General features: G+C 36.7%; 2 protein-coding genes, 1 long non-coding RNA gene and 1 pseudogene across 3 annotated transcripts; 2 read left to right on the top strand and 2 right to left on the bottom strand.

Moving 5' to 3' along the window:
* The first annotated feature begins 22094 nt into the window (after positions 1-22094).
* On the top strand, positions 22095-24070 carry LOC136200822 (uncharacterized). Its single transcript, XR_010673535.1, has 3 exons — positions 22095-22591; positions 23114-23176; positions 23348-24070. It is a non-coding gene; the product is annotated as an uncharacterized lncRNA (long non-coding RNA).
* Positions 24071-29198: 5128 nt separating this feature from the next.
* Positions 29199-31770, bottom strand: LOC136234699 (uncharacterized). The gene is made up of 5 exons (XM_066024173.1): positions 31412-31770; positions 31195-31306; positions 30762-30826; positions 30093-30677; positions 29199-29506 (listed from the first exon to the last, which is right to left on the bottom strand). Exons 1-5 carry the CDS (start codon positions 31592-31594, stop codon positions 29390-29392), a joined length of 1062 nt encoding a protein of 353 aa, XP_065880245.1. The 5' UTR covers positions 31595-31770; the 3' UTR covers positions 29199-29389.
* A 1772-nt stretch (positions 31771-33542) lies between these two features.
* On the bottom strand, positions 33543-39763 carry LOC136200441 (uncharacterized; annotated as a pseudogene).
* Positions 39764-47285: 7522 nt separating this feature from the next.
* On the top strand, positions 47286-51034 carry LOC136201042 (uncharacterized). Its single transcript, XM_065991589.1, has 6 exons — positions 47286-47671; positions 48367-48566; positions 49828-49968; positions 50154-50234; positions 50418-50542; positions 50624-51034. The coding sequence occupies exons 1-6, from the start codon at positions 47449-47451 to the stop codon at positions 50670-50672; spliced, it is 819 nt and encodes a 272-aa protein (XP_065847661.1). The 5' UTR covers positions 47286-47448; the 3' UTR covers positions 50673-51034.
* Positions 51035-72089: the final 21055 nt, after the last annotated feature.

Raw genomic sequence — 72089 nt, 5'->3', positions numbered from 1 at the left:
TTCGGTACCCACTTTTAACTGTATATTTGCCCCGTCGGTCATCCTTCCAGTACCACCCATCATGATCAATCCGATTAGATAAGGGGATGCGAAGAATAAGTTCTGCATCCCGAGAGACAAAAATGCCCGAAACTAACCCAACATCCCATGACCGCCGACCCTCCTCCATAAGATCAGTCGCCACTTCCACCCCTAAACCATCCAATTTTTCACTTTCAATATATGGAAAATGATCATCAGGGAGCCACGGGTCATCCCAAATCCGGACCTCACCACCCGCCCCAACAAACCTGCGAATACCAGACTTTAACAACTCTTGAGCACCCATAATACTACGCCAGATAAAGCTAGGCCCATCAGATAACGATGCATCAAGAAAAGAGCTATTCGGATAATAAAGAGCTTTAAAAACTCGTGCTACAAGAGACTCAGGATTTGAGCTAAGTCGCCACCCTTGTTTAGCTAATAAAGCTAAGTTGAAATTGTGCAACTTTCTGAACCCCATCCCACCAAATTTTTTAGGGTAGCACAGCTTATCCCACGATTTCCAGTGTAAACTACCTTTACCTGAATTATCCGATCCCCACCAAAAAGAATTCATCAACTTCTCTAGATCATCACAGATATTCATAGGAAATAGGAAGAGACTCATAGCATAAGTAGGGAGCGCCTGCACAACAGATTTGATCATAATCTCCTTTCCTGCTCTTGATAGAAATCTGGCTTTCCAACTCTTTAATCTAGACCGCACCATGTCCTCAGCAAAACCAAAAACATGTGACCTATTCCTTCCTACCACCGAAGGTAGACCTAGATACTTATCCGGGAGGGCTACAGTAGAAACGCCCAAGATATTACTTGTATCTGCACACCCACCTTCTGGGCAGTTTTGACTGAATGATATAGAGGATTTTGATAAATTTATTTTCTGACCAGAAGCACACTCATAGTCATTTAGGGCTTGTTTAATTGCTAAAGCTTCTGATCGATTGGCTCCAAAGAAGAAGTAACTATCATCAGCAAAGAATAGATGAGAGATTGCTGGCGCTTGGTCCGCAACAACACAACCTTGGATCCGACCCTCTGACTCCAGCCGAGATAAGTAGAGAGAGACCCTCCGCATAGATAATAAAAAGGTATGGTGACAGCGGATCCCCTTGACGGAGTCCCCTCTGTGGAACAATAGGGCCCACTACATGCTTCCCATGGACAACCCTATATTTAACCTTTGTAACGCACTGCATTAAAAGGTTAACAAAGCTTGATGGGAAACCAAGATTCAATAACATCTCCTGAAGAAATCTCCATTCCACCCTGTCATATGCTTTAGACATATCAAGCTTAAGAGCAGCCATACCACTTGAAACCCTTCTAGTCCTCTGATGGAGATAATGATTCACCTCAAATGCCAGCATAACATTATCAGTGATTAGTCTGCCTGGGATAAAGGCACTCTGGGATGGAGATATAAGAACATGAAGGACTTTCTTTAACCGATTAGCTAAAACTTTAGAAACAATTTTGTATATCACATTACAAAGAGCTATCGGTCTCAAGTCAGAAACCATCTCAAGTTTTGATTTCTTAGGGATTAATACAATAATAGTTTCATGAATCCCATCAGGCAACACTCCAAAATTTAACCATAACAAGCAAGCTTCAGTAACATGACCTCCTACAACATCCCAAAATTTCTGATAAAAACCGGGGTTAAAACCATCAGGACCAGGGCTTTTGTCCGGGTGCATTGAAAACAATGCTTCTTTAATTTCCACATCATTAAAAACACCACAGAGCATATCACAATTTTCCATAGACAGCTTCAGCTCCACATTTTCAATAATAGGACCCAAAACACAACCATTCAAGGTAAAAAGCTGGGAAAAATAAGAGAGAATAACAGAATCCAAACCTGCACCCCAGCTGCGCCATTGTCCATCAGCATCACGAAGCCTCTCAAAGCTATTCTTCTTCCTCCTATTATTAGCAGCTGCATGAAAAAATTTTGAATTCATATCACCGCCAGCCAGCCACAGTTTTTTTCCTCTTTGCTTCCAATACAATTCCTGTTAATACATGATATTTTCCAGCTTTTCCCGAGCTTCTATGAGTAATGCATGATCAGCCCCGTTGACGCGATTCTGCAGCCTTTTAATCTCAGCTCGACAATCTACAAGTTTGGAAGAAAACTGACTGCGCAGCTCGGTTCCCCACTGATACAGTGCCTGCCCGCACTGCTCCAGTCGAACCAAAATGTCAGCCGAGCCATTCACATTCCAGGAGCTTACAATCCGATCACGACAATCAGGTTCTTGAGTCCAGGCAGCTTCGAATCGGAACCGGCGAACAAACACCTCTTCACTAGAGGTCGGACAAAGCACAAGAGCTGAATAGTCAGAAGCTGAAGCTTCCTCATTAATAATTTTGGCCGAAGGAAACAATTGAAACCAACTGGATGACGCTAATCCCCGATCTAACTTCTCTTCAACAAAATTATGACAGCCTCTGCTCTTTTCCCAAGTAAACGCATGCCCAATCATAGGGACCTCGAACAGATTACATTGCTCAATCACATCAGAAAAACCATTAATTAAATTAGGTGGGTGTTTGCGACCACCACTCTTCTCACTCTGTAAAGCCAAGTCATTAAAGTCTCCAATAATTACCCAAGGCAAAGAATGATTACTAGACAAATCCTGGATCATCTCCCAAGAAGCTGACCTTCTAGAGCGCTCAGGAAAACCATAAAAACCGGTTAATCGATACTCCGGCAAACCCAGTAAAGAGACTTTGACATCAATAAAATTTCTAGAAGCACGTAGCAAACTGACTGAACCATTAATTTTCCAAAGTAAAGCCAACCCCCCCCCACCTTGGTTAATAGGATCAATGAAAAAGAGACCAGAATAAGAAAGACTACGCTTTATTACCTCAACTTTCTCGCGGTTGCATTTCACCTCCATCAGAAAAATAAAGTCGGGCTTGAACCTAGCAACTAAGTTCTTTAACATACGAACTGTTCGAGGGTTGCCCATACCTCGACAGTTCCAGCTTAACGTACTCATTCTCCTCGGCGGGTCTGGTCTCCAGAGCCCGCCTGCTGTAAGTTTTTTGAACCAGTCACCAAGGGTGTTGTATCCATCACCATATCAGAGGTTTTATCCTCAAGTACCTCTTCTTTTCTTCTCCTCTTTGTCTCCATTACAACCATGCTATTCTTCTTGTCTCCTTGCTTTGAGACAGTCCCTTTATTATTTTCAAACAAGGAAACAGTATTCATTACTGTCATTGCTCCAACTCCTTGTTTCATAATCCCTCCAATAGGACTTTCTGGGGCCGCAATAATTTCCATCGGACGAGCAGTTTCAGGTGGCTTTGTCAAGAGCCACTTCGACTGCGATGGGGGCTGCAACCTGCGGGGCAGAGCACGTAGTTCGACCGAGAATGGCCGTATGACAGTAGCCGGATCAAGCACTTCAAGCAATTTCAGACAAAATCTCTCAGCATGCCCTAAACAACCACAGAAGAAACAGAATATAGGCAGACGTTCATATTTGAACGTAATGGTTTGCGGAGTCTCACCCGCTCTGCTGATAGGCATGGAAGCACACAAGCTTTTCTGAACATCAAGAGAAACCCTAACCCTCATATACGATCTGCCGACGCCATTGAAATTGTTCGGATCCGATTCAACGAAACTCCCTAAAGTATTGCCAATCAATACAGCCACCCTCTCTGACATAAAACCACTCGGCAAATTATGGACTTGAACCCACATTTCCGTATGCATAAGTTCTTCATCACCATGTACAACATCCCCTTCAAGTTTCTGCATGATTAAAAGATGTTGGTCAAAAGTCCAAGGGCCTCCTTTTAAGATCCGTTCACGCTCCCATGGATGATATAGATCAAACCGAAACAGGTTAGGACCCAATGGTTCCACCGTCAAACCCTTTGCCGGCTGCCAGATATCAGCTAAAACACTCGGCATTTTTTGGGTCTTTATAATCCTCTCCGTCAAAAAACGCCCAAGAAAACTCCAACGTTGAATCGGCGCCGTTTGTACCACATCATCTGCTTCAATCACAAGTCCCAACTGCAGATTTCTTTCCACCCCATCAACCATATCATTATTATTTGAAGACGCCATTGAAATGAATACAACGACGGGATCGGAAAGTAGGAAGAAATTACAATAAAATTGACCGGTAAGATACTCAAATCCTAACCCTACAACTCCTCATACAGGAGAGATTCTTAAAACTTATTCTTAACACTTACTGTAAAAATAAACTTTTTCAATACCCACTCAGAAATGAAATAAATCCCTTTTTATCTTTTTACATGTACCAAAATTTAATATAATTATTGTTCTTTTCCATGTTCAAGATCAACTCAAAATAATTAATTTCAAAAGAGCCGCAGCTTCTCGACTACGGATCGGACTGGCACCGGAGCAGAACCGCGAGCCAACAGAGAGGAGAACGGCGGCAGAGGAACAACCACATACGCGAACTTAACGGCGACAAGGAAAGAACACACAGGTCCACGGTCTAAAGAAAAGAGAACGGCGGTGAATAACCTTCACGATTCCAGATCTGAACAGCGCCGTACAGATCTGCGAAACTAAGTGAGTATACGGCGGCGGATGAGAGAACAGATCCGTGAACCTAATCGAGGAGACGACGGCGAGAAGGGAGCGGCGGCGGAGAATTACAAAACCCTATCAAAACCATTCTTTTCCTCTGTTGCGATTTATTATTCCGGTTACTATTGTCTGAATCTAGGTGGGGAGACGACGGCGGAGAGAGCGGCGGCAGGCGGGAGTTCAGATTCGCGGAACTAATTGAGGGGGCAATGGCAAGAGGGTAGCGGCGGCTGAACATAATAGAACCCTAGCGTGTAGCTTGGCCTTTAACGGCAATCAAAAGCAATTTTACTTTTAATATTGACAAATTGGAAACACTTTCGTATATTATTAAAAAAAACATAATGTTTTTTTCGTATTTTGCATCAATTGCATATATTTGGTTCAATTTTTTAAAATATTGTAATTTCATAATAGAATTGAAAATTAATATTTTTAAATTCGATAAAATATTTTTTTTCAACTCCTACACGGCACGGTATAATTTTTTAATTTTTTTAAATCGTGTGTATTCGTATATTTGTGACCAATCATTTATAAGTGATAAAAATGATATATATATATATATATATATATATATATATATATATATAGAGGGATGAGATCAGGTGTGACACATTTCTTATGGTGTGACAAGCTTTATTGTGTGATAAGGACCAATTTTGTAATTAACTAAGGGAATGTGGCAAATTTGTAAATAAAAGGAAAGAGAAAATTGTTTTATTTTTTTTCTTTAAAATACATTTTTCCAACTTTTCCAACCTTTTTTTTCAAAAAATTTTATACCGTTGGACTCGTCTTAATTAGACGGTCATTTTAAGATCCCAGAAGCTCGGGTAAAAAAATTTCCGGTGAATGGAATCCGGCGATCTGTTTTTCTGTGAGAAAAAAATGTCCAAAAAATTCTCAAAAAATTCCAAAAAATATAAAACATTATTTTGAGAAACTTTAATTCTTGACTCAAAATGAGATTTCTTACGGTTTAGTCCCAAATCAACGGAATCCGGCGGTTAGATGGGCGTTTTCCGATAAAAAAACCCGAAAGTGTCCAGAAAATTCTCAAACAATTCCAGAAAATGTAAAACATTATTTGGAGAAACTTTAATTCTTGAGTTGAAGTAGGATTTCTTACGGTTTAGTTCCAATAAAACGTTTTCCTTAATTTTATCCATTTTACATCATTCAACAATTTATTGGGTGAAAACCGTAAGAAATCCCGATTCGTCCCAAGAATTAAAGTTTCTTAGAATAATGTTTTACATTTTCTGAAATTTTTTGAGAATTTTCTGGGCACTTTTTTTCGCCAAAAAACGCCCACCCGGATTCCGTTCACCGGAATTTTTTTTACTTGAACTTCAGGGATCTTAAAATAACCATCTAATTTAGACGAGTCTAATAGTATAAAATTTTTCGAAAAACGAGATTAGAAATGTCGGAAAAATGTATTTTAAAGAAAAGAAACAAAACATTTTTCTGTTGGAACAATATAAGTATTATGTTGGAACAAATGGTACACTAATTTGGAACAAATGATACACTGATTTGGAACAATGTAAGTAGGACAAAAAATATATCCAGAAAATTATTAAAAAATTTCAAAACATGCAAAACATCATTTTAAGAAACTTTAATTCTTGGCTCAAAGCGAGATTCCTTATAGTTTTGACCCAATAAATTGTTGAAACATGTAAAATGGATAAAATTAAGGAACAAGTTTTATTGGGATTAAACCGTAAGAAATCTCGCTTCGACCCAAGAATTAAAATTTCTTAGAATAACGTTTTACATTTTCTGGAATTTTTTAAGAATTTTCTGGGCACTTTTTTTCTCGCCAGAAAACGCCCACCCGGATTCTGTTCACCGGAATTTTTTTTACTTGAACTTCAGGGATCTTAAAATGACCGTCTAATTTAGACGAGTCTAATAGTATAAAATTTTTCGAAAAACAAGGTTAGAAATGTCGGAAAAATATATTTTAAAGAAAAGAAATAAAACAATTTTCTGTTGGAACAATATAAGTATTATGTTGGAACAAATGGTACACTGATTTGGAACAATGTAAGTAGGACAAAAAATGTGCCCAGAAAATTATCAAAAAATTCCAAAACATTTAAAACATCATTTTAAGAAACTTTAATTATTGGCTCAAAGCGAGATTCCTTACAGTTTTGACCCAACAAATTGTTGAAGCATGTAAAATGGATAAAATTAAGGAAAAAGTTTTATTGGGACTAAACCGTAAGAAATCCCGCTTCAACCCAAGAATTAAAGTTTCTTAGAATAATATTTTACATTTTCTGGATTTTTTTAAGAATTTTCTGGGCATTTTTTTTCTCGCCAGAAAACGTCCACCCAGATTCTGTTCACCGAAATTTTTTTTACTTGAGCTTCAGGGATCTTAAAATGACCGTCTAATTTAGACGAGTCTTATAGTATAAAATTTTTCGCAAAACGATGTTAGAGATGTCGGAAAAATGTATTTTAAAGAAAAGAAATAAAACAATTTTCTTTATCCCCTCTTTCATTTTATTTACAAATTTGCCACCTTGCCCTTTTTAATTATCATCAAAACTACGTAGTTTTGTTATGTCACACAATAAGCTCCTTGTCACACTCTAACCTCTTGTCACACTGGATCTCACCCCTATATATATATATATATATATATATATATATATATATATATATATATATAGTAGAGATGCAAGAGTCGTAACTGAGAATATACACTTTGTTAAATTATTTCTCAAATTGATCCAATTTATCAATATTATAAAAAAAATGATTTTCATTGATAATGTTAAAAGTAAAATTGCATAATTTTAAACGTTTAGGACAAAATCAGTATAAACACCCGTGTAATGCACATGATTGGGAATGCGTTACAATTTTACAGTGTAAGAAAAAAAAATCCAATTATTTCACTAAAAATTATGGTAAATTTTAATTTCAAATTTTGAGCAAAATGTTTTGTACTAAGTTAATATCAAATTAGAATTAACAATTTGAGAAATTCTTACTCTAACAAAAAAAACATTGAGAATTAATTTATTAAATTAAAAGTGTTGTAAAGATTTCTTTATACCAGCAGGTTGTAAAAAATATATCAATATATAATTCAAAAACAATAACAGAAACAATAACATGAATTAGGGGTGTGTATCTGTTCGGTTTAAACCGTTATCGAACCGATTCAATTGGTTTTTCGGTTCGGTTTTTTTTTTTGGCACTTCGGTTCAGTTTATTTTAACAAAAAAAATATAAAAAAACCTAACCGCACCGAATGACACATATTTTACATTCTTATATTTGATTTTACAAGTTTATTTTTTTTTTATTATTGTTGAGATAATAACTCAATATAGATATATTTTGAAAGTATATCAATTTTTATTTTATTTTTGTCGAGGTAAATTTAGTGAGAAAGTATAATGGCTTTTACTTGTTATTTTTTTATTTTTAATTTAATTTGGGTTTTTCGGTTTAAAACAACCAAACCGAATATTTCGGTTCGATTTAATTTCATTTTTTTACTATTATTTGGTTCGGTATCGGTGACAAATATTTTGATCATTTCGGTATTCAGTTTTTTCGGTTTAATTTGGTTTGGTTCTTGAACCGATGCACACCCCGAACATGAAAAAACTGAGAACAAATTTTGCTTTATCCGAAATCTCATTTTCGATGTCCCGTGAGGTGATACGTTCTCTCTTCTACTTACACTTTCTTCCTTTTTATATATAATTTTATTGGGATAAGGTGCAAAAATAACCCTAACGTTGACAGTCAAAAGCAATAATAGTCTAATGTTAAAAATGGTACAATTAAAGACCAAGGTTGATAACTTGGTTCAATTTTACCCTCTCTAACAGATTTTATTTACATCTTTTATATTTCCGTTTAGTTTGTATATCAATTCACAAAAATTACATGGGACTAATGTTATCTAAATACCATTATACCCCTCTCCATCCTTCTTAAACCTCTTCATTTTTCTGGAAAAAAGAACCCAACACTAAATGTGTCAAAAGCATTTTTTTCAAACCTCTTAATCTCACAACCTAAGAACCCAACAAACTCTTTTTCACTTCACTTCAATTCTTTCTTTTTCACATAGCTCACTTCGATTTTGTTGGGAAAGTTGACTTCCATATGTATGGTCGCAAGAGCAGAGGTACAACTAAAAGATCAAGCTGATAGTTAAAGGTCCACTCCATATTAATATCTGACACACACCCACACGCGAATGCCCACTAGGCTTGAAGTGTGCACAACACAGGTCCAAATTACCATGTCCTGCAAATAACTCAATAAATAGGGCTGTCAGGAACTGGCCCTGATACTATGTCATGGAACCGTTTGAACTAAAAGCTCAAGCTGATAGTTCAAGGTACACTCCATATTAATATTTAACGGTCGTGACCATGTTTTGTTTCTTGTTCTTGAGATTAAACTAGGACCTTCGCATACTTCCATGTGTAATAATATATTTGCAGCAAATATTGTAATTGATTATTCACTTTAAAGGGTTTTGCATATATTTAGATTTGAGTTTTACGAAGAGGATAGGGGTATAAATGACATTTACTTAACTCTGTAAATAAAATATATTAGAGAGGGTACAATTGGATTAAGTTGTCAACTTTAGGTCCTTAATTATACAATTTTTAACGTTGGGGCATTATTGCTCTTGACCGTCAATGTTAAGGGTATTTTTGCACCTTATCCCGATTCTGCCTTATTTCATTTCCAATCACTTGTCTTTTTTCCTTCCCCTCCAGATGTTTCTGGTTCTGCTTAAACAAATAAGAAATTCATGGAAATTCATATAAAGAAAATTAAAGACAAACTTAATCCAATAAGATAATAGGCTACTTATATATCATACGAAAAGAATCAGTATTATAATTCATAAAATATATCTTACTCTTTTGCTATTATTAACACCTAAAAACATAAATTATTAAAAATTTGCATACTTTAACAGCATAATGGATCAACCAAACCATATGCCTCACTATTATCCTAATGAATCAAAAACCAAACTTTTCATAGGGTGCTCATCATTGATGGATGCCAATATGATAAAATTCCAAATAATTTTCAATTGGTACAATGTTAACTTACATTGAATTATAAAAAATCACTAAATTTAGGCTTAGCCTCTGCATAATCTGAGTATGAGGAGTTTAATGTGGATAAAAATACTCGCGAGAACAATGGTATTCTTTCGCAATTGCTGAATTCAATTAGACCAACCAAAATGAACTTAACTTGCAATCCGAACATACAGAACAATATTAGATGCATATTAAAAGCATATCTGTTACAAATGAGAAAATTTGAGAAATAGCAAATATGAATTCGATGAATATCAGATTTATAATTATACAACAATCCCCTCAATAGCTTTTCATAGAATAGGTACAAATCATCTCTTGGTTCCTTTCTCAAGGTCTAATGACCATTAAGGCAATAAAATTATTGGCAAGGGAAAGCAAAACATACACTGACCATTAACAACTTCTTTCGTTGATTTAGGATCAAAATCAACATGTTCAACTTTTATCCGTATCAGTTGGTATCAAAGCCGAGTTGTTTCTTGGCAATGGTTCAACCTCGTCTACCACAAGAAGCAATGGAGTGCATCGATAAGAGATTTGAAGATATGCAAGCTTGTATGAAAGGGTTTAGAGAAGCCCTTATGGAGAAAAACAAAAGGCATGACGCAAGAATGAGGGAGATAGTCGGTCTCTTGAGGAGTTCAAGCTAGAGATGCGAAATACCCGTCAACTACCCGCTAGAGGTCCTCACCAAAGGCAATAGGAGGTTCTTAGACCCCAACCCCAAAGGCAACCGACCCCACCACAGTCTCCAACCCAAAGGTGAAATATTGTTCAACCACACATGGACCCTAAGGCTCCCGAGTTAAGGCGTCCTAACCACGTTATTATTCATTGCCGATAGTGATAGTGAGGGAGATGCAGTTGATGATTTTGAGCCTAATAGAATTGCTAGAAATATGAGCATTAATGATGATGTTGGTATGGTTGGCCATAGGCATATGAATTATGTTGGGGGAAACCTATATGTGGAGAATATGAATGCTAGAGGCGGGTATGTTAGTAATTATGATAGAGCCATTAAGTTGAAGATCAATTTGCCTTCGTTTGGGGGTAAGCTTAATATTGAGGGGTTTCTTGATTGGTTATCAAAGGTTGAGAGATTCTTTGAATACACAAGAATACCGGATAAGAGGAAGGTCCGCTTGGTTGCGTATAGACTAAAAGGTGGGGCATCAATTTGGTGGGACCACGTTAGGGAAGAGAGGAGAAGAAGAGGAAGAGAACCAATACGGTTTTGGTTACGGATGACATCTATGTTGAGGGAACGATTCTTACCACCCCGACTACGAATAATACATATATAGTTCATACCAGAGTTGTTTATAAGGTTCCAAGAGTGTGCATAAGTATACTTCGAAGTTCTTGAGGCTTTCGGCATGGGCTAACTTGTCGGAAACTGAAAGTCCAAAGACTTCAAGGTATCTTAAAGGGCTGAGATACAACATCTAAGACGGAATTAGGACTCAAATGGTCATTCGGGTGCAATATGCTCGAAATCTTGCTTTGAAGGTCGAATCCTAATTAAGTGTAAGGGCACGAGATGGCTATAGAAGATCCAAAAGTGATGGGCCGTATGCTGGAAGGGAAGCTTCGAAGGGAAATGACAAAGGGAAGAGCGTAGCTAGCAGAAGCGGAACCAAGGCTCATATAGTGAGCAAAAAGACACCTAGTGGGGATGTAAAGCCCTATAGGGGGCACCACCACCTTCTAAGGGTAACAATCCTTAAGCTAAACCGGCTCACCATTCCAATGAATGACATAAAAGACGAAGTGTGAATGTGGTGGAGAGGTATGAGGATGATTATGAGGAAAAGGATGATGTGTTTTATGAGCCTGTTGAAGATGAAGATGATGGGGGTTATAAAAATGACCATGATGTCCATATTGTGAGGAAATTGTTGCTCTCCAACCAAATTGAGGAGGATCAACAACACCAAATCTTCTGCACTTGTTGTCTTGTGCAAGGAGTGAAGTGCAATGTGATTATTGATAGTGGAAGTCAAGAGGACTTCATTAGTGATGTTGCGGCTCGAAAGTTTGGCTTGGTTATGGAAGTGCACCTGAACCCCTATAATGTGGGATGGATTAAAAGCATGGGAGAGCTTAAAGTGACTCAAAGATGCAAAGTGCCTATTGTTATAGGGGAATATTATGATGAGGTGTATTATGACGTGGTAGACATGGATGCATGCCACTTCCTTTTGGGCCGGCCACGGCAATTTGACAAAGATGCTACACATACCAGGAGGAGATCGGTTTGTGAAGGATGGTGTTTAGTATGTGCTCACACCTATAGTGGGGGAAACAAAAGCTAAGAAGAAGGCTACGTTAATTGTTTGTCCAACTCACAAGGCGTTTATAAACGAATGTGAGGAAAGCCAAATAGTTTATGTAGTAATGGTCAAGGCAATTGGGAGAACGCATGGTGAAGAAGATGGGAGAGATTTTCTGGAAGAAGTGGGTTGAATGCTAGAAGAGTATGATGATCTATTTCTAGAGGAACTACCGCATAGGCTACCACCTCTAAGGGATATTCAGCACCATATTGATATAGTGTCGGGGGCTAGTCTACCTAGTCTCCCTTATTATCGAATGAGTCCCAAAGATAGTGAAATCATAAGAGAGAAGGTAGAGGAATTAGTGAAGATGGGGTACGTGAGAGAGAATGTGAGCCCTTGTGCAGTCTCGACTTTGCTAATGCCAAAGAAGGATGGTTCTTGGCTTGGCTCATGTGTGTGGATAATAGGGCCATTAACAAGATCACTATCTAGTGCAAGGTTTCGATCCCAAGACTTGACAACATATTAGACCAACTCAGCGATTCGAAGGTCTTTTCCATGATTAATTTGAGGAGTGGACATCACCAAATCAGAATTAGAGCCGAGAATGAGCGAAAGACGGCATTTAAAATGCAAGATGGGTTGTATGGATGGTTGGTGATGCCATTCGAGATGACTAATGCACATAACACCTTTTGTAAGGAGTAAGGTGGTGTAACCGGTTACTTCATTTGTTAAACTCGAGTTTTCCGACCGGCGGATTCCGGTGAACGGCTCCGGTGAGGTACGAAATTTAACAGAAAATTTTCCTTTTTATTCCAGAACACTCTAAATAGCTTTTAAAGCAACTTTAATTCTTAGACCATCATCAAATTATGTATTGTTTGGCCTCTATAAATTATAGAAGTGAATTTGTTAATTAGAGGTTAAGGAAATTATGTTGTTTATGGTACAAGATTTATATTTAGAGTCTAAATTACATAAATTTCAGAATTATAAGTTGAGATTTTATTAATGATGAATTAGTTTGATAATATATAATTAATTATAAAATTGTCGGATGATTGATGTCCAACCGGGTTGATAAATTGCGGTCTATGGAGTCCCGGTTTGGACTTTGGATATTTTCGAATATAGAAGTGTATTTTATTGCAGGGTTGACCTAGTTAATACTAGGAGGAATGTCCGTATTACAGAGGAGATTCTGCCGAATTTTTGGTAGAATCTCCGTAAAACACAATTAATTAATTCAAATATTATATTTTCTAAGCATAGATAGATTCTAAATATATTTTGTACCTTTTAGATACACATCCGATAGGAGGAGGAGCTCCACCAGAGAGCTAGGATTATCAGCTAGGAGTCACCAGTGAGTTAATTATATGTTATGCATTTTTTAATTTAGCATTTGCATTCATAATAAATGATTTAATGATATTTCAAGTAAAGTATCTTATTGTTTATAATAATTTATACATAATTATTTGTGGATAAATACGTGTTATGGACATGCTTCCTGGTGAGCGGCATCAGGACCTTGTGCGCCACAGGTACTATCGGGTTATTGGATATTGATGATACTAATGTTGTGAATGTTGTGATATATGGATAAGCTCGGTTGAGATATTCTCGGGCTATTTGATATGTGGATTTTGGATTTAAGTGAGGCTGGGTACGGAATCGGTTGAGTTATTCTCGGTCCTCCAGCTAACTGGGCGTGTGGTCGGTTGAGTTATTCCCGGTCCCCCAGTTATTGGATATGAGTGGAATGGTGATTATTGGTAGATTATTAGATTGAGTATTGAGGTTTAGGGTCCAACACACATATTAAACCACCTATCTATTTATTTATAAAACAATTTTATGAAAAGCATATTGTGTGATTACTTATATTATATATTATTATTATTATTATTGTGCGTGACATAAATGTTAAATTACTCATGCATTGCATATAATTACTATAGGAGGTTTGACTCCTTTAATTTTTCAGGTGACTAGAAGTCTGTTGCAGCCCACAACCTTTCTCCGGGCAGCACATCTATCTTGTTATGTACATATATTTAAGAATTATGTTAAAGTTTATGTTCTAGACCGCAGTACCAGTATGAGGAACATGTTGTGTCTTTCTTGAAGGATTTAATATTAAATGAAGTTAAGACTATTAATAAGGTTGATCATATATTATATTAAGGCTTGCTACGAGTTCTGGTAGCTTGAGCTTACCCGTTCCCTAGCGCCGGTCACGGTTCATGAGATGGGTCGTGACAAAGTTGGTATCAGAGCCTAGATTAGAGATTGTATGACCTAGGATGGTAGAAAACCTGGATACTGCGGAAATAGGTTTTGAATTTGTCTTTAACAGTCCTTTTATAATTAAAATTCCGCGTACCGTAAGTGTCTGTTAGTTTCTAATCCTTCATTATTTATTCTCAGAATGAGGCAATCCAGATCTCGAATAAATCAAACAGAACCAATCATTCAACCTATAACAGAAGATCCCGATGATGAATTGTCTGTTCATCAAGAAAGTGGTGATCTGCCACCACCACCACCACCACTTCCTCATAGGAGGCGAGGCAGACCTAGAAGGCAAATAAATCAAGGGGTTGCACAAGTGGAACCCCAAGTCAATCAAGTGGGTGGACAAGAAGGTCAAGCATCGAGACAAGTTCCTCCACAATTCCCGACAGATTTTAACTTCAATTAATTTTTATCGGGTGTTGAGATGATGCAACAAATACTGATAAGACAGGGACAAGGCAGTAGTGGTTCTAGTGGTTTGGGTGCAGTCGAAAGATTTGCTAGAATGATGCCTACCATGTATGATGGTGTATCAGGAGATGCGATGGACTATTTAGATGAAGTGGAGAAAAATGCCAGATTTCTGAAAGGCAATGATTATGAAACAATTCAGATGGCAGAATATTCATTAAAGGGTGATGCAGGGGTATGGTTCAAGGACAATATTTTTCCGCAAATGCAAAATATGACTTGGGCTGGATTTAAGGAATTGTTTAAGCAAGCTTTTATCCCTTTCCGTTACACTGAAGAGCAAAGGAGGAAATTTGCAACTTTTAGAAAGGATAGCAATATGTCAGTTGCAGAATTTACACGACAGTTTTTGAGATTAGGGAGATATGTTCCAGAAGTTATGGCCAATGAAAGGATAAAATGTTCTACATACATTTCTGGGTTAGGAGAACCTTATACCTCTATGCATATCATGTCAGTGACTCTAGGATGCACTTTTCAGCAGTTGGTGGATGCAGCTCGTCATATGGAACTTGATTTTAATCAATCAAGGGCGATTCGTCACTCTATTCAGAATCCTAAGCCTAAAGATGGTGGTCAATCTTCTTCAGTTACTGGTGGTAATATGGGTAGTTTTCAGATGGGAAGCGCACAACCTTTTAGACAGAGGTCGAGATTTCACAAGAAAGGGAGACATGGTCAAAGGCATGGCAGAGGTTTCAACCAGAGTCGCAGTGGACAGAGTTCAGGTTCAAGCCACAACAGTTCTGGATCGTGCTATAGTTCTTGCAATATATGTGGCAGAAATCACCAGGGTCCTTGTTATACTACACCTGGTAGTTGTTTCAGATGTGGTCAGTATGGACATATGGCTAGACAGTGTCCACAGTCTGGATTTTAGCCTACTTTTTCTCAGGGATCCTCATCTAATACTGTTAGACCCAACATTCCAGTGCAAACTGAAAATCCTTCTGCACCAGTTCAATTTCAGAATGCCCCTGGGATACATCAGGGTCAGCCGAGTCATTTTGCTGGTAGAGGCATGACAGGTGGAAGGAATCCTCAATCTGGACAGGGACAAGCTAGAGCATTCAATCTCACTCCACAAGATGCTCATACTTCAAATGCTGTTATTTCAGGTACTATTCCTATCTACCATATTGATGCTACAGTCTTGTTGGGTCTTGGTGCTACACATTCTTTTGTTTCTCCTTGCTTTGCTACACGAATGAATAGAACTCCAGAAAGGTTAGAATTCTCCTTATCTGTTGCTACTCCACTGAGCAACTCAGTGGAAACAGATCTTGTATTTTCTTCTTGTCCTGTTACGGTAGAAGGAAGAAATCTACTAGCAGATTTGATTCTGTTAGATGTGATTGATTTTGATGTCATTTTGGGAATGGATTGGTTATCTCAATATTTTTCCACTTTAGATTATCGTGGGAAGGTGGTGAGATTTAACATACCGGGAGATGTTGAATTTGAATTCAAAGGCAATAAGGATACTTCATCTTCGATTTTGATATCAGCCATAACAGCTAGAAAGTTGTTGCATAAAGGGTGTCAAGGATATTTGGCCTTAGTCAAGGACACAATGGTAGATGGGGGTAAAGTAGAGAATGTTCCTGTTGTTAATGAATTCCCAGATGTCTTTCCCGAGGAATTACCAGGGTTACCTCCTGAAAGAGAAATTGAGTTTTGTATTGACTTAGTTCCTGGTACTACCCCAATATCCATGCCACCTTACAGAATGGTGCCAGCAGAATTGAAAGAGCTGAAGAAACAATTGTAAGATTTAATTGCTAAAGGCTTCATTCGACCTAGTGTGTCTCCTTGGGGTGCTCCGGTGTTGTTCGTTAAGAAGAAAGATGGATCGCTTCGGCTTTGCATTGATTATAGACAGTTGAATAAGGTGACAATCCGTAACAAATACCCTCTTCCTCGAATTGATGATTTATTTGATCAGTTGCAAGGTGCGTGTCACTTCTCTAAAATTGATTTGCATTCTGGGTATCATCAGTTGAGAATCAGGAGCGAAGATATACCCAAGACAGCATTCAGAACACGATATGGCCATTATGAATTTTTGGTAATGTCGTTTGGTTTAACCAATGCACCAGCAGCCTTTATGGATCTGATGAATAGGGTGTTTAGACCATTCTTAGACCATTTTGTGATTGTGTTCATTGATGATATCTTGATCTATTCTAGGGCTGTAAATGAGCTGAGCCGCTCATGAGCAGCTCGACGTTCTGCTCGATAAAAGCTCGGCTCGGCTCGGCTCGATTTGTAAACGAGCCGTTCGTGAACACGATTTTCAGGCTCGGTTTATAAACGAGCCGAGCTTGAACAGACCAAAGCTCGGCTCGAAAGCTCGCGAGCAAGCTCGATTAGAGGCTCATGAACAAGCTCGATAAAAGCTCGTGAATAATATAAATTATATTTAAATACAATGAAAATGATAATTTAAATATAATAAAAATTATAACTTAAGGCCCATATAGAATTAATTAGAAACATCAGCCTTGGCCCATAATAATTAGAAAGATAGGCCCATAATAATTAGAAAGTTAGGGTTCAATTTTCATTCCATCTCTACTCTATGCTGCCGCCTCCCCTTCTTTTCCTCTTATCTAAAGACTAAACCCCAGCCAGCCACCTCTTCCTCTTCTCTTTCTTCTTCGCGAATCACAGTTCGTATCGCAATCGCTTTTCGTCGGACCGTCTTCTTAATACTCCGTCCACCATTCTTTGTATCTCGTTCTCCGTCTCTAATTTCACAGTCACACTCCGTGTGTTGTCATTCTCTTGCCGACTAACTCCGCGATCTCTATTTCCGCCGGACTGTACCCTCCGATTCAGTGCTCTTCTCTCATCTCAGTTCTCCATTTATCGGTGAGATATTTCTCTTACTTGTTTTATTTTTTCAATGATTATGGATTGACATTATTTTTTCTTCATTTAAACTATCATTACCGTTGATAAATTTGATTTTTTTTAAGGTTATATTAAGGCTTGAGTTGTTGCTGTTCCAATTTTTTATGTTTATGCGCATCATCTGTTTATGTTTATGTTTAAGGCTTGAGTTGTTGCTGTTCCAATAGTTAATGCTCATCATCTGTTTATGTTTTTGTTTAGAGAAAATTATTTATGTTTATGTTTAATTGCTCCTATGTTGAACTCATATTTGTTCATATTTATGTTTTTGTTTAGAAAAAAATATTTATGTTTATGTTAATGCTCAGATTTAGTAACTATGAACTGTTGAACTAAATAGTAGATATGTTAATAACTATGAACTGTTGAACTAAATAGTAGATATGTTTATGTTTATGTTTAATTGCTCCTATGTTGTTGAACTCGTATTTATGTTTATGTTTATGTTGAACTCAGATTTAACTATGAACTGTTGAACTCATATTTATGTTTATGTTTATGTTGAACTCAGATTTAACTATGAACTGTTGAACTCATATTTATGTTTATATTTATGTTGAACTCAGATTTAACTATGAACTGTTGAACTCAGAATACTTGATTTTGCCTTCTTTTTCTAAAGGGAAATTTGTACCTATTTGGTTAATTAATTTATGGTTGTTTCCTTTCTTTGTAGGGCATTATATGGCTAATTCGGAGCAACTTTCTTCCACTCCTTTCGAAGAAAATATCGATGAAGATAATCCGGATTTAGAAACCCCGATTGAATCCCCAGCTGAGACGGCAGAGAATGAACAAGAAGTAAATCCTTTTGATAAAAAGAAAAGGAAAAAAACATCACCCGTCTGGGATGAGTTTAAAGAAGTCAAGTCTCCTGATGAGACTATACGATACGAGTGTATTCAATGATGAGATAGACCCTACATTTGATGCTTTGAGTTGGTGGAGAGATCATAGTTTGAAGTTTCCTATTTTGTCAATAATGGCTTGTGATATTTTATCAATTCCAATCACAACTGTGGCATCTGAATCGGCTTTTAGTGCCGGAGGTAGAGTTATTTCAAGTCATCGTGCATCTTTGGGCGCTAACGCAGTGGAAATGTTGATGTGTAGTAGTGATTGGGTTAGAGCCTTCCATGGTTTGAAGAAGAAGAAGGTATGTTTTTATTAAATTTTTGAGTTTGTGTTTGTTTTTTTTATATAAGTTATAATATTGATTTTCTATATTTTTGTAATATGTAGAATTTGGAGGACGACCAAGAAGTTCACATTATTGAATATGAAATTTGATCTTGCAAGTTGCAATCGGGATCTAGAAGAAAAATGGGATGGAAAGAGAGAGGATTCATGAAGCTTAAAAGACTTTTTCATCTATTTATTGTTTTAAAACATAGTTTGCTAATTTAGTCACTTTTAAGTATTTATTTTCTGCTGAATTTGTACTGAATTTGATATTATTTTGTACTGAATTTTCTATTTATTGTACTGATTTTGATATTATTTTGTTCATGAACACCATAAACGAGCTCGTTCGTGAGCAAAACAAATGAGCTGCTCGCGAGCAAGCTCGTGAACAGCTCGTTCGCGAGCAAGCTCGGCTCGTGAGCAAGCTCGTGAGCTCGTTAAACGAGCTCGGCTCGTGAACAATCGAGCTGCTAAACGAGTCGAGCTCGAACCGAGCTCGAAGCTCGGCTCGAGCTCGATAAGAAACTGCCGAGCCGAGCTCGAGCAGGCTAAAGCTCGGCTCGGCTCAGCTCGTTTACAGCCCTAATCTATTCACGGAACGAGGAGGAACACGCCAACCATTTGAGAATGGTATTGCATGCTTTGAGAGAACATCAACTTTATGCCAAGTTCTCTAAATGTGAATTTTGGATGGAAAGTGTGGCTTTCTTAGGACATGTAGTGTCCAAAGATGGAATTCAAGTAGATCCTCAAAAAGTAGAAGCAATCACCAATTGGAAGAGAACTACTACAGTGATAGAAATTCATAGTTTTCTGGGTTTAGCTGGCTATTATAGGAGATTTGTTCAAGATTTTTTCAAGATAGCTGCACCTTTAACTCGGCTAACTCAGAAAAATATTCCTTTTGTATGGTCAGAAGCATGCGAGAACAGTTTTCAAAAGCTAAAAGAATGTTTGACTTCAGCACCGGTACTCACTTTACCATCCGGATCGGGAGGATTCACTGTATATTGTGATGCTTCTAGAGTTGGCTTAGGCTGTGTTTTGATGCAAAATGGTAGGGTTGTAGCCTATGCTTCGAGACAATTAAAGAAACATGAATAAAATTATCCAACTCACGACTTAGAGATGGCAGCAGTAGTATTTGCACTAAAGATCTGGAGACACTATCTGTATGGAGAAGCTTGTGAAATTTACACTGATCACAAGAGTCTTAAATACATATTCCAGCAAAGGGATTTGAATTTAAGGCAGAGACGTTGGATGGAACTTTTGAAAGATTATGATTGTGCCATTTTATATCATCCTAGTAAAGCTAATGTCGTGGCAGATGCTCTAAGCAGGAAATCTTCAGGAAGTCTAGCTCATATTAGCTCAGAAAGAAGACATTTGATTAAAGAAATACACGATCTGTATGATTCTGGAGTGCAACTAGAGTTGAATCATCATGGCACATTCTTAGCTCACTTTAAGGTTAGATCGGTATTACTTGATAGAATCAAGGCAACTCAATCAAGAGATCCTTAGTTGTGTAAGATTATAGATGAATTGAATGATGGTGAGGCTCGAGATTTTAGAATTGACGATGGTGGATGTCTACGACATGGAGACCGATTTTGTGTTCCCAATGTAGATGATTTCAGGAAGGAGATAATGGAAGAAGCACACTTGGCAGCTTATAATGTGCATCCAGGCTCTACAAAGATGTATCAAGACCTTAAGAAGTTGTATTGGTGGAATGGTATGAAACGAGATGTAGCAGAGTTTGTATCTCGATGTTTGACTTGTCAACAAGTGAAACTCGAACATCAGAAGCCTTCGGGATTATTACAACAGTTACCTATTCCAGAATGGAAATGGGAGCGAGTAACCATGGATTTTGTAGTTGGATTACCCCGTGCTTTAACCGGATATAATTCTATTTGGGTCATAGTTGATAGATTAACCAAGTCAGCGAATTTTCTTCCAGTAAAGACAACATATTCAGTGGCAAAATTGGCACAGATGTACGTGGATAAAATTGTTTGCCTATATGGAGTACCAGTGTCTATTGTGTCAGACAGAGGCTCGGTGTTTACTTCAAAATTTTAGGAAAAACTCCAAAGTGCTTTGGGCACTAGGTTAAATTTTAGCACAACTTTTCATCCACAAACAGATGGTCAATCTGAAAGAACAATCCAAACGCTAGAAGACATGTTAAGAATGTGTGTGTTGGACTTTGGTGGTCATTGGGATACATATTTGCCTCTCATTGAATTTGCATATAATAATAGCTACCACTAAAGCATTCAAATGGCCCTTATGAAGCATTATATGGTAGAAAGTGTAGATCTCCTTTATGTTGGGAAGAAGTTGGTGAAAGGAAGCTCACTGGTCCAGAGATAATACAAATAACTTCTGAAAAGGTTCCCATCATTCGTCAAAGGTTACAAACTGCTTTTAGTAGGCAGAAAAGCTATGTGGATCCAAGAAGGAAGGACGTGGTATTCATGGAAGGGGACTATGTTTTTATCAAAGTGTCACCAATGAAAGGAATCATGAGATTTGGAAAGAAAGGAAAGTTGTCACCTAGATACATCGGACCGTTTGAGATTTTGAAGAAAATAGGCGAAGTTGCATATCAATTAGCATTGCCTCCTAACTTATCACGAGTTCATCATGTGTTCCATATATCAATGCTAAGGAAATATGTTCCCGATCCTTCTCATGTTCTTCATCCTCAAGCGATAAAAGTTAGTGAAGATTTATCTTATGAGGAGCAACCAGTGGCAATTATGGATCGTCAAGTTCGCCAACTTCGATCAAAAGTCATACCAATGGTGAAGGTGTTATGGAGTAATCATTCCATGGAAGAGTGCACTTGGGAATCTGAATTGGAGATGCAGAACAATTATCCCTATCTATTTCAAACATGAGGTTAGTCCTTTAATTTTAAATTCGAGGACGAATTTATTTAAGGGGGAAAGAATTGTAATACCCAATATTGTTGAATCTAAGTTTGAGTGTGATTTAACTAAATTAAGATTTAATTAGGGGTTAAATTGCAAGTTATAATTAGTTTTGGGTAACAAATTTTATATTTTTAATCAAGGAGGGACTAAACAACACTTTACCCTATATTAAGGAAGAGACACTCACCTGAATTCGCAGACTTCTTCTCTTCCTTCTTCTTTCTTGCTAAACTCTATTGCTCCTCCATCTTCAAAACACCATAACTCCTTCAATTCTTAATCGTTTTCTGCATTCCATATACCGAAACGAAGCTTTCATCATGTAGTTCAAGTTTAGGTAAGTTTTAGGAAGTGATTTTATGTGTTTCAAGAGCAATCAAGGGAAGAAGATTCGTCACTTTGGCTGCCCCTCCTATTTCTTCATTTTCTGCTCTTCTTTTTGCGCTTCTGACCCTAAAAACGGACTCAGAAGGTCAAAAAACCTTTGGGTAGGTCAGTAATTGGGGCATGCAAGGGTGATTTTCCGTTGATCGGAGACTCGCCGGAAAACCGACAATCTTCTCCAATTTTCAACTTTTCCGGTTAAATTAGAAGTTTTGAAGGTGTTTCTAGGTCAATGATAGTGTAAGGAGTAAGGTGGTGTAACCGGTTTCTTCATTTGTTAAACTCGAGTTTTCCGACCGGCGGATTCCGGTGAACGGCTCCGGTGAGGTACGAAATTTGACAGAAAATTTTCCTTTTTATTCCAGAACACTCTAAATAGCTTTTAAAGCAACTTTAATTCTTGGACCATCATCAAATTATGTATTGTTTGGCCTCTATAAATTATAGAAGTGAATTTGTTAATTAGAGGTTAACGACATTATGTTGTTTATGGTACAAGATTTATATTTAGAGTCTAAATTACATAAATTTCAGAATTATAAGTTGAGATTTTATTAATGATGAATTAGTTTGATAATATATAATTAATTATAAAATTGTCGGATGATTGATGTCCAACCGGGTTGATAAATTGCGGTCTATGGAGTCACGGTTTGGACTTTGGATATTTTCGAATATAGAAGTGTATTTTATTGTAGGGTTGACCTAGTTAATACTAGGAGGAATGTCCGTATTACAGAGGAGATTCTGCCGAATTTTTGGTAGAATCTCCGTAAAACACAATTAATTAATTCAAATATTATATTTTCTAAGCATAGATAGATTTTAAATATATTTTGTACCTTTTAGATACACATCCGATAGGAGGAGGAGCTCCACCAGAGAGCTAGGATTGTCAGCTAGGAGTCACCAGTGAGTTAATTATATGTTATGCATTTTTAATTTAGCATTTGCATTCATAATAAATGATTTCATGATATTTCAAGTAAAGATTCATGATATTTCAAGTAAAGTATTATTTTTACTTATAAAAGTGTCTTATTGTTTATAATAATTTATACGTAATTATTTGTGGATAAATAGGTGTTATGGACATGCTTCCTGGTGAGCGGCATCAGGACCTTGTGCGCCATAGGTACTATCGGGTTATTGGATATTGATGATACTAATGTTGTGAATGTTGTGATATATGGATAAGCTCGGTTGAGATATTCTCGGGCTATTTGATATGTGGATTTTGGATTTAAGTGAGGCTGGGTACGGAATCGGTTGAGTTATTCTCGGTCCTTGATAAGTGTCCAATTCAACGTTCAAATGTCCACTTTAGTGCTAGGTTATTTAATTAATTTAGTGTTATTTCAGATATTATTGCTTGTTTTGGTATGATTTGTCTCCACAGGACTCAAATGATTAAAAGGAGCAGAATTGGACTTAATTTGAAGAAAGTAAGGAGCTGAAACGAAATTGGAGTTAGTCTTGCCCAAGACTAAGACCTCCGAACTGATGATGTTTAGATTGATCAGGACTCTTTCCTACTCAAAGAAGAAGGCAGAAAATAAGGGATATGGAAGATTAGAAAAGATTTGTGATTGGGAAAGATATTCTTTTGTTAGCTAATTTAGAGGGATATATCTTATTTACAAAAACATTAGGTTTTTAGTTTAGATTATCTATCTCTCTTTTTTTTTACACTTTTACATTTTTCCAGAGAACGTATCTTTCATACTGGAAAACTCAAAAACATTTATTTTGTTCTTAATGGCTATTCATAGCTAAACCTTTTATTTCAGTTAAGAGATAATTCAAAGGCAGGAATCTTCAAGTATTGTGAGATCGTTTCTCTTCTAGTATTTTCTCTTTATTCATATCATTTGTTTATTCACTGTGTTTAGGGATTTTATCTCAATTGTTAGTTTGCTTTTGAATGATACGGCCAATTGTTCATTTGATTAAATTGGCATACAGCTATCTGATTAAACTAGATAATCAACGAATCATTATTTAGTTAAATCTGAGTTAGTAGTAATTGATGCTATAAAGTTGAAATCTAGATTGTATTTGGTGATAATCAGATTGACAACTGAGAACTCTCCATGTGACATTAATACATCTATTTTCGACTTTATCTCATCAAGTGAATGAGTGATTAAGTTTCTGAATCGATATCGCTGAGAATCGGTTGGCTTAGATTAGGTTCTTCTAATTCCTAACGCTGTTAACGAGTTGAATCTTACCGCTGAGGTAAGGTTATTCGTTAATTAGGAGTTAACTACAGTCTTACTTGGTTAATTCATTATTTAGGAAGAATATACCAAACTAGTCTGATATGCAATTTCGAAGAAACATCATTTCTGTCAATGATCAAGACTAACTGAATTCCTTGCCCGAGAATCCCTTAGCTGAAATTCTAATTAATCATTTTATTCAATTTCAACTCAACTTTATTACTTTTGTTACTTTAACAATCAACTATTCAAATTCCCCCTTTTTACTTTTTATTTATATGCTTGGTTATATTTACAAATTAGATCAGTATTAGTCCTTTGGGTATGATCTTTGCTTACCCTTGTGCAAGCTTAAGGGCTGTGAAGTTATATTTATTTTTGGTGGATTCGACAACCGTCAGTCCTCCAACTAACTGGGCGTGTGGTCGGTTGAGTTATTCTCGGTCCCCCAGTTATTGGATATGAGTGAAATGGTGATTATTGGTGGATTATTAGATTGGGTATTGAGGTTTAGGGTCCAACACACGTATTAAACCACCTATCTATTTATTTATAAAATAATTTTATGAAAAGCATATTGTGTGATCACTTATATTATTATTATTATTATTATTATTGTGCGTGACATAAATGTTAAATTACTCATGCATTGCATATAATTAATTCACTATGGGAGGTTTGACTCCTTTAATTTTTCAGGTGACTAGAAGTCTGTTGCAGCCCACAACCTTTCTCCGGGCAGCACATCTATCTTGTTATGTACGGATATTTAAGAATTATATTAAAGTTTATGTTCTAGACCGCAGTATCAGTATGAGGAACATGTTGTGTCTTTCTTGAAGGATTTAATATTAAATGAAGTTAAGACTATTAGTAAGGTTGATCATATATTATATTAAGGCTTGCTACGGGTTCCGGTAGCTTGAGCTTACCCGTTCCCTAGCGTCGGTCACGGTTCATGAGATGGATCGTGACACCTTTATGCGACTCATGAACCAAATAATTCATCCCGTGATCGGGGAGATTTGTTGTGGTTTACTTCGATGACATACTCATCCATATCAGGACTTTGGAAGACCATGTAGAGCACTTGAAGGTGGTGTTGGATTTGTTGAGAGAAAATCAGTTGTATGCCAATGCAAAAAAAATGTGATTTCATCATAGAAATCTTAGTATTTCTTGGGTATGTGGTGAGCAGAGATCGTATCCGAGTTGATGAAGAGAAAGTGAGAGTTGTTCGATAGTGGCTGACTTCAAGGAATGTGGGTGACATTAAGAGCTTTCATAGATTAGCTACCTTTTATAGACGATTCACACAAAACTTTAGTGTCATCGTGGTACCTCTAACTGAATGTTTGAAGGAGGGGGAAGGCTTCAAATGGGGAGATATAAGGAATGGGCCACCTACGATAAAGAATTATATACAGTGGTCCGGGCTTTGAAGATGTAGGAACACTACCTCGTGGCCAAGGAGTTCATTCTCTACACCGACCATCAAGCTCTCAAGTAAATGAGAATCCAAAAACAGCTCTAAAGTTTTATGCATGCAAGGTGGTCCACTTTTATGGACAAGTTTCCTTATAAGCTTCTCCACAAGGCGGGACAACAAAACAAAGTGACGGACACTCTAAGTCGGGAAGTAGCACTCCTTAAAACAGTGGAGTTATTTGGAAGAAGTGTAAAGATAGTCTGGGGACGGTGAGTATCAATTATGTGATAGTTATCTCATAAAGGGAAATCAGTTGTGTCTACTGTGCACGTCTATCCGAGAGCGAGTGATCCCGGATCTTCATGGAGGAACCTTTGGAGGGACACATTGGGAGAGATAAGACTTTTGAAGTCGTGAGTTCCCGTTACTATTGGCCAAGGCTAATGAGAGATGTAGCTTACATCATGGAGCGATGTGGGGATTGCCAAACGTCTAAGGGACATGCCACTAATATAGGTTTGCTTATGCCGTTACCGGTTCCGAAATCAATATGGGAAGATCTATACATGGATTTTGTGTTAGGGCTATCTAGAACTCAGCGAGGTATGGATTCTATCTTTGTGGTTATGGATCAGTTTTCCAAAATGGCACACTTCATTCTATGTCGTAAGACAAATTGTTGTCCGGATTTAATGAACGATAAATAAACAAACGATCGAAACACAGATTTATGTGGTTCACCAATGTTGTGTTGGCTAGTCCACAGGCAGAAATAGAATAGTATTTATTAGGAGGCGGAAAATCAGATTACAATTTAGGTTTACATAATGGAGTATTTATAATACTCAATCTAACCTAATCCGACTTGGAACCCATGATGTCCCCACGATGTCGAATCCAAATAGAAAACCGAAACATAATACTAATCTGAACAGGAAACAAGATATACCGTCGGGCCAAGGGCGACTCCCATTGCTTCCTATCGTAGTGTGTTATACTGATTCAAGGCATTACGATACAAATGATGCCACACTGATTGCCAAGTTTTTCTTTCGGGAGATTCCTTGTCACCTGTAGGGATCCATATGGGAAGGGGATAGGGATGAAAAAGTCCATTAATTATTTAATGGGAATTTCACGAAACCATCCCCGTAAATATTGGAGATGGAGTGGGAAATGCATTTCCGTTTCCGTCCCGCACCATTATCACCCTTAGTTATTTCATAAATTCTTTTATCATGCAATATTTCGAAATTTAGCCTTCTAATTTCCATTACCCCTATTTCATATTTATTTTGATTTCTAAAAAATCAAAGCAAAAAAAAAAAAAAAGCCTCAACTTATCTAAAAACTTAATTGGTCTTCGAACTTTCAAAATATCTCGATAACCTCTTTAAACTTGTTTAAAATGTTCCACTAACCCTTCAACTTGCTTAAAAGTAATCAATTAGTCAAACAGTTCAAGCTATATGTGGAAGACGTGTTGCGCGCACTTTGAAATGTTATTGCATAATTTGTAAAATATATTAAAAATGAAGTTCTTACTTGATCAATCGTAAAACATGTCCACTCTAATATCAGAACCTCATTTACACCAACCTTAGTCGTTTGACTTTTCTAAGGCACGTGCAATACACTTTCTGTATGCATTTTACTTTTTTACAATCGAATATTTTAAACAAATTGAATGAGCTATCAGAACATTTTAAACAAGTTCAGGGGGACTACCAGACACTTTGAAAGTTTAAGAGGCCAATTAAACTTTTTGAACAAGTTCAGTGTGTTAGTTCAATCAATTAAGGCTATAAATGAATCGAATAAACGCTGATGAAAAACTGAGCGTTCCACTCAAATTAACTTTTTCAACACCATAATATCATTTCAATTAGATTGTAAATGAGTCGAGCCGTTTATGAGTGACTTAGCATTCAACTTGACAAAAGCTCAACCGTGTTCGACTCGATTTATAAACTACCTGAGCTTGAGTACAACGAAACTTAGCTCAAAAGATTGCGAGCAAGCTTGGCTATAGGTTTATAAACAAACTCGGTTAATATTCATGAACACGCTCATGAGCAAACTTGATTTGATTGTTTTTTAAATAATACTATTTTTATAAAGTGGGAAATGTAAAACAAAATAGTTGTGTAAATTTTAGTTTGGTATGTTTCAAAACTGTATGTTTTTGTGTTAGAGAAATTTTAAATAAGCATAATTAATGAGTTGTTCAAATAAAAGTTTATGAATAAAATTAACAAGATACTCGCGAACAAAACTCGTGAACAAGCTTGTGAGCAAGATTTTAAACTCGAGCTTGTTCGCAAAAAAGATTGTGCACAAGATTGTGAATTCGAACTCGTCAATTTTCTGAAGAGCCCGAACATGAGCAAGACTAAAGCTCGACTTGGCTCGGATGCCGATACAAACCTAATTTCAGTTATGGTACAAAATAGGCTTTGATTTTGATTTTCGAAACTTTAATGCAAAAAAGCCACCCCCCAATCCAAAAGAACCAAAATTCTCCATCTGGGCTGCATCCAACCATGCAAGAGGTAGAATATGTTCCTTTCCTGCATCTCCTTTTCTAAATATAAAATACCCAAATGCACAAGGCATCAATCCAAAAGCTAAACCGATGTGGGATAGATAGATAGAATCAAAAACTTAGAATTTATGCTAAAGCTAACACACCTCATCTCAGCTTTCATTACAATTCTCCCCTATCCCCTCTCCCTCTCTCTCTCCATATATATATATAAAAGAGAAATGGAGAGAAAGACCAGAGATATACAGAGAGATAGAGATAAATATGGGCTGGTTATGGGGAGATAGAAGAGGTCCAGCATGGAAGCAAGGATGGAAGGAAAACACTTTAGCTTCCATTTCCTTTCCTCCCTTCCCATTACTTGCCATTTTCATAATTATCTTCCTCCTCTTGTTCACCTCATCCTATTTCAACTATAAGTACCAGATGCAATCCACAGTAATAAACTTCAAGCTACTTTTCTTGTTCTTGCCTGTAATTTTGATCTTTATTACACAACTTGTATCCAAGTGGGAGGGTTTCTTCTCCCCTCCTACAAAAGCTAAGTACGGCATAGATCGACGACGCTGGCCGGACTTGCCCTGGGGAGTTGCAGTTTTGGTTTTGGTGCTTCTGGTTATGGTTTCTTACCAGTCGTCTTTACGGTCAATATGGTCTCCAATTGTATGGAGATCTGTTTAATTAATTACTTGTAATACATAAAAGTACTCTCTATTTCTCATCAATCTCAAACTGTTGAACAAATGGTAGACAATAGATTGGATATAATTTACAACTTGTTTTACAACATGAATTCAACAGATCAAAGAAAAGCTCAATAAAATAGAACAATTACATAGCTATGGCAAAGCCAATACTTAATAAAACATTACAGTTAGAAGAAGCTAACCTGTTTTGAACTGATAGGGTGTGAGGCTGGGCTGGGATCATGTAACAGGAACAGGGGTCTTCAATTTGGGAACTTTGAAGGAATTGGAGAACAGTTTTGGAGTTTCTAAAACGCTTAGTTCTTCAACCACTTTTCTCTTCAAACTTCTGCTACCCTAATGATCAAGAAAGAGCCAAATTAAATTACATAGTAAGCATATGAAGGACATGCTTATATGGGGTAAAATACATCCATGGCACTACTAACGTGATGTTCCCTAAACTTCAAAACCAGACATAAAAGTTCCTGAAATTTGACATATACTAACTTATTAGCAGTCCAAATGACCGTTGATCATTGGAAATACTGGCTGACCACGTGAAATGCCGATAAATCACTCCTTGAGGGTCATCTTGTTAGTAAAGGAGCGGTTTGTTATCAGTATTTCAGTGGTCTCAACCGGTAGCCGGTAAATCACACTCCTTGAGGGCCATCATGCTAGTAAAGGAGCGTTTATTTATCGGTATTTCATGAGGTTTCAATCGGTATAACAACATTTGATAGAGCTCAGGTACTTTTCATATCCGGTTTTGAAGTTCAGTGCCCATCATGTTAGTAACACCAAACTTGAGGGGCAGTGGATGTACCTTACCCTGCTTATATGCCATGATATGAAGTATAAACAAATCACAATCTTCAGACTTTTATGTCAGGTTTTACAAATGTTTTCTCTACATTCATAAGATCTAAATAATGAGTACCTTTTCACCATCCTTGAAGGGAAGAGCAGATTTTCCAGAAGATATTTCTTTCTTCACAGTTATACTTCTTCCCTTACTGAGAGTACTTTTGGCTCCCCTAGAAAGAGGTTTAGTCTCTGCATCGCCATGTTTTCTTAGTACAGGAGTTACATCAGTATTTCTAGACTCTTTCTTTGATTTCAACTCCTGGGTGAGTCTACAAATTTCCTCCTTCAATTTATCTCTATCAACCTCCAACTCAGCCACTTTAGATCTCAAACTTCCAATCATTTCATCTTTCTGGTCGTTACATGACTGCAGCTGCTCCGCGTTGGCTAGAACTTTGGCAATCTTGTTATTTGCCAGGTTGATCTCAGATTCCTTACTCTTCAATTTATCAGTGAGATCACTCTCCAATACACTATACTGATTCCATATGAAACTCTTCTCTTTCAAAAGTGCAGATATTTCAGAGTTCTTTTCTGAAGAAAGCTTCTCATATTCAAGCTTTAACCTCTTGACTTCATTACCCGTTCTAGAAGCACTAGATTTTAAATTACTCTGTGTACCTTCTTCCTTTTCTTTGTCAGTTTCGTTGGAATTTTTCTGAGAAGAATGAGAATTTCAAATCTCAGAATAGAATTTGAAAAGAAAATACAAATGAACTCTAGAAATTGGAAGGGAGCATACTTGTAGGATATGAGAAAGGTAGTCAAAACCAGCTTTGAAATCTGTCAATTCATCTTCTGTTTGTTCTGCAGATTATACAAGGTAAGTAAATGAAGTATCCAAAACTATAGTTGCAAAGCCACATGCTCTCCTACACTTCCTCTAAGAATTAAGGGTCAAAATGACCATTGATAGTCAGGACCAATTCAACCCAAATAGAATTTTAGATATCAAGTTGGCAAATTTTTACAAATTTGATCAATCAAGGACTAAGTTGATACCTTAAATTTTGATTTGGGGGCAGACAACGTTAATTCATCCCACTATCCTATCTTCAAAACTGTGAATTGATTCAACTTCCCTATTTTCCTAGCATCTGAAACCGTTTAAACAGAGACACTACCTCTCTGAGCATGAACTGCAAGAAGATGAATAAAGACAAGAAAAAATTTACCTAATTTTAATTTAAGAAGAGAAGCCTCTCTATGCTTCAGTCCAATCATCAAAGCAGATTTCGCAGACAGTAGCGAGTTGGCCATATCTTTCTCCATTAAAAAATCCTTCATCTAAACAGGAAATCACAAACATTCAGAAACCCCCAAATTCAAACATTCTCAAAACCCTAATTTTAATCCACAAGGTACAAAATTTCGAGGAAACTTGGGACTAACCTGTGAGATTTGATCTGTACAGAGACGAACATCGGAGACCCATCTCTCTTGTTGAGTCTTAATTCGATCTTCAAGTATTTTTCTTTCATCGAGGAGAAATTCTAGCTGTTGTTGCCGATTTTTGAGCAATTGTACAAGACCGTCGAATAAGATATCGACTTGAGGGTCCTTCTTAGTGCCCATTTTTGGAATTTTAAAGGGAAGAATAAATGAGGAAGAAGAAGGAGAAAATGGAGATTTGGAAATTGAAAATTGAAAATTAGGGTGGGCGCAGAGTAGAGCTGGAACAAGATTAAAACGGTATAATTTGCAAGAGCGCGCTTAACGGTCGTTTTTTAGTATTTCAAAATTTTAGGAAGGACCAATAAATGGCGTTCTGGTTTTGCCTGTCGAAGCTTCCTCTTAAAGTTGGATAATATTTTGGGCTTGGCCCAAAATTCTTTAATATGCTTTGTCCGAATACTTGTATTTGTATTTTGGATTAAAAAAAAAAAATCAGCTATGTATTTTGGATAAAAAGTTATTTACTATAATGTCTCTATTGTTTGTCATTATTAATCATTTGGTCCTTCTATCTATTTTGTTTTTAGATTTTTAACTGTTATATTTGGCATAAACAGACAGACAGAAAATAACATAGTAACATGACCATTTTGTATTATACTATAGTTATTCTATAGGTTAAAATATGGCTTAATACATCATTTGCCCCCTGAACTTGTCCAAAAAGCTTGATTGGCCCCTGAACTTTTAAAGTCTTCCGATAGCCCCCCGAACTTTCATAAAATGTTCAGTTAGCCCCCTGAACTTATGTAAAATGTAATCAATTGATCACTCGGTCGTAAAAAAGTAAGTTAAATGCGGAAGATGTATTCCACGCATCTTAGAATGTTATTACATAATTAAAAAATAGATTAAAAATGAAGTTATTATTTGCTCAACTATACAACTTGTCTTCTCTAGTATTAGAATCGTATACTCCGATTTTGGTCGTTTTACTTTTTTTTAAGACTCGTGGAATACATCTTCCGCATTTAACTTACTTTTTTTACGACCGAGTGATCAATTGATTACATTTTACGCAAGTTCAAGGGGCTAACTAAACGTTTTATGCAAGTTCAGGAGGCTATCAGAACACTTTGAAAGTTCAGGGGGCCAATCAAGCTTTTTGGACAAGTTCAGGGGGCAAATGATATATTAAGCCTTAAAATATGTACGGTTAAAAAATCTAAAAAGAACAGATAACATGGCCAAATAGTTAATATTGACAAAAGATAGGAATTTTAAAATGTGTTTTTCAAAATAGGGACTAAACGGTGTGTTTTGTAAAAGGATGAGGATTAATAAATTATTTACACAAAGTTTTATATATAAAATACCACATATGAAACAAATATAATAAGAATTAGGAGGAATAAAACTCCATATCCATACATATAACAACAGATAAAAAAAAAGACTTCAAAGAACAATAAAAACCACAAATTGTATAAAAGTGGTGAAGTCAGGATTTTATATATTGAGGTGTTAGAATTAGTTGGCAGACGGTGTCGAAGTTAGATTTATGGAGTTTGGAGAAATTTCTGAAGTCTAGCCCGTTAGAGCTGGGCAATTTTTTTTTTTTTACCTCCAACACCCTAAATGTTCGTTGTTTTGGTGCGTTGTAATAAAAAATTAAAAGTGTTCAGTATAAAAGAATTAGATATATTTAATATAGCTCTGATATTAATGATGGATTTATCACATATATAAATCCAAATATAAAATAAGGGATATCTAATTACCTCTTAAAGCGTAGATACTTGTTGAGATGATTGCAGTGTAAGAACGAAAATCATGGTCTCATATTACTGATGACGCGGCTCCTATGCTGAAGTTGTCAGGGAGAAGAAGCGATAGTTCATTAACTAAAAGCAATGAGAGAGAACTTTTGACTCACTTTATGTGTTAAAACTAGCTATAGACCCGTGCAACGCACGGATTTTATTTTTTAAAAAATAAATTCTAAAATCAATTGTGTTATCTATTAAAATTATTCATGTATAAATTTTTTAAATTTATTTATTTAAACAATAATTTAAAATTATTTGTACACTAAATAAAAGTAATTCAATAAATTGTATTTTAAGAATCAGTCTATATTATTAAATACTTCTTTAAACACTACATTTTGGGTACAATTAGATGTATTATCTTCCTCGTCACAAATAAGAATTTTCAATCCTTTTTTTGTTGTGACTCTTGAAACCGCAACATACATTTGACCATGGCTAAAAACAGGACGTGGAAGATATAATCTAACATGTGCAAGTGATTGGCCTTGACTTTTATTGATAGTCATAGCAAAGCAAACAACTAAGGGATATTGTCTTCGTTGAAATCGAAATGGCAATTTGATGTCTGATGGAGTCAAAGTAAGCCGAGGTATGAAAACCTTATGTCCAATGTTACAACCTGTAATTTTTGATGCTTCAATCACATGTTTTCCCAATTGTGTTACCACCAATCGGGTACCATTACATAGCCCAAGAGTCTGATCAATATTACGAAGTAGCATAACAGGTATTCCAATCTTTAATGTCAACTTGTGATTCGGCAATCCTGAAGAATTAATAGTATTCAAAAATTCAGGAGTATACACATCTTCATGACTATTTGAATGACTTTCAACTTTGCAGATAGAATCTGAACTCAAGTAACATATTTCTTCTCCTGGCCATCCAGACAACATATACTCATTCACCTTGTTAACAATATCCAATGTAGGTGCAAGAATGGTACGTTCTTGTAAGTATATTGGATCTTGAATGTTTTCAATGATACTTGGATATGTACTTTTGACAATGGCTCCAATAGGATCATCAACATCTTTGATGAGTAATTCTTCGAGTATATCGAATGTAGCTTCTCCGTCATTTTCCCCACCAATTGTTCCATCACCAATGCTTAAGATCCATTCAGAAAAAGATCTTAATTCTTCTGTATCAGTATTTGAATCTCGACTTTGAAGCCTCATGTTCTCGGTTAACTGAAGTACTTTACAATATCTCCACAAGTAAGATGAATTTATTGTAGATGATACTATGTTCTGTCTGCTAGCTTTTGGAATAACAGGCAATATTTGTCTGAAATCCCCACCCAAAACAACAACCTTTCCACCAAAAGGCAAAGCGATGCTATTACTATTTTGGAAGCGCATGATATCACGTAAAGTCCTATCAAATGCTTCAAAACAATGTTTATGAACCATAGGAGCCTCATCCCATATAATAAGTTGTGCTTTAATGAGTAGTTCAGCTAATGGGCTTCCTTGTTTGATGTTGCAAGTAGAATCTTTAGTGATTAGTATGGGTATACCAAATCGAGAATGTGCAGTCCGACCACCAGGCATAAGGAGAGACGCAATTCCACTTGATGCTACTGTTAGGACAATATCACCTTTAGCTCTAAGGAAAGATGACAAAGTCCTCCATATGAATGTCTTCCCAGTTCCTCCAAATCCATAAACAAAAAAGAATCCACTATTTTTCGATCCAATTTCCTTGATAATTGTTTCGAACACCATTTTTTTATCACTATTTAAAGACAACATAAGATGGTCACTTTCTTCTTCCAACAACTCTCTATCATAACCAAGTTCATCTTGAATGAGACTATTTCTTCTTTCCTCAATTAGGCATGCATCTGGGAATGGTAATGAAGGGTAATCTCTTAAGCTTTTCCCATTTCTATTCAGATTTTTCTCTATCTCAGAAAGTGTGAAGTTTTTTAACTGTTCATCATCCATTTGCAAATCTAGAAAACAAAACATGATACAGAAAATAAAAGTGTTATTTATCGGATCATGGTTTTCATTTCTATTATCATATATTTGATTCATTTTGATTTTCTAAATAAACAATGCAATGTTGATATCAATCCTACTATGTTTTTATGTGGAATTTTTGAATTTAAATGTAAGTAAAGATAAATTAAAGCAATGCACTATAAATGTATTACCTTGGTTATTAAGGAGCCTTCGTTGGCGATATAGGATGTCATCGGAAAGTAAATGCCATGTTTGATTCCAAACTGATTCCGGACTTATAATGCAATTTGAGAACAATAGAGAAGTAAACAATAAACGAAGAAAATGGCATGTTCCCCAGAAGGATGCTTCTTGAATTGCATATACGTACTCTTTGTCATCATCCAGTAAACCCAATGCAAAGCAAGCCTCTTTGAAAGTAGGGTATAAGATATTATTCATAGTTCTTATGTCATCATATTTGGTTGGGCCTTTCACAATATTCAACAATATTCTGAGATAATACAACTCACCTGCTCCTGGATGAACGTAAAATATTCTTCCAACACTTAGCCCACGCTTTCTAGGACACCATTTCTTGATCTTCTTTTTTATACTGGATGTAGGGTCAATTACTTCCACTTCTTTCCACACAAACTTATTTGGAAATTCAACATAAGTTAACTCTCGCGCTTCTGTATATTCTTCATTTGCTCTCATCCATTACAAAAACATGGTTCCAGCGTCATTACCTCTTCTAACAACATCCTCAATTGGCTCATCGTCATTAAACACAATGCTTTGTTCATTTGGAAGATGGAAATTGAGTCTTTCTACAGCCGGTTCACGGTAGTTAATGTGAAATGCAAATATTCTCCATGTTGCCTCACAAGGAGAAATGTATCTACAATCATAATACATTTTAACTTCATCCTCGATGCCATCACCAGCATTTCCCTTTTGTTGGTAAAAAGCAGTAGTTATTCGATCATTCCCCTTGTTTATGTACTTGAACAAATATTTGATTGCTCTATGTTGATTGCACCATTCCACATTAATATGCGCATCATATTTCAATAACAACTGCTGATTGTATGGCACAACATATCTATTGTCGAGAAGAATTTTGTTTTTCAATATTGTTCTTCCATTATCTCTTCTCATGTACAACGGATATCCATTTTCATCAACACTTGTCTCCTTATTAAATTTCTTTGGAAAGCGCTTGGAACATTTTCCATCTTTCATGCATGGTGATTTGTTATTTGAAACACCACAAGGGCCATGTAGCATGAACTTTTTAACCAACTCATGTAATTGAGGATTCTCACCCGGTTCTGGAATTTCTGCTGAAATGATCTTGTCAATATCTTTTCCCGACGGATGCTTATCTTCTGGATGCAAGAACAACAACATATGTGCATGTGGCAGGCCACGTTTTTGGAATTCAATTGTATACATAACTGGAAAATTTGTCATGTACAAACATGTGTAAGAATACTCATTATTGAAATGTTCTAAATTATAATATTATAAAAAATAAGGACTTACGGGCTTTTATCCTTCCAAATACTTTATCATTTTTCAAGTCATGAACCAACTTATCCAACTTCATCTTGAAAACTCTTGTTATTATATCTGGTCTATCTTCTGCTTTTAAGCCTTCTTTGTCAATGAATCTTTGTATTTCCACCCACTTTGAGTTGCATATGAAAGTGATGAAAATATCAGGATATCCAGTCCAGCGACATATTGCCATCGCATCTTGATAATTTTGCATCATGTACCTAAGGTTAATATCAAACACTTATATTAGTTAAGATTTTGTTAGATAATGTTATATGTAATATTTGAAATTTAACAACTAAATGAAAAACATTAACTCAATTTTGAATTTTTTTTATAATTTAAGAGTACACGCACCTTGCACCACCAACGTATGATGATGGTAGAATGATTCTTTTCCTACTTGAGGATGGGTTGGTTTCGCCTTTCAATATTGCATCTGATAGCCCTTTATATAAATCTGCTCTCAATTTTTTTTTGATTGTTCCTAATGTAGCTCAACCTTTCGGCCTCTATCATTGTGTAAGAATCAACCAAAAATTGCTGAAACAACTTCCGTGAATTCAAAATAGATGATCGTTCATTGTTTCTTTGTTGTATTCGATAACAAAAAAACTCCCGCATACTAATTGTTTCCCTTTTTCCATTCTTATTATTGTTAAACAAAATATCTTTTCGAAATCCATCCTGGCCTAATGGAAAAAGCAATGGATACTGCATAGGCAGATAAGATGGATGTAACTCATTAATACGCTTCAACATACCATTCTTAGTCTCGATTATAATGTCTCTGCATGTTTCTGAAGTATCAACATCTCCCACTATTAAACCCGCAACTTCCGAAGCACTTGGCATGTTGTACCTTCACCCATCTGTTTTCCTACCTCCAATCAATCTTAATTTTACCTTTGGATATTCATCACCAGACAATCTATCCCTGGCTACTCTAAATGACTGTGCTAAAATATTGTACTCGTCCAACATAACTTTTAGGCCCTTAATGATGGATTCATCAAAACGTTTCTTCGAATTTCGAGAACTGGATTGATATATTGAAAAAGGTAACAATTAGATAAAAAAATTAATTCTGCTACAGTAATGATAAAACATATAATAACGTACCAAAAAGATCCCGCTTTGTTAGAAATCTCATTCTCTGTATCATGTATGTAAAGTTGTGCAAACTTTGGTTGTGATCCATGTTGTGGTAGCAAACTACCAATCAAGTGGCAATTTTGACCATTAAGTCTTGGTACATTATCCCAACTATTTATTGGGTATGAAAGATTGTATTGCTTTATATGCACCAACCAAATCCCAGAAGACCTTCATAGCTTTACACCCGCGCAATGCACGGGATTTTACACGGATTTTTTTTTCTTAATATCTTATTAACATATGAAAATTATCCTATAAAATATTTAAGAAATATATAAACCTGATGGATTTTATTATAATTTGTTTAGTCAAAAATATAGATGGACTAATTTCTGTAAAAAAAAAATTCTATTATACAATAGTCTATCCTTTATTGCAAGCATATTATATTTCATATTATTAAAAAAAATATCTATGATAGTTATATATTAAAACATATGGTATTAAGTTAAATTTTGTTTAGTAAATTATAAAACATCATTTTTTTTATGTCCTTTCCCCCCTTCCTGGAAACCACAGGCATAAATCTTTGTTATGCACCTGAGTTTCTTTTTCCCCTTCCATCCATTCCCTTCCCCCTAAAACCACCGCCGGAACCCTTTCTAATTCTAATGATCATTAAAAACATATATTTTTTTAATCTACTTATTATGGATCCATTTCCTATGCCCTTGAGTAAAAAGTATTTATTTAGTTTGTATATTTCAAGTGCAAACAATGATAAACACTATACACAACATAGCCATTTAAGATAATTAGGATTTTGAGTTCAAATATGTTGTACATATAAAGAGTATAAGAAGCATAAAAAACTAATAAAACGTGAACATTACTTAAGAATCCGAAATGGATCTTCCACTTAGCTACCCTAAGTAGCAATTATGAAAATTCGTAACATACAAAAACAGAATCTTAAAACTAATGAAATCCTTAACTTAAAACTAATGAAATCCTTAACGACTTAATGAAATCCAAGTTAAGGACCAAGAAAACACTGTAGCTTAATCAATTTCTTCAATCTTAGGACCTCAAAACACTGCAGCTTAATCAACTTCTTCAATCTTAGGACCTCAACTTCTTCAATCTTAGGACCTGCACAGCTGCTACCAGCAGAGGTACCATCATAGTCTATGCCACCACCAATGTCAGGATCAGCTCCACCCTGGTACATTTTGGCAACAATAGGATTGCATAAACTCTCTAGGTCTTTCATCTCATCCTCATGTCTCAGCAATGACTAATCATAAATAACTGTATAAGCAATGACTAATCATTTATTTTTAGGAAAAACAAATAAATGTAGTAGGTGTATGTATATGAAGAGTAGCTCCTTACATTAAACCAAAATTGAAATTGGAAACTCATATTTAGATAATAGATGTGATAAATATGAATATGAAGAGTAGTTCCTAGTGCTTGTAAGAAAGCACATTCATCCTAGAAATATGAGGTTGCATGACTTATATTTGATAAGCCAAAAAGTATGTTAATTGATTTAGAAACATTAAAGTAGACTCCACTAACTTCAATCATCTTTCCAGCAACCTAGCAAAACTACAGGCTCTTTCCGATTGAGCAAACTCTACTGTGAAAGAAACAAAAAATCCATACAAACATCTAATTCACTTGTTCATAACATCCTTCATGCATACAAGAACATCCTTCATAACATCCTTCATGATATTGGTATGTCGGGTTCCTTTTACACCTGGACTAACAAGCGATTTGGGACGGCTCGGGTTAATTGTCGGTTGGATCGAACTCTCACCTCTGCTTATTTTCTTGAGCATTACAACAACGTCTCCTGTACTAGTCTCGCTAGAAGCCACTCGGATCATCATCCCTATTCTTCTCTGTAGCGACTTATTGTCTCATGGTTCACCGAGATTTCGGTTCCAAAGCATGTGGCTAACCCATCCGGACCTCAAGAGTGTAATTTCGGATTTCTGGCAGTCATTCTCCGAGCATCTCCCGCCTATGCAGGTTCTCATTGCCAAACTCCGATGTTTGCGCCCTATTCTCAGAAAATGGAACAAAGAGGTCTTTGGTCACTTAGATACAAACATATCTAAGGCAGAAGCCGCGCTTCTTGAGGTGCAACAGTTCATTGAAGTGGAAGGTATGACCGAGGAGCGTTGCCGACATGAGGTCTCTGCCCAATCAGAATTAGATCTACAACTCCTGAGAAAGGAGATTTACGCTAAAGATCGTAGTCGTGTGCGGTGGCTCAAAGAGGGGGATCGAAACACTGCTTTCTTCCATCAGTATGCAATGATTAAATCGCAGACTGCTGGCATCTCTGCCCTTGAGATCGACGGGACCATCTCGATCTCACAGCAGGACATTACGACCCATATTGTGAACTATTACGAGGACTTGTTTTCGGCCCCCGCATTCTCTTCTTCGTCCTTCTCTGAAGTGGCACAAGTTGTACATTGCCTTGTTACTGATGATGAAAATGCCTCACTTTTGACTTGCCCTACTAAGGAGGAAATTAAGGAAACGATTTTCGGGATGGATGGGCTCAGCGCCCCGGGACCGGATGGGTTCAATGGAGTTTTTTTCACTACCTTTTGGGAGATTGTTAGCTCTGATGTGTGCGCTGTGGTAAGAAGCTTCTTTACTTCTGGTTTTATGCTACCTGGCCTCAATTCAAATACAATGGTGCTTCTCCCCAAAGTTGAGGGTGCTATTCGGATCGACCAATTCCGGCCAATTGTCATGGGAAACTTTGTTTTTAAGGTAATTACAAAAATATTGGCTAATCGGATCTCTGGAATTGCTGCACGAATCATATCTCCGAACCAATTTAGTTTCGTAAAAGGAAGAAACATCTCACATTGCATTGCCACGGGTTCTAAAGGAATTAATGTTTTAGATAAGCACGGACTCGGAGGTAACATGGCATTAAAAATTGACATCCGGAAGGCCTTCGACACCATGAACTGCGATTTCATCATTGCGGTACTTGCGGCCTTTGGTTTCTCTCCGGTCTTCAGGGCTTGGATTAAGAGCATCTTCGATTCGGCCAGGATCAGTATTGCTTTGAACGGGTCACCCAAGGGGTACTTCAGATGCACTAGAGGGGTCCGACAAGGTGATCCGCTCTCTCCGATCCTTTTCTGCATTACGGAAGATTATCTTAGCAGATCTCTCCTCCATTCCGTTAATACTGGAGTTCTTAAGCCGATGAATTATGTGAGAAGAGTGGCATTTCCTTCGCATCTCTTATTTGCGGATGATATCCTCTTATTTTGTAAAGCATCGATGAATAATATGAATGCCATTGGGAGAATATTTGCGGATTATGCCAGGTTATCTGGTCAGGAGGTAAATTGGGTAAAGTCTGAATTGATTATTGGTACTGGGGTTCCTTCTCACCGTGTTTCGCATTTAACAGGGGCTATGGGTCTGTGCCTTGGCACCTTGCCGCTAGTTTACTTGGGCGTCCCTTTGTTCAAAGGAGCTCCAAAAAAACGCCAACTACAGCCTATTGCTGACCGCATCATGGCTAGGTTCAGTGGTTGGAAGGGAAAGTCCTTGTCTATGGTTGGTCGACTTGCACTCATTCAATCTGTAATTACAAGCTCTTTACTTCACTCGTTTTCGGTTTATAAGTGGCCTTCTGCTTTACTGGGTCGCTTGAATCAATATACTCGAAATTTTATTTGGACTGGAGAGGTCAGAAAACGTAAGCTGGTCACGGCCCCTTGGAAAGTTTGCTGCATCTCTATAAAAGAGGGGGGTCTGGGTCTTAAAGATTTCGCCATATTAAATTCTGCTATGCTTGGTCGTTTGAGTTGGGACCTAATACGCAGCTTCCCATTCATTGCATTCTTCCGTAAATGTTCCTCAACGCATACAACCTACCAAAGCGCTCGCCGATTCATTTTACTGTCTGGAGTTCCCTTCGATCCAACTTCTCACAGATGAAGTCTGACGTTCTTTGGTTTATTGGGCAACATTCAACTTTGTTATTTTGGTTTGATGAATGGATTCAACCATCTTTGTATTTACAAACTGCTGATTATCTCACGGATCGCTCCATGGTAATGGATCATTGGGAAGACGCTATTTGGCATAGCTTACCTGACCTCCCAGTGGAGCTGATCGCTAGGATCGAATCAATTAAGATGGGGGAGGATGAGATGGATGCCTGTATCTGGACAGCCTCAATCACGGGTCAGTACACGGTTAAAAAAGGTTACGCCTTACTCAAACCATCTCGGGAGCCGGCGACTTGGGCAACTTTTATTTGGAAACATTTCTTGCCCCCAACGAGATCATTGATATGTTGGAAGGCTATACAAAATCTATTACCAACACATGAGGAGCTTCGGAAGCGTGGATTCCAATTCGCCTCTTGTTGTGCCCTGTGTAATGTGGCTGAAGAAACTAATTCGCATTTGTTAATTTCATGTCATTTCACCGAGACGGTTTGGAAGGTGGTTTTCTCTTTATTTGGCCTACGATGGCGGATTTTTCGGGACTTTAGGGAGCTTATTGACTTTGCATTGACGGTCAACTTCAGCAGTCAGATACGGAATCTCTGGAATGCCGCAATTGTGTGCGGGGTATGGGCTGTTTGGCTAACATGGAATTTGGTCATTTTCGAGGAAAAACCACCTGATATACACCACTTATTAAGATCGATTTGGACATCCATCCGTCAAGCGGATTATAATAGTCGAGGAACTATGCGCAATACTATGTCTGATTTCCACATTCTGAAGTAGCTCTCTCTTACTGGCAGGAACTCTACGGCACCCCGTATCACAGAAGTGTGTTGGTTTCCCCCGCCCCAAGAATGGATGAAGGTCAACACCGATGGTTCTGCAATGGGGGCTCCTGGACCGGTTGGCGCGGGTGGAATATTTCGTAACTCTCGCGGATTCGCCCATGGTGCATTTTGCTTTCATATTCCTACCGCATACGCTTTTGTAGCAGAGCTACAGGCAGTTATAAATGCAGTGGAAATTGCTTGGACGCGTGGATGGACTCGGCTATGGATTGAGGCGGATTCCACATACGTGGTTGACAAACTAAAATCACGTTCTACCGCGGTTCCCTGGTTTGTCTTGCAAAGCTGGAAAAAATGTTTATCCCGTCTCCGGCTTATGACCTATTCCGCCACACATATTTTTCGTGAGGGGAATGTGGCCGCTGATCGATTGGCTAGAGAAGGATTAGTCACCCGTGATTACGCATGGTGGGACACGGCTCCAATTTTCTGTGACTCCCTTATATATCAGGATTTAGCTGGCTTCAGCCAATTTAGATTTTCTTAACTTGTTTTGCCTCATTTGGCTGTAGTTCATGTTCTTTGATACTGCTCTGTAACGATATTTCATTTATTATTTATTATATATATATTCTTTCGGGTTCGGTTTTGCCCTGGGTTCGGAGGGTGCCAACCTAGTTGGCATGCTCTGACCCAATGGCTATGCCGGATTCCAGCTTTCATTAAAAAAAAACATCCTTCATGCATACATTTGAAGTCAAATAACTTTTTTTTGCAGAATCAGTCACAAAATGAGCATTCATAGTAAGTTACTTACTGTGGTGTATGTATTTAGCCTCAAAAGATAAATTTTGGTGTTAATTTTTGCAAAACAAACTTTGCTAAAGTTTAACTTGTATCAAGGACCTACTTTAAGAATTAAAAGATAAAGACCTTCCATTTCATCCAATTGAGACTCAACAAACCATCATATAAATGTATAATTAATAAAGCTGTTCTGCACAAATATCAAAAGACCAAAACATAAAGCTGTTCTGCACAAATATCAAAAGACCAAAACATGTGTAATTAAAGATCAAAATACTTAAAGATCATATACTCATCAATTAAAATGTCCATCCAACTCAAATGCTTAAAGATCTTCATGATTTTAAACCTTTAGAATATAACAATTTGCAGTGAAATAGAAGAAAAGGCACCTGAAATTGGGACTGAATGAGATAAGATCAGAGCTTCTTTGACGAAGCAGCCCCTGGCTTACTCCCTGCTGACAAAGGTAAAACATCAATCAAGTTTAATCCACAAAGAACAATTAAAATTCAAATACAATTGATAGAACACCCACAAAAAAAAATTGGGCGTACATGCTTTTAACACTAACATGAAACTTCGCAGCAAGGTTTGAATAGATAGTTAAAACAACCAACCCCCGAAACTCTACGAAAATCATGGTCTCATATTACTGATGACGTGGCTCCTATGCTGAAGTTGTCAGGGAGAAGAAGCGATAGTTCATTAACTAAAAGCAATGAGAGAGAACTTTTGACTCACTTTATGTGTTAAAATATAGATTAGGTTTAGGTAGTTTGTGTATCCTTATATAATATACTCCCTCCATTCTCAAATAAGTGTCGTTTTAGAATTTTCACACAAATTAAGAAACACAATTAATATGCACTTAAATTAATAAATTTATATGGATGAACTAAATAAAAATTCTCTCTTATAATGATTGGAGAAGAAACTTTAAAAGCTTAAAAAACACATATATCAAGACAAAATTTAAATGTTTAGACCAAAAAACTATACTAAATTTTATTGAAAAACGAAAACGACACTTAAAAATGAACAAAAACAATTATCTATAACGACACTTATTTGAGAATGGAGGGAGTAGCTAGCAATTAAACCAAATCTTAATTATCCACTTAAATATGGATCTGATCTATTCAAATTGGATAAATATTTGACCTGAACCGAATATTTCCTATATAACATTTCGAGAATTGTAAATTTTGTTGTGATAATATAATATTTATGGTTTTCGATGTTAGTAAAAGAAAAAAGAATTTTTAGCAATACTTTTTTTATTCGCAATTGTACTTATATTAAACGATAAAGAAAAAACTCCATTTCATGTTATTCGAAAACATGATTTTCCAAATTATAAGTATTTCCCAAATTATAAGTAGACTGATAATCATTAGACCAAGACCTTCACCACTTAATGATACTATTAATGTTTGGATGGTATTTTAGTCTAATTGATTTTTTTTATTTAAGTAACTTAATTTTGTTATTTATATTTATATAAATAATCCATACCATTTCAAGTCACTATTTTCGCTGAAAAGCTATGTCAATGGAGAATAGATTAACACTTAATTTGCAATTTCTCTCAAGTGCGTTTATTTATTTATTTTTCTAAGAAGATTAATCAATTTCTTTTTTTTTTTGAAGATAAGATTAATCAATTTCAATTAGTGATATAAAAAAAATTATGTACATTAATATTTTTTTATAATATCGACTATTTTTTATATGTTATAAATACACTAATTTAGAAATTCTTAACACATTTTATAAATCTTAAATCCTAAAAAAAATATTTTAAACTCCTAGTTATAAATCCTATTACTTTTTTTTGGTAGGAAAGGAAAAGAAAAAACAACAAAAACCAACACCTAATCCGGGATTAGCTTAGGGAAGCTAACCCCCACCCGATCATCAGACAGAAACGAACAAAGGAAGTTCGGAGGAGAAGAAAAGGTTGAAATTCCCGGCATCCTTTCATGGCCCTCCGCAACAAGGCGATCTGCCACCTTATTCTGCTCCTTGTACACATGACAAAAGGAGATGATATCGAATGAAGAACACAATATTCTGATCTCTTTAACAAGGTTTTGGCTACTCAAGCACATAGCCTTGTTGTTAGCAATCATATTAACTGCTTCAAGTTGTCAGAATCCACGAGCAGCCTTTTCAGCCCCAGGTCAATGGCCAATCTAAGTCCAGAGAAGATACCCTAGAGCTCAGCAGAAAAGGAAGAGCCCATCTCCAGATTCTGAGTAAAGCCAGACACCCAATTGCCTCCAGCATCTCTCAGTACCCCTCCAGCCGCAATTCTGCCGTCCACAAGACACGAGTCATCGGTATTTAATTTCACAATCCCTTCCCCCGGTCTACTCCAACCCAAAAGATGCTCAACAGATCTCTGGCTAGTACTGGCTAAATAATCCCCTTTGGAGCTATTGATAATAGTGTTAATTTTCTTGGAGAAATAATCAGGTAGATTAGGAAGCACTATAACTTTTTCTCCAAACACCTCAGTATTCCTCCACTGCCAAAATTGGTGACAGACAACGGCAAAGAGGATAGCACCATGCTCCATCTGAGGCAATAACACACCATTAACACCATTTAACAACCAATCGTTTTCAGAGTGGGCAAAGAAGTTAGGTAGCAACTGGCTCAGAATCACTTTCTTCCACACATTCTTACTCTTCGCACAATCCCTAAGAACATGACAGATGGTTTCTGCCTGAACTTCGCACCTACAACAAGTATCTGCCTCAACTAAATGGCGTCTCTTCCTTTCCACATTAGTAAGCAACCTATTCTTTGCGCTAAGCCATAGGAAGCTCCTAATGCGATAAGGAACTTTTAAGGCCCAAATATTCTTCCAAGAGATTGAAGGAGGGGTATCCAAGTTAAGACTGAAAGCTTCAAATGCAGATTTGCAGAAATAAGTACCATTATTTGTAAAAGACCAACAGTGACTATCCCTATCCTCCTCTTTACTACTAACTTTAACTCCACAAATTTTCAGGAGCGTTTCCAGATACTTAACATATATTAAAAATAAAATTTACTTAATTTAAAATATTATCTAATATAATTATATATATAATTTTTTAAACTAAATTTGAATGTGATAACTTGTTACATGGTCTCGCTTACGTGTCAAAGCTGTGATAATGATCTGACGTCATAGTGAACCTACAAAACAGTATGTAGGTCAGACAAGACCAGAATCCGGTAAATCCGCTCTGATGTCCAAGTCAGTTTAAGATTTAAGACTGAATATGAGAGTAAGAATAGGTTTTAGAGACAGTAGTTAATATACCGAACCTTGTGACAATATCTGTCTATTTGTAGTGTTTATTTAGGTTTAGAGTTTGTCACATCTTTAGAAATCCTTATGGAGCTAGAATTCCTTACTTCTCAAGGAGTCAGAATCCTCAGAGAAGTCATTTGTCTCATAAGTTTTCGGACAATTCCCTTGATTTTTGGAGGTTTAGGAACCCGCTAGCGGTGATAGGCTGTTATTGTTAGGCTTGGGCCGTTCTGGGCACGATCAGACCGTCTTGGATTGTTATTGTTGGATTTGGACCGTTGCGAACATATTTGTACTTTCATTGTCTGGTTGTGAGTCGAAGATGGTGCTGACGTCATGCACGTGACAGCATGATATCATTATGTAATTTTCCAAATATTAAATCCTAATGAGACAAGAAGTGGGCTAAAAAATGATATTTTGGTTGAACAGCCCTTACCCATTAATGAAAGAGCCCATTTATATATCTAAATTCCAAAAACATACCAAACATAAATTCTGCTCAACTAAACTTACACGTGTTCCAGTCCAGACAGACATAACTCAATTTTCATCTTCTTCCTCCTCACTATTATACATCATATCGGATCTTACTTTTCTTTTCTGAATTTAATCATCGGTTCTGTGTTTCCCTTAATTTCCCTTCCCATTCATAAAGGGACCTAGAGATGAAGGCGACTAAGAGGCCGATCCACGCGGTGTCCACATGGGTTCGGAAACAGCCACCGAAGATCAAAGCTTTTCTAGCGGTGGTTTCCGCCATGGCTGCTCTGGTTTTTCTTCGGATGGTCGTTCGCGATCACGACAACCTTTTTGTTGCCGCTGAGTCTGTTCATGCCATTGGCATTTCTGTCCTTATCTACAAGCTCACTAAGGAGAAGACTTGTGCCGGTAATTATAACCCATTCAGCTTCTAATTTGTATCGAATTATTCACTTGATTGGATAGAATTGAATTTAGGTCTTTCTGGATTTTACCACATCACTGAGAAAAACAAAAGCTAAATTTAGCAACATTTTTTCTTTTTTGCGACGTGATCATTCTGATAGTGTTATTCCTCTTTAGGATCGGCTAATTTTTTTTAATAAGATTTGGGGATTAAATTCTGTCTATTCAATTATTTCAAACGTTTGAAGAGGACGAATTATGTATCTTGCACTTTACTGATTTTGTAATATTGGGTGCTGAAATTGGGAGTTTCAGAATTTGAAGGATGTGTTTTCGCATATAGTTTTCTTTGGTGAATTTCAAAGTTCACGAATGATAAATAGAACACAAATGCCTCTTTCAAACGTTAGCACAATTTGGATACTTTCCGGTGCACTACGCCGCCCGGCTAAGGAAGTGTCCGGGGGATCCCACCACAAAGGTGTATTGGGGGGCAAGCCTTCCTCTGCCAGTTTTTGTGGCACGAGGCTGCTCCTAAGACTCGAACGTCAAGGCTCGCCCTCCCAATTTGGATACTATGTTTTCAAATTTTGATTGCTCTCAGCGTGAACTATCTAATGCATATACGCCATATTACTGTGTTGTAACATCAAATAATCTTGGCATTGGTTGAGTTCATAAGTGTTACCTCTTTGCAGGACTTTCACTGAAAACACAGGAGCTGACAGCAATATTTTTAGCTGTTAGACTGTATTGCAGTTTTGTCATGGAGTTTGACATACACACTGTACTTGATTCGGCGACCTTGATAACAACCATGTGGGTGATTTATATGATTCGCTTTAACTTGAGAACCAGTTATATGGAAGATAAAGACAATTTTCCAAATCATTTTGTTGTGAGTATTCTTTTCTTTCAAGTCTTGGTCCAGCTGTATAGTTGATTCTTAATGTTTTTTTGCTCATTTTGAGAACACCCCCCCACCCACACACACACACACCACGGAAAAGGAAAGAAATAAAAAACGCGGAAAAAAGTACGAGTTTAAGTTGTCATTGGATGTGTGGTTGAGTGTACATTCCAGTGCATATTTTAGTGACAGGTGACAGATAAAGATTCAGAATGTGATGATATATAGAATATTTTTTTGTAGGAATTTGATTTCCTCCAATTGATGGACCATAAATGTAGAGTCAGATGTAAGCTATAACAAGTTGTGTTGTGAATCTTTTGATGAGCATTTATGGTCATAAGAAGTAGATATCTGAGCTTTTGTGTTTACATATACACTTACATGGTTACAGTATGTGTTTGACAAGCTGTGTTAGGATCCTATTAGTGGGTTTTTCATAGTCATGATGAGATTCACTATGTAGAACCCCGTGATTTTTTATTATTATTTTTTTGTTTCTCATTTTTTGGACATGATCTTGGAAATTGAGTTCAGTTACATTTAGTATTCTGTTATTACATATAGTTTCATTAGAGAAAGAAAAATACAAATAAATTAAGAGTTGAACTATGCTTTAGCGTGCACATTAGCTTTATATGAGATGGAGGTAACCTATAGGTTAAATGTCCTAAATTATGTGTTTTCCTAGAAAGCATTTATAAATTAGGCGTTTCCAGTCGCCAAAATCTCTGCTGGAAATGGTAGGGCTAGCATGCTATTTTAATTGTAGGCTTTACTTTCTTTCTATTAACAATTTAGAGGAATTTTGCGTAGAATTTTGTGTTTTAAAACTTCATCAATTGAGTGTACTGGTAATGATACACTGGAGTTTGATCTTTATTTTTTGTTTGGAAACAATATCTTTAAGCCCCTGATCTTTTCGATTTATATTGATTGAGCCTCTGATCTTTTCAATTGACACATTAAGTCTTTGTTTGCCAAATTGGTTAGTTGTAAACATAAAACATCTGATTCAGTTACAACTTACAAGAGCTTACTTATTTCATTTGAGTCTGAAATATGTTAAAAATGCAAATTCTGAACTCATATAAAATGAATAATGCTCTGCTAACCAAGTTTATTGAAAGATCAGGGGCTTAATGAACACAAATCGGAAAGATCGGAACATCGGAATGCTTTTTTTCCCTTTCCATTTTGCAATTTGCATATGTTTGTCTGAATTTATTCTTTTCTGATTTTGATGCAGTTGATACCGTGTGCTGTGCTATCTCTTCTTATTCATCCAACAACACAACATTATCTAATTAACAGGATCTGCTGGGCTTTCTGTGTTTACCTTGAAGCAGTTTCAGTGCTGCCTCAACTTCGGGTCATGCAGAATACAAAGGTATAATTGATATGACTTGTGCTTACTAATTGCGTCTGAGTATGGTTTGGTTCATCACCAGTTATCCAGAGCTTAAGTTTGCAATTGCGCCATTGATAATGTAGTGTTTCTTTCTAACCACGACTTTGCCATTTTTGATATAGACGACGAACACTTCTCTTAACTTTACTTTTGTCTGATTTCAGATTGTTGAACCATTCACAGCACACTATGTTTTTGCGCTTGGAGTAGCAAGATTCTTAAGTTGCGCTCATTGGGTGCTCCAGGTTTGATACTACTGCTTTGGAACTAGTCTTCCGGATATGATTTCGATATGTTAACATCAAACAATATTGTATATCGGTCTCGTAGGCACAAATAGAGAGATCAACATTCATGTGATTGAAACACAATTGTTTTTTTTGGTTTTGCTATGATTGAATGAATGAATTATATCTATCTTCGAACAGGTACTCGATAGCGGGGGACGCCTTTTGACAGCACTAGGCTACGGATTGTGGCCTCCTATGGTCCTAGTTTCAGAAATTGTACAAACATTCATTCTTGCTGATTTTTGCTATTACTACGTCAAGAGGTAGGTAACTGGAATTATTCATTTTGCGATAATGCATTATCGGTCTCTGTAAAACAAACATATTGGTTTTGTTCGATGCAGTTTGTTTGGTGGACAACTTGTTCTACGTCTGCCGTCAGGAGTGGTGTGAACAAAGTTTGATATGCAGAAGCAAGAAAAGTGCATCGGCAGAGAGAGTGTTGTTGCTGCTGGCTTCTGAAGGTTAAATGGGGTAGTTTATATAGACACTTGGTTCTCTTCTCGTGTCCTTTGCAGCCGATTCGGGTTAGGGGTTCATTGAAATAGGTGGACTGTAAAGTTTGGGGTGCATTGGGATTTTGATATTATGGTAACTTAATAATTTAGTAGGACCTTTTTAACCTATAAGTAAGTAGAGTAACAATGTAATGGGTAAAAACTCTGCAATGATGGATTAAGAGTTCTTTTTTTTTGCTCTCATGGAGATTGTTTTATGTGGCAATCAAATCAAATGAAATCAATCTTTAATCTCCATTGATACTTGTGTTGTCTCTACCACTTTCATTTGATGGAATGTTCCAGTCAGAGGTGCATATTAGGCTTGGGTGGTCCAATCCACTGTCAACTTGGTATTTAAATTGTAATTGCTGCTTACTAATATTCCTTTTCGGGTGTTTGGTTGTTCCTTTTCATGCTCATGTTTACCTTTTCATTTTAAAAATGAGAGTTTTAAGTGTTTGGTTAATTATTTCTATTTACCTTTTACACCTGAAAAGTAGCTTTTTACAAAAGCAGGGAAACAACAACAGCAGTAAGTAACCCAAACGGGAATGCCTATAAGGGCATATTTGTGATTGAGTGGTGGACGGATACCTGGACGTTTTTTTTTTGGCTGTCTGCACCACGGCTGTTTTATCTTTTGTACTTCATTGTAAATTTTTTTAACATTGTATGTTTGTTGTTAGAATTTTGTTTATTATTTTCGGATATGTTTATTTTTTACTTGGGTTTATGGTATTGTTTAAGGCTTTTCATTATTTTTGGTAAATTATATGGACATTATTTTTACTTGTATGTCTGTTTTTATATTAAATCATTTTATATTATTATTTTTAGATAATATTTTAATCGTATTTATATAATAATTTATTTATTAACAAATAAGAAAATATAAAACCAATTAAGGTTGGTTTGACCTCAAGTTATTTAAGTTAGATGTTGAATTTGAGTCTTAGCGTACGTACAAAGCTTTAATTGGAAAAAGATTCACTTAAAAGGGTGTTTGAGAAGTTTCGAACCGAGAAATCAAAAAAATTATAAAAAAAACGTAAAATTAAAAATATGACTAATTCTCGACTAATCTTTTAATCTTCGAGGTTAATGTTTGCCTGACTAGCGTCAAACAACACTTCTTTTAGCCTAGTGTGGGCTCAACAATAAGGAAGCTCGTTTGGGTTCAAGCTGTGATTGTTGTTGGTTTTCATAGGTAGGTAGAACAATATATAAGTACTTAGGCCCCGTTTGTTTGGAGGGAAAATATTCTGCAGGAAAATATTTTTCCAACTTTCCACTGTTTGTTTGGGCAGGAAAATAAGTCAAAGGAAAATAAGTAGCAAGTCAATGGAAAATGAAGGAAGAAATAAGGGAAAATGTTTTACCATTTTCAAAAGGGTAAAACATTTTCCTCAAAACATACGCGTTTAGAAAAAAAAAATGGGAAAAACGTTAAAAAATATAAAAATATAAAAATATGAAACACGAAAAAGCATGAATAACGTGAAAACGTTACAAAACACGAGAATATGGAAAAAAAACCCCGCAAAAAAATGAAAAGGTGAACAAACGTGAAAAACGCAAAAACGCAAAAAAAAAACAAACACTTGAAAAGGCACAAAACATGAACAACGCGAAAAAGTGAGAAAACACGAATTATACAAAAACGTGGAAAATACAAAAAAACACGAAAACGTGAGAAAATATGAAAAACACGAAAACGCGAAAAATGCTAAAACACAAAAACGTGACAATAAGTGAAAAACGCGATAAACATGAAAAGATAAAAAACGCAAACAAAACACGAAAATGTAAAAAACACAAAAACGTGAAAAATACGAAAAACATGAAAACGTGAATAACACGAAAAAGTAACAAAATGTGAAAAATAAAAAACGCGAAAAAGAGAAAAACCGAAAACCGAAAAACTAAACGTGAAAATACGAAAAAATGAAAAAAACACAAGAACGTTAATAACATGAGAAAACGTACAAAAATTGCCAAAAATGCGAAAAAACGTTTTTCGGGTTTTTAACATTAATTTTTTTTTCACATTTTCATGGTTTTCCACTTTTTCCACTTTTTCCATGTTTTCTATGTTTTTAATATTTTTTTACTTTTCGTGATTTTCGTATTTTTTCATTTTTTGTGTTTTTAAAAAAAAATCACTTTTTTTTTTGTGTTTTCACGTTTTTAGTGGTTGGAAAATATTTTCCAGTGTTGTAGCCAAACACCGTAAAATATTTTCCAGTGTTGTTACCAAACACAGAAAAATATTTTATTTTCCTGCACAATATTTTCCCTGCATAAAATTTTCCAGAACACAATATTTTTCCCCAAACAAACGAGGCCTTAGAGTATCTCCAACAGTGTCTTAAGTTGGCTCTTAAGTTAAAATTTGAGGAATGAGAATGAAAAATCAGCTCCAACAATCTTTTAATGCCTCCTCAAATCACTAAAAGTCTCTTCATCTTCTCTATTAATAAAGAGTCTCTCTCTACCTCTTAGTGTCTCTTAATTCATTTTTTATTAATAATTTTTATTAAGGAGTCTCTCTCCTCACACTATTGGTAAATATAACAACAATTAATTTTAATGATAAAATAATAAATAAGGAATAAATATAAAGAGTATTGTTGGAGATGAAATGTCTTAGTCACTTTTAAATCACTAAGAGTCAATTATTTATATTATTTTTAGAAAGTGCACTAAGAGTTTATTGGAGATGCTCTTAAAAACGGTTCACACAAGGATTAATTTTTAGTGTATCATATCCATATTTATTAATTAGAGAATTTTATTGTACTCCTAGAAGAATATACCTTACTAATCCAAAAAGCGATATATATGACTTTAGGAAGATGATTAGAATTGGAAAAAAAAATGCGTATAAGTAACACCGATTAAGTGTAGGGTAAAGTAAAAAAAAAAAATTGTTTGTGATTTGCATTATTTGCAAATAGATGCGTATAAAAGTTTATATATAAAGATAATTTTTTTTTTTACTTCAAAAAAAAATTTGTACAAAATAAGGTATTTAAAATTCTACTGTTAAGTTATGATAACAATTAAAAGTATTTTTATTATTTTTATTATTTTGATTTATCGGGGTGGATATGTAAAATTAATTTTTTTTAAGATAAAAACACATTTGGTTGTAATCAGAATTTAATTGTGTAATTGTAATACTTCGTTTTATAAATAAAAAGGTAATTAATTTATTCGTCTCTATATTTTGACAAAACACACTGTTTAGTACCTGTATTTTCAAAAACATACGGTAAGGTCCTTAACCTTTTTCTCGATGAACTGTTTAGTCCCTAACGTTTTTCTCGGTGATCTATTTAGTCCCTGTCGTTAGACTCTCATGAAGATTCCGTTAGTCAATTTGAATTTGAGTCAGAATTTGAGTCCCTAACTGTTTAATCCCTAACGTTGTTTCTCATCTGTGCGTTTTTTTTTATTATTATTTTCCTTTCCTTTAGACTCTACTACATCTGAAATTAACTTTGAGTGTTCTTCTTCTTGATACAGATCGGTTTCGGGACGTGTTAGTTTTAATCGTAAACTAACAAATATATTTCTTCTCTAGCTAAACTAAAAGGAGTTAATCCCGGTTTTATGGACTAAATCCATAGGAATAGTAAAATCCATATTGTTCAAGGTGAAAACCTTAACAGATACTTCTTAAAGAAGATGATAAAATTGTATTGATAAAAAGTTTTCTATTACAAACAGAAAGAGATGAATTTATATCACCTTAAAACCTAAATGACAAATTACATACAAGGCTAGCGTGAGTGAGCTTCTGGACTGGAAGACTCTCGTTGGTGGCCCTCACGCTCCGCGCCTCTGAGAGTACGCCCCACGTATAGGACCTCCTGGAACTGGTTCTCTTCGAAGGCTCGATCCACGCTCCGCGTGGAATGCTCTAGTGCCCTCCCTTCCGCGTGGGTTTCCTCTCTTCTTTTTGGCTCCGGATTCACGCTCCGCATGTTCAATCTCACGCTCCGTGTATGAGTGCAAGATGCCCTCATCACTTCTTGATTTTCTCCTTAATCGTTCAAATTCGTAAGCATTAGGTCTGATAAGCAAGGGAGATTTGAGTCGATTTCTACCTTCAATTCAAACAGGAAGAGTGAGCATGAGTGATTCGATTATGGGTTAGAGATTCAATCATTTGTGAGAGAAAGACATAGAGGTGTGAATTACTTTTGACTGGTAAATAGTAAAGGGTAATTTAGTCATTTCCGAATTCATAAACGGTAAAAAACCTAACAAACAGACGGAATGACTAAACAGTTCACTGAGAAAAATGTTAGGGACCTTATTGTGTGTTTTTGAAAATATAGGGATTAAATAGTGTGTTTTGTCAAATATAGAGACTAATAAATTAATTACCCTAAATAAAACATACCAAATATTTCTATTTACAAATTTTTATACTACACAACTCTGTTTATAAATTGATCAAACCACAAACATTTGTCCCGTGGTTTACGAGAAATATGGTAGAATTTAAGGTAAAAGGTTGTACATAATATTCAAGGGGTAAGTTGGGGAGCCACATTAAGGCTGTATATAAACATTTAATAGGGTAGTATATTTATATTTATTATTATATTATTTACATTTATTATTACATTGAAGTTTTAAATACAACAAAATCGTAAATATTGGAGGTATACAATTATATTTAATTTATTTAAAAGTTCAATGCAATACATAAGCCGTTCTCTCTCTCTCTCTCTCCTTTCCTTTCTCTTTTCTAGATCTCTTCCGCCTCCCTTCCACCTACTCCGCCTTCTGCTTCTTCTTCTCCCCCACCCTTCTTAAACCGCCGTCTCTCCTCGTCTGCCTTCCTCTCCGTTGTTGTCTCGTTGAGGAGGAAGAAGGAAGCTTGTCTTCCTTCTTGCTTCCTTCTTCCTCCTCCTACCGTTTTTTGTTTTTCTATTCTCGTTTTTCTTTTGTTTGTGTTCGTTTTTTAGTTGGATCTTATATATTTTATCGTACATCTGAATCCGTTTGAACTGCGGCTGTTGGCTAAATTTTTTGTTTTTGTAACCTTTTCTATTTTAATAAGGACAGAAACGGTAGATCTTATCCGTAGATCATTGGATCTACGTGATTGCAAAAGAAATGATTTAGATCCGAATGTTCAAAATGGTTCAAACGCTGAAGATTGGACTACAGCTGCGTTGCGGCGAATTTAGAGTTACGATCTATATATGGTTCAAATGTTGTTTATTTTTAATGTACCTTTAATGACTTTTTTTTTGTTTTTAATATTCATTTTCTTGCTTTTAATAGTCATTTTCTTGCCCTTGTGAACTTTATATTATGCTTAGCCTATATGTATGTAAAATTTTATTCCTTACTGATCTCTTGTGTACTTGTTATGTTATGATTTAATGAAATATTAGTATTAATATCCAAAAAAAAAAATTGAATGCAATAATATATACAAATATTAGAAATACATATAAATATACTACCATATTTTTTGATAAATAAATATACTACTGATATAACCATATCACACGTAACCCATTATCTACCTAAATAACCGCACCCACGTTCAGTACGGTATCTTACCGATGGCTCACAAATAACTTCCTCTCTTATTCCTATAAATAGGTTTAAGTTCGAAGGAGAAGAGGTTGGCTTTGAGAGAGAAAAAAGAATATTATATTTTAAGATATCTGACTTAAGCATCGGAGCGTTTGTGGGAAGATCGCTTCCCACACTGTAACAGGTTTAATCCTCGAAGAAGACGTTCAACCTTCATCCAGAGACGTTCAAACTTCATCCAGGGACGTTCAACCTTCATCCAGGAGGATCGATCCTCAAGGAACGCCGACGGTCATCATCCTGATTGGAAGGACCGCCTTCCTTCAGAAGTTCAACGATTGGTCTCCCGTCTTACAAAATTATTGTTTAGTTCAGGCTACAACAATTGGCACCGTCTGTGGGAAACATCGATCAAAAGGCCATTCATTCTACGTCATCTACTTTTCGTAATCAAAAGGGATGCCTCCCAAGAGATCTCAAGTTCCACCTTCTCAAACATCCCATATTCCGGACGAGCACGATGCACACCAAGCCAATGAAAAAGAATGCGTTGAACACGTTGAAGACCAACATGGTCCATCAAGAGCTAATCCACCCACCGTTCCCTTAGCGGACTATGAGGAGTTGAAGAAAAAATTTGAGGAAAACAATAATCAACTCCAAGAGTTAATGCTCTTTGTTCAAGAAGAGATGCGGGACAAAGAATTTCGGAACAAGGAAAAGCGTCCTGAAGTCGAGTTATCACACGATGAAATCTCAGAACCACGTGAAGGAGGAAAGCGTAAGGGAAACAACTTAAAGATCCATGAGCTTGTGGAGAGTTCTTGTAAAGGAAATTCGAAAGCACATGAGAAAGCCGGAGAAGAATCCATGTTCAGCGCGAAAGAGACAGTAGATCTTAAGAGGATGATCGAGCAGGTGTTAGAAGAAAAGAAGTTGGTTCCGAACAGTGACGAACAAACAGCAAGAAAATTCCCCTTTTCAGGAGAGATCACGAATAAACCTCTCCCTCGAAAGTTCAAGATGCCACAACTCATCACTTACTCCAGAAAAGGCGATCCTTATGATCATATGCAGAATTATGAGGCAGTAATGCTATTACATGGATGGGAAGATGCTATAATGTGTCGAGCTTTCTCACTCACTTTATCAGATCATGCCCGTACTTGGTTCAATAGCTTAAAGGAAAGCTATATCTCCAACTTTGATCAGTTGAGAAAAGAATTCATAAAAGCATTCATCATCAACACCAAAAGAAAGAAGGATGCAACGTATCTCCTTACAATAAAGCAAGATGAAAGAGAAAGCTTGAAAGATTATGTAGAAAGGTTTCGCGCTGCAACTCTCGAGATTCATGATCTACAAGTTGGAATGGCAGTTGCGGGAGTACTTCAGGGAACAAGATCACAGGATCTCCAAAAATCTCTTTCCTATGATCAACCTTCAACCTTGGGCGATTTGTTCAGCAGGGCTAATAAATTTATCCTTTCCGAAGATGTGATGAGGAATATAGGGGCGAGAGGAAATCAAGATAAAAAAAGGAAGGAGATGGATGAGGTTGATGATGTAAAAAAGGGAAATGGGAGAAGAAATGAAGCAAGACATGCTCCAAAGTTGAGATATGAGAATTTCACACCTTTACTCCAACCACGTTCCAATATCCTGGCAGCCATTGAAAGATCCGGACTCCTTACATTCCCTCCCAAAACTGACAGAACTATGTGAAAATTTACGGATGCTTATTGTCGATTCCACAAAACTCATGGTCACTCAACTGATCGATGTAGACAATTGATGAATGAAATAGAATCATTGGTACGATAAGGTAAGCTTGAAAATTTTGTCTATGCAGAAATGTGGAGAAGGGAAAAACCACAAAACTTAAAGGAAGAAAGATACATGGAAAACAGAGAAAAGGGGAATCGAACATATGCCAAAGGAAAGGAAGACAAAAAAGATAAAGTCATAGCTCTTGATAACAAGCCAGCGTATCCAGCAATAAATGTTATTTCTGGAGGGGAAACTTTGGCTGGTGAATCCTCTTCATCAAGGAAAGCTTATGCTAGACAAGGTTATGAAGTCAATAATGTAATGAAAGTCCAAGAAGAAGAGTCCATAATTTTTACCCCTGCGGATCAAGGAAATGTGGTTATACCCCATGATGATGCTTTAGTGATTTCCGCTAGGGGTGGGCAAAAAAACCGATCAAACCGGTAACCGAACCGAAAACCGATAATCCGAACCGGAAAAAGCGGTTAACCGAACCGGTGGTTTTTTTAATAGTTAAAAAAATATATAGGTACCAGTTTCGGTTTCGGTTTTGGGTTAGAGTTTTAAAAACCGCGGTTAACGGTTAACCGAACCGTTTAATAAATATAACCAATTTTTTTATAAAAATTAATATATAATTATATAACATATATTATATAACATAGATTATAAGATTAAAAAAAAGTCTTTAACATAGATTATAACCTATATTAATATAAATATATAACATAGATTATACTTGAATGTAAACTTGATGGATTAATGTTGTAATAAGCACTTTGATGAAATATTATTTACATTTCTTTATGTTTTAAATGTAAATTTGATGGATTGTTTTTTAGTTTGATACTTATGTTTGAATTTGAACTTTTATATGAATTCGTTTCGTTTGAATTTTTGAAATGTGTATTTTAATATTGTTTAAAAATTTAGATTTGGGTAAAAATTATGGTTAACCGTTGATTTTTGATTAACTGGTGAGAATTGGTTAAAAACCGTTAACCGAAAAACCTAACCGAAATTAATGGTTAACCGGTTGTATGGTTAACCGATTGATATGGACCGATTTCGGTTTGGATGGTTAAAAAACCGTTAATAACGGTTCGGTTAATTTTTTTGCCTAATGGACCGGTTAACCGAAACGTGCCCACCCCTAATTTCCGCTACCATAATGAAGTTCCCAGTAGAAAGAATTCTCATTGACAGTGGGAGTTCGGTCAACCTCCTCTATTAGAATTGCTTTAAGAAGATGAACTTGTCTTTGGATAGATTGAAGAAGGTGTCGGCTCCACTCTTTAGCTTCTCAAGGGAAGCTGTCCAGGTGGCAGGGTCTATCCAATTACCAATCACGTTGGGTGAGGAGCCTTGTAATGTTACAAGGATGATGAATTTTATGGTAGTAAAATCTATATCTCTAGCCTACAATTTGATACTAGGAAGACCATTAATTATTGGTATGGGAGCCATGATATCGCCAGGATACTTATTGATGAAGTTTCCTACACCAAACGGCATAGGGCAAGTGAGAGGAGATCAAAAGAAAGCTCGCAATTGCTATGTTTCTTCCATTAAAGGAAAACATGGTGTAAGTGCAGAAACAATGGCAATTTCAGAAGAATCTGATAACAAGCCAAAACCGAAGCCAGTTGAAGAAGTTGAAGCAATACGGTTGAAAGAAGATGATCCGAAAAAATAACATATGTTGGGAGTAAAATGGCAGAAGAAGTGAAGGGTGAAGTAATCACATGCCTTAAGAGAAATGTGGACGTGTTTGCTTGGGTTCCTGCAGATATGCTTGGCATAAGTTTGAATGTAGCTTCCCACCACTTGAATGTTGATCCAAACATCAAGCCCATCAAGCAAAAGAAAAGGAGAATCGCTCCGGAGAGGCAAAAGGCTTTAGAAGAAGAAGTTGATAAGTTACTGGAGGCAAACTTTATTCGAGAAGTTTACTACCCGGATTGGCTTGTAAATATTGTGATGGTGAAGAACCCCAATGGAAAGTGGAGAATATGCATAGATTTCACTGATTTAAATAAGGCTTGTCCAAGGGATTCATATCCTTTGCCTCCAATTGACAAAATGGTAGATGAAACCTCTGGATACGAGTTATTGAGCTTCGTGGACGCATATATGGGATACCATCAAATCAAGATGAATCCTGCTTATGAAGAAAAAACTGCATTTATCACTGAGAAGGGCATATACTGCTACAGGGTTATGCCTTTTGGACTTAAAAATGCAGGAGCAACATACCAAAGGATGGTAAATAAAGTTTTCAAGCCTTTATTGGGTAACACCATAGAAGCCTATGTGGACGATACGATCATTAAAAGCAAGAAAGGAGAAGTGCATGCACAAAAGCTCGATAAGGTGTTCGATGTATTGAGAACCCACAATATAAAGTTAAATCCTAGCAAATGTACTTTCAGAGTACAATCAGGAAATTTTTTGGGGTATATGATAACTGAAAGGGGTATTGAGGCAAATCCAGAAAAAATCCAAGCCATCTCAGAGATGAAGCCTCCTACCTCCATTAAGGAAGTTCAAAGTTTAACAGGAAGATTAGCATCGTTGAATAGATTTTTGTCTAAATCTGCGGAAAAAAGCCTACCTTTCTTCAAAACCTTGAGGGTAGGGAAAAATTTCCAATGGACAACAGAATGTGAAAAACTTTTGGAGAATTAAAGGATTACTTGAAGAAAATACCACTTTTGACTAGGCCAGAACCAGGTGAGATATTGTTTGTATATTTGGGAGTAAGCAATGTGGCCTTGAGTGCAATTCTGTTGAAAAGAGAAGGAAAAATTGACAAGCCAATCTACTACGTCAGTAAAGTACTTCAAGGAGCAGAACCTCGATACCCTTTTGCAGAAAGAGTTGCACTTGCACTAGTGATGGCCTCCAGGAAGTTAAGACCTTACTTTCAGGCTCACTCCATAGTGGTATTATCTGATCAACCTCTAAGGCAAATATTGCAGAAACCTGAATGTTCTAGACGTCTTACCAAATGGGCGATTGAGTTAGGAGAATACGACATCAACTTTGAGCCTAGACAAGCGATCAAGGGACAAGTCTTAGCCGATTTCATTGTGGAATGCACTGGAGAGAGAATAGTGGCAAGAGAAAATGAGCACGCATGGAAATTATTCGTTGATGGAGCATCTAGTTCAACAGGGAGTGGAGCCGGAATACTATTGATATCTCCCGAGCAAGAAACAATCGAATACTCATTGCGTTTTGCTTTTCCAAATTCAAATAATATTGCAGAGTACGAAGCCCTTATAGGAGGAATGAAGCTTGCCAAAGAATTACAAGTTCAAAAGATAACAGCTTACAGTGACTCACAGTTGGTGGTTCAACAATTCAATGGAGAGTATGAGGCGAAGGAACCTATCATGATTAAATATCTACGAAAGGTCAAATCTTTATCTCGAGAGTTTGAAGATTTCCAATTGCTACAAATCAATAGGTCTTCTAATAGCCACGCAGACGCTTTATCAAAGCTTGCATCATCAATGGAAACAAAAGGAAGAATGGAGCATTTGGAGGAACTTAAAAGGCCGAGCATAGAGGAGAAAATTGTAGCATGTATTGAAGAAATACAAGATTGGAGAACTGATAGGGGTATTTTACCCCTATCTTTTAGCATGATTTACGGGTTAATTTTAGAAGAAATAAATAAGTTTAATTGCAAAAATAGAGTGTTTTGAATAAAATAACGAAATAATAATAAATTCCGTATTTTCGGATAAATTCCCTTGTTTTTGATATATTTAGGAAATAAAAACGTCAAGCTAACTCGGCTCTCAAGAATTGTATTTCAGGTACAAGGAAGAAGCAAAATTCATGCCAATACGCGGGGCGTATCATCCCATACGCGGGGCGTGAAAGATCAAGTCAGAAATGATTGCCCTATCCACAAACACCACGCGGAATCTAGTCAGCATATGCGAGGCGTACGCCAACTTACGCGAGGCGTGTAACACATGTCAGAAATAATTGCCTAATCCTGAAAAGTCAGACTGCATGGTCTCCCTGAGTCAACGATCCATACGCGGGGCGTACCACCTTACACGCAGGGCGTGTAAGGGAATTCTTCAATGCAAAAAGATCAGAAACTCATTTACGCAGGGCGTGCCTCAAGCTACGCACGGCGTAAAAGGACCAAATCAAGCAATAAAAAGTCAGAGACTCAAACACGCAAGGCGCAGTCCATCCTACGCGGGGCGTGTTTGAGACATCAAGATCCGAAATTGGTCCACATGCAGGAGATTTCCGACGGAATGGGCATACACGCGGGGCGTACTCCACCATACGCGGGGTGTATTATGGGATTTCTGCACAAATAATGTTGCTCCATACTTGTACCTTGCAAAGTTACAATTTTGCCCTAGCTTGATATGTATAAATAGGTAGCTCTTGACACACACATAGACACCATTAGAGAGAGCAAAAACTATACTTGTTTTGTTTTGTTGTAGTTTAGATTTATTTTTAGGCTTTGTGTAACTAAACTCTTCCATCTCGAGAGCTTGTCCGTTGCTCCTGGCATTTCATCAAAGTCCCGCTCCATCTCCGCACACCAAGCTCGAGAGCTCCACCATTCAAGTCCTTAGAGACGGCTTTTGAGTCTGGTTAGCTAGTTCCGAGGGTGGATTCTTCCCTTTACACTTGCTAATTAGCTTGATCTCATCATATGTACTAGGCTTGTTTTTAATTCATATTTACACTTTCCATATTTATAATTTATGATTCATAATCTTCTTTTCTATATATGTGTTGATGTTTGTTACTTGTTTTGATATTTATAATTGATTATTGTGTAGGAGAACGCAACTTCCGACGCCATTCGGGCTATTTTTAGGGATTCATATAGGTGTTGCCTTACCGGAAGTGACAAACCGGAAACCGTAGGAATTGACAAACCACGGAACTTACGGGCCCTAATTTTTGGTCCCAAGCATTAGACACGCCTTGACTAGGAACCACGTAGTCTAAGTACTTCACGGGTCGGTTTCTCTACACGTAGTCGTCTTTGCACGAGCAAACCATCAACCGTATAAAGATTAGAAGTCATTATTTGTCGTAGTTATAACTTATCGCATTCATATCACTCCATAGAGTTTCGTTATATAAATTCGCCTCACACGTAGTTAGGAGTAGTTTGTAGTTGTGTCCCACACCAACCTCAAAGTATTCACCGCTTAAATAACATATAAAACTGAGTCGTTTAATACTTGCAGTTATAAATCTCGTGGATTCGATACCCGGTCTTAACCGGATTATTACTTGATACGACGGGGTACACTCGAATACTTCACAAGTCATTTCTTTCGGGAGCGGAGCATGTCATATCCACCACCATCGGAAGATGTTTGAGGGAGTTTTCTCTACCTTACTCTTTTTCTTTACACCTTGTGCTTCAAATTTCTTTCGCAATGTCGGAACTTATTGCGTTTTTAAGTATGAGGAGGGATAGGGTAGATCACCCTCTATCTTTCAATTTAAATGCTATCTTTCTTTTTGTTTTTGTTTTCTTTTCTTTTGCGACGTCCTTGGAATAGACGTCATTTTAATAACGCGGAGGGCCATGCAGCCCCGCACCTTCAATTTGTTTTGCACTAACAAAAACAAAAATAAAAATCAAATAAACAACAAAAATAATTAAACTAATTTATTAATCCCTAAAATTTTTCCCGACACACTAACCTCCCTCGGAAATTATTTAAATGTTCCGTTGTTTGTCCTTAAATGTAAATACCGTCGGAACACAAAGGATCGGTTTTAGTAAGAAATTTTAGTCTTAATTTTGAAGTTATAGAATTTATGCAAAGCCTAGGTTCGTACCAAACAAAAGCATTGAGTCCTAACCCATAAGTCATCTCCATAATAAAATTTAAAAAGGCAATAAAAACGGGATGTTTGAAAATTTAGCGAAGACTCGATAGTACACAATTTAAACCCGAATCTTTTGTGAGATATTTTTGAGCCTAAAAGAGTTCGTACGAGAACTCTATTTCTTTCACAATTTTCGAGAGCTTTGACTTCACTCGACTCATAGAGTTTGCACCTAATGCCGGGATTAGTACACTTATTTTGGTTAAAATGGCAATAGATGATGAAACGAATTCACTTAGTCTAATTCTTTTCTTAACTTATTTTTCTCGTTTTCATTAACCTCTAGGAAACCCCCTTTGAGCCTATTAACCAACGTCTTTGTTTTTAATACCCTTTTTAACATTTAACCCTTTTTCTCTTGACTAAATACCAACAAAAATCAAGTTGCACCCGAAATGAGCCAAAGCCTTGATAAGTAAACACCTTAAACCCTCGAAATCGTTTTTGTGCCGCTCTCAAAACAAAAAGAAAAGAAAAATACAATAAAGAGCAAAAGGCATTCTCAAGCTCCACCCGAGCAATTTCGAGTATATCTTATGAACTCGCTAAGGCCAAAATAAAAATACGGTGCGATCACCAAAATGGTATTTAAACTCAAGTTTCCAAAAATTAACCACTAAAAAGCCACCCACATTACAACCCCCCTCCGGGTTCATTTTTAATATTGTCTAAAACCATAACATAGGAGGAAAAACCCGGATGAAAATGCAAACTCAAAGTGATCTCGGGTAAGTGCAAAGAAGAGTGCTAAAACACCGACCCACCAAAGTTTGAGCGTAAGAGTGAAATCCCTTGGTGAGGTACTATCGGGTTCTCAAAAGATAATCAACCCCCGTTAATATTGCCTATTAATTTTGATCATGGAGGTTTCAAATAAGTTTTGGTCACTCGATTGTTTGCGTAGGTGTTTACCGAAAACTTTGCATAAAACTTTAACTTTGAAATCACGTACTTGGTAAAACCAACTGACGGTTTATTTCTTAATAATCTCAATCCCTTGTGTTTCGATTTCTTTTACTTGAGGACAAGTAAAACTTTAAAGTCCGAGGAGGTTTGATAGGGGTATTTTACCTCTATCTTTTAGCGTGATTTACGGGTTAATTTTAGAAGAAATAAATAAGTTTAATTGCAAAAATAGAGTGTTTTGAATAAAATAACGAAATAATAATAAATTCCGTATTTTCGGATAAATTCCCTTGTTTTTGATATATTTAGGAAATAAAAACATCAAGCTAACTCGGCTCTCAAGAATTGTATTTCAGGTATAAGGAAGAAGCAAAATTCATGCCAATACGCGGGGCGTATCATCCCATACGCGGGGCGTGAAACATCAAGTCAGAAATGATTGCCCTATCCACAAACACCACACGGAATCTAGTCAGCATACGCGAGGCGTACGCCAACTTACGCGAGGTGTGTAACATATGTCAGAAATAATTGCCTAATCTTGAAAAGTCAGACTGCATGGTCTCCCTGAGTCAATGATCCATACGCGGGGCGTACCACCTTACACGCAGGGCGTGTAAGGGAATTCTTCAATGCAAAAAGATCAGAAACTCATTTACGCAGGGCGTGCCTCAAGCTATGCACGGCGTAAAAGGACCAAATCAAGCAATAAAAAGTCAGAGACTCAAACACGCAAGGCGCAGTCCATCCTACGCGGGGCGTGTTTGAGACATCAAGATCCGGAATTGGTCCACATGCAGGAGATTTCCGACGGAATGGGCATACACGCGGGGCGTACTCCACCATACGCGGGGCGTATTATGGGATTTCTGCACAAATAATGTTGCTCCATACTTGTACCTTGCAAAGTTACAATTTTGCCCTAGCTTGATATGTATAAATAGGCAGCTCTTGACACACACATAGACACCATTAGAGAGAGCAAAAACTATACTTGTTTTGTTGTAGTTTAGATTTGTTTTTAGGCTTTGTGTAACTAAACTCTTCCATCTCGAGAGCTTGTCCGTTGCTCCCGGCATTTCATCAAAGTCCCGCTCCATCTCCACACACCAAGCTCGAGAGCTCCACCATTCAAGTCCTTAGAGACGACTTTTGAGTCCGGTTAGCTAGTTCCGAGGGTGGATTCTTCCCTTTACACTTGCTAATTAGCTTGATCTCATCCTATGTACTAGGCTTGTTTGTAATTCATATTTACACTTTCCATATTTATAATTTATGATTCATAATCTTCTTTTCTATATATGTGTTGATGTTTGTTACTTGTTTTGATATTTATAATTGATTGTTGTGTAGGAGAACGCGACTTCCATTCGGGCTATTTTTAGGGATTCATATAGGTGTTGCCTTACCGGAAGTGACAAACCGGAAACCATAGGAATTGACAAACCACGGAACTTACGGGCCCTAATTTCTGGTCCCAAGCATTAGACACGCCTTGACTAGGAACCACGTAGTCTAAGTACTTCACGGGTCGGTTTCTCTACACGTAGTCGTCTTTGCACGAGCAAACCATCAACCGTATAAACATTAGAAGTCAGTATTTGTCGTAGTTATAACTTATCGCATTCATATCACTCCATAGAGTTTCGTTATATAAATTCACCTCACACGTAGTTAGGAGTAGTTTGTAGTTGTGTCCCACACCAACCTCAAAGTATTCACCGCTTAAATAACATATAAAACCGAGTCGTTTAATACTTGCAGTTATAAATCCTGTGGATTCGATACCCGGTCTTAACCAGATTATTACTTGATACGACGGGGTACACTTGCCCCTAAGTAGTGACGTCTAGTAGATACAAAGCACTTAGAAAGACCACATCCATAGTCATAGCGCAATCATCGTAATATACATTTCGTCGTTAAAAAGAACACTACTAGGTGACACGCATCAAGAACACCATTTGTAAAATTCTTGAAGACGGGGGAGCTTCCCGCTGAAGCTACGGAAATAAAGAAACTGAAGATAAGAGCAGCACGTTTCACTTTGATAAATGATGTCCTATACAAGAAGGGTTTCTCGATGCCACTTTTGAAATGTTTGGGTCCACAAAAGGCAGATTACGCTCTAGCTGAAATGCATGAGGGGATATGTGGGTAACATTTGGGAGCAAGAGCTTTAGCAAGTAAAGTGTTGCATAGTGGATTCTGCTGGCCTACCTTGAGGGATGACGCTTTAAAGAAGGTTAAAGCGTGTGATAAATGCCAAAGATTTGCAACCATTCAAAGTGCTCCAGTCTCACTTTTGAGAACACTTAATCGAACCAACTCCATTTGCAAAATGGGGATTAGATTTATTAGGACCTTTTCCCCAAGCAACCGGAGGAAGGAAATTCTTGATAGTAGCAACAGATTATTTCACAAAATGGATAGAAGCAGAACCCTTAGCTACTATTACTGCGAAGAAGCTAGAAAACGTGGTATGGAAAGATATCATATGCAGATTTGGGCTACCAAGGGTGATAATTACCGATAGAGGGAAGCAGTTTGATTGTGATTCATTCAAAGGTTTTTGTGAAGGGCTTCATATCCAACTCAGCTTTGCTTCAGTAGCATACCCACAAGCTAATGGGCAAGTAGAAAGAAGCAATCAAACAATCCTAGAGGGTTTAAAAATGCGCCTGGATAAGGCAAAAGGAGCATGGGCGGATGAACTTCCATCAATCCTCTGGGCCTATAGAACAACCAAAAAAGTCCCAACTGGAGAAACTCCATTCAGTCTAGCTTATGGAATGGAAGCTTTGATCCCTGTTGAGATTGGAGCAATTTCTCCAAGAATGGTTGATTTTGATGAGGAATCGAATTCTAATGCACTACAGGATAACTTGGATTTGTTAGATGAACACAGAGATCAAGCGTGCATTACGGTTAGCAGCATACCAACAAAGAGTCTCTCGTTACTACAACTCAAGGGTGAAGGAAAGAGTGTTAGTAGAAGGAGATCTGGTTCTGAGAAAGACAGTCATAACCAATGCACATTTGGAAGAAGGGAAGCTTCGTCCAAATTTGGAAGGACCGTATCGGGTAAGAAGGATAGTTGGACCTGGAACTTGCTTACTCGAAACGATGGATGGAAAAAAGATTCATAAGACGTGGAATGCAAATCACTTGAAGCTCTATCTCTAGAGAAATTGTATTAACACTTATTATGAATAAAGATACTTAGGCCGTAATTACGGTCCCATGGTTTTTCCCCACATTGGGGTTTCCACGTAAATATTGTGTGTTTATCTTTATCATTTGTTTATCAGCTTATTTTATTCATGCTTTTCATTTATTATATAACGCTGAAGGAAAGCTAATCAATCTTTAAAGATTATCATTCTATGCCAATAAGCTTTAACATATTTTCCAAATGTGTTAAGGAAAATGGTAAAATAAAAGCTGGTAAAATAAAAGCCCATCTTCTACGAGGGAAGATACGCTCTTTACCATGGCTCTTTACCATGATGCACAAAATTGTGTTCCATTAAAGCTGTTAAGACACATGGTATAGATAGCTCTTTACCATGATGCACGCAGTTGTGTTCCATTAAAGCTGTTAAGACACATGGTATAGGAAAAGCTCTTGCTTTTACCATGATGCACGCAGTTGTGTTCCATTAAAACTGTTAAGGCATATGGCATAGAGAAAATACAACTTCTATGGGGGAAGACATGTTTTTTGCCATAATGCAAGCAGTATAAATAAGTTCATCAAAATCACATTTAATTCGGATTGAATTCCAAGTGATTGGGGAGCACGAAAGATTAAATAAATATAACTAAAAAAGGTTTCCAAAACAAAAGGAAATGATAAAGTTTTCCAATAAAATGAAAATGTATCTCTAAGAAGCAGGGGTGGCAGAGGCATCATCATCATCATCAAGATCCTCATCAACTCCATGATCTTCATCCAAGTTTTGCAAAACAGCTATTTTTTCATCTTCTGTAATCCCATTCTTCCCGTGAAATGTCCAAGGCCCGCTAAGATTCTCCAAATCATCATAAAGACCTTTATTAAAAGAGGCGGTGACATCCTCTTCATCGGGGTCGAAACTTTGCCATGGACGGGAGTCAGAAACTGACGCAGTTTTTGAGAACACTAACTTTGGATACACTCGACCATTTTCTTCCTCAAGAATTTGGCGAGCTAGATAGAAACCTGTCTTGCTAAAAGAGACCCCTACAGCACATTTCCTTTGGTAACAATCAAAAGATTCTCCGTATGATTGAACGCTGGTAGTGTGCACCGATTTAAGTTCTCCTTTCAGCTTTTGAACCATCTCACGCTCAACGTTTAACTCGCTTTGGAGTAAAGTAACATCGTTAAGAAGCTTACAAGTCTTCTCTCCCAACTTCTTATTATCATCAACCATGGCTGAATATTTAGAAGCATCCTCTTTAAAATGGTCACACTCAGACTGCAGCTTTTTGTTATAATCTCGAAGATCTCTAATGGTTTGCTCCATTTTCTCTTGATGTATATGATAATTCTCTAGCTTTTGGTTCCGCTCTTGAAGATCTTTGATAGTCTGAGCCATTTTCTCATTACGAGCAAGACAATCGTTGAGTTTTTTCTTCCATGATCTTGCGAACCCAAAAGCAAGAGAAGCACGTTGAGCTCCCTGTAACAATAAGAAAAGGTAAAGAGACATTTTTGGTTACTTCTAAATTCCCGATTATATATATAAAAGAAAACAATATATATATAAGCCTATCACCTCAACGATTCGGCGCTTGGCTAAGTCCATGTTTTGTTGGATATCTTTAAAATATGTTTCTTCATCTCGAGGAAGAATGGAAGAATACATTAATCTTGAAGCTACCCCAGGAAGAAAAACAGAATTTGTATCAAGCAACCCAGGATACACTCTAAAATCATCGCCGTTTAAAGAACGATACATGGTAGGTTCATCCCTATATAGCTTCCAGAATGATTTAGGTCTATCTAGCAAAGGAAAAGATGGACGAATGTCATTTAAGGACTCTGATCAAAGTGTCCTCCTTGAAATGCGTGGGGTTTTAGGGTGTGAAAAATCTGAGCCACCCTTGTCAGCATGGAAGGTGTTTGCGTGTAAATTGGGAATATCTTTCTCAACTCCACTCTCAAAAGCAACTTGGGGATCTCCCATCTTTGATGAGTCGGCTTTAGCTTCCTTACAAGGATCTGTATCGGCAGATGCATTAATAGGTTTAACCTTTTTAGAGGTTAAGGTATCATCTCTAGAATGTACTGAATCATGAACATTTTCTCTGCTACGTTTTTGGTTGCCCGTCTTCAAAGCGATGAGGGCAAATTTTCCAGGCGTGGAAGTCATACCTGTAAAAAATAAGAGAAGCATTAAAGTTAACAAAGCTACTTTATTTTTAGAAATATAATTTGCTATATCAACTTAAGTCATTCACCAAGCTCAGATATGGTGTGTGTAGAAATTTTCGACATTTCGGACATTGAAGAAACACTAAATTTCTCGACCAAGGATGGATCATCTACGGAGTCGGAGGCAGATCCCATATTTATAAATTTAGGAGCCATATTTGTCTCTTCCGATGAAGAATTAAAACTCAAAGTCTTGCCATTTTTCACATGTGTCAAAGATGTAATTCCCCAACCAGTCGTGATACGGCGGAAACATTTAAAGCGTGGCTGAGAGGACTTTTCACATATTGAAGAACAGGAATCTCGAAAGAATATCTCTCTAAAAGCTTGGGATGCGATGGTCGTGAGACACCTCTTCTAATCCAACACCAACTCCATGGAAGAGGAATATTCCATGCCATTTTAGGAGGAAACACGAGGATCCATCTATCTTCATATCGCTCTATAGGAGGAAGATCGTCAATAAATAATCCATCATTGCACATATCAGTCCTCTGAAGAGAAAATCGTCTGGATTTGTCTTTGAGAGGTCTAATAATGTAAAAAAGATGAAAAAGGTTGACGGCTGGAACTACTCCTTTTTTATTACAAAGAGTATAAAACGCTACAAGCAATCTCCATCCTTAAGGATGAAGTTGAGACGGAGACAATTTGTTGCTTTTCAAAAACTCCATGAAAAAATAAGGTAAAGGAAAACGAACTCCCATCTCCATTAGAGCCTCATGTATGGCGAATGATTCTGAAGGAACAAAGGCAAATGAGGTCTTCGGGTCTGGAGGGAGGCGGCCCTCCCAACCAGACGGAAACGAGAATTTTGTCTTGAAAGTATGAACATCATCTTTTGATAGGTGAGTAGGAACACACAAAGCTAAAACGTCCAATGAATGAGGCCCCAATGCTTCAGATATGTGTTTTGATGTTTGCTTGGTACGAACCATGATAATGAAACAAACCAACTGCGAAAGAAAAAGCTCAAAAACGATTAAAAACAAAGGCGATTAGCATCAGACAAACAGGGTTTTTCGCCATTCCGAGGGCAAAATCGAACCAATAACACAACACAAATATCAATTTCAAGAACCTAATCATAATATGGTAGTTCTTTTATGCACTACACACCACGAATGGCCAAAAAGTTATACAAATTCTTGATGAATTAACATCAGGCGGATTTGGGGCCATGGGGTATGGACTCCTGGCAGCAATTGGAGCAGCAATAGCTAACCAGGTGCTATTGAATTTTATTTATTTTTATTTTTCTTTTGGTTCGTAAGGAACAATTAAAAAATAATAATAATAATAATAAATAAAATAAATAAATAAAATAAGAACAGCAACATCAAAAATGCAGAAAAAACAACAACTCAAAACTAACTACTAAAAGCAGAAAAAGAAGAAGTGGTGTTATGGATCAGATAAGGAATTGCAAGCACACACCAATTTGTTCAGAACATGCCAATCAAGAGATAAGCATATATAACAGAAAACACAAGATGCACATCAGCAGCAATCCGCAACGCAGATGCAAATATAACACGCCAAAGTCAATCGAAAACTTTTTGAGAGAGACAAATTATTTTATCCCGATTAATTACGGACAAAAAGAAGAATTGCATGAAATTATATTTAACACGAGCTCGACTAACTGTTTTGTTAGGATAAACGTCCACACAGTTTGGGTATATAGAGGGAATTGTTCAATCTCAGCTTCCAAACAGGAAGAGAGCAACATAATTAAATTATCTT

The sequence above is a fragment of the Euphorbia lathyris genome, chromosome 7 (genome assembly GCF_963576675.1).
Source record: "Euphorbia lathyris chromosome 7, ddEupLath1.1, whole genome shotgun sequence".
Taxonomy (NCBI): Eukaryota; Viridiplantae; Streptophyta; class Magnoliopsida; order Malpighiales; family Euphorbiaceae; genus Euphorbia; species Euphorbia lathyris.
This window is presented reverse-complemented; position numbering and strand designations above follow the sequence as displayed.

Bases quoted from the DNA above. Each gene is read 5' to 3' on its own strand.
- LOC136201042 (XM_065991589.1), top strand. From the start codon at position 47,449: ATGAAGGCGACTAAGAGGCCGATCCACGCGGTGTCCACATGGGTTCGG. The intron at 47,672-48,366 runs GTAATTATAACC...ACCTCTTTGCAG, and splicing joins TAAGGAGAAGACTTGTGCCG to GACTTTCACTGAAAACACAG. The intron at 48,567-49,827 runs GTGAGTATTCTT...ATTTTGATGCAG, and splicing joins ATTTTCCAAATCATTTTGTT to TTGATACCGTGTGCTGTGCT.
- LOC136234699 (XM_066024173.1), bottom strand. From the start codon at position 31,594: ATGGGCACTAAGAAGGACCCTCAAGTCGATATCTTATTCGACGGTCTT. The intron at 30,827-31,194 runs GTAAATTTTTTC...TATAATCTGCAG, and splicing joins TCTTCTTAAATTAAAATTAG to AACAAACAGAAGATGAATTG. The intron at 30,678-30,761 runs GTATGCTCCCTT...CATTCTTCTCAG, and splicing joins ACCTTTCTCATATCCTACAA to AAAAATTCCAACGAAACTGA.